The 72,089-nt window shown below is 33.5% G+C and overlaps 3 protein-coding genes across 4 annotated transcripts; all 3 read right to left on the reverse strand.

Annotated features, from left to right (window-relative positions):
- Nucleotides 1-14,738: 14,738 nt before the first annotated feature.
- On the reverse strand, nt 14,739-15,548 carry LOC139864564 (uncharacterized). Its single transcript, XM_071853146.1, has one exon. It carries the CDS (start codon nt 15,546-15,548, stop codon nt 14,739-14,741), a length of 810 nt encoding a protein of 269 aa, XP_071709247.1.
- Nucleotides 15,549-15,745: 197 nt separating this feature from the next.
- LOC139864566 (uncharacterized) lies at nt 15,746-17,733 on the reverse strand. Its single transcript, XM_071853147.1, has 2 exons — nt 17,707-17,733; nt 15,746-16,987 (listed from the first exon to the last, which is right to left on the reverse strand). Exons 1-2 carry the CDS (start codon nt 17,731-17,733, stop codon nt 15,746-15,748), a joined length of 1,269 nt encoding a protein of 422 aa, XP_071709248.1.
- Nucleotides 17,734-19,661: 1,928 nt separating this feature from the next.
- Nucleotides 19,662-27,749, reverse strand: LOC139861899 (cysteine desulfurase 1, chloroplastic). Of its 2 annotated transcripts, XM_071850427.1 has the most exons (11): nt 27,503-27,749; nt 26,656-26,792; nt 25,599-25,758; nt 25,040-25,226; nt 24,022-24,167; nt 23,439-23,511; nt 23,279-23,342; nt 23,062-23,161; nt 22,409-22,567; nt 21,890-22,056; nt 19,662-19,962 (listed from the first exon to the last, which is right to left on the reverse strand). In XM_071850427.1, the coding sequence occupies exons 1-11, from the start codon at nt 27,728-27,730 to the stop codon at nt 19,959-19,961; spliced, it is 1,425 nt and encodes a 474-aa protein (XP_071706528.1). In that variant the 5' UTR covers nt 27,731-27,749; the 3' UTR covers nt 19,662-19,958. The 2 variants fall into 2 exon arrangements, with proteins under 2 accessions (XP_071706528.1, XP_071706529.1); XM_071850428.1 differs by lacking the exon at nt 19,662-19,962 and having other exon boundaries at nt 21,643-22,056.
- Between the last annotated feature and the right edge of the window lie 44,340 nt (nt 27,750-72,089).

A 72,089-nucleotide genomic window follows, 5' to 3' on the forward strand; every position in this document is an offset into this window, starting at 1 on the left:
CACCCTGCACAGTAATAAATCCTCCTTCACTACCTGCAAAAGAAACTGGTCCTCTATCAACTGTTTTCACATTTGAAAGCAAGGACAAGTTCCCTGTCATGTGCCTGGATGCCCCACTATCAACAATCTAAGTACTGCAGCGTGGATTGTAGGCAACCTGCACATTCAAATAAGAGGATTAGTTAGAAAGGGCCACCCATGCCCTAATGGCAATGGATTTCCCATCAACGCTAACAACTGGCAACTCCACCCATTGTCCTTTAGATCCAAAAGGACCTTCAGGATTTTGAACACCCTTAACTTCTGATTTTCGTTTCCAAATTGCATTTTTCGGTAATGGTTTTCTGTAGTAGTCATTAGTTTGAAAAACTTTTATTTCATTTGTTTTCACAGAAGAAGATTTAACCAGTGGTGAAGGTGATCTTCTATTGAAAGAACGATTTGGACTAAGATCAACCTTCTTTCGGGGTGTCTGTCGAATGGGTTTACAATTTACAGCCTTGTGTCCCAACATCCCACAATTGAAACAGTTAACTTTATCAAAATCATGAGTATTAAACAATTTGCGTCTAATAGGTGAAAACTGTCTCCTAGGTGATTCAGCATGTTTTCTAGTCATAGGGGGTGACGAGACTTGTTGCCTAACAGTCTGTCGACGACTAGGCGGAACATACTTAGACACATTACCAGAATTAGAACTCTCACCTTTTGGTGGTAGTTCTACTTTAGAATCATTAACCTGCGATTTCACTGTATTGCTTTCTTTAACAAATTTAATAGGAGTGGACAAAGTAGTCTTCTTTTTAACTTGTTTTGTCTTTTCCACACTCTTTGTCGGAGTCTTAGGACTCTCACTCCTATTGCTATTGTTCTTAGGATTCTTGAGGATTGTCACTGGCTTAGTCACTAGTACAAAAGGTTTGCTGTCTTTCTCGGTGTTGCAGTGTCAGACTCCGTCTCATAGACAACCTCTAAGGGCTTCTTACTCTCAACAACCTTACTAGTGCTCTTAACAACTGTCTCCTCAGACTTACCATAAGCTTGTTCTACAACCGGACCCTTACTTTTCTCAACTGGTTTGTTAACATATTCATTCATCAGAGGTGGGGCAACTTGATCATAGCCTAAGCCCTGCTTGTTAGGATGATTAAAGGTCTGAGTCACATAAGACATCCTCTGCCAATTATCTATCCTAGCTTTCTCATACTCATATTTCAACTTAAATGAATCCTTTTCTACCTTAAGAGTTTTTATCTGACCCAAATACATAGTAATCACTTTTTATCATCTATATTAGTTAATTTTAAGTGACCTACCTGATTTTCTAAAGAATTAATTACATCAACATAGTCTTTCTGTTTATTAAGGTAGAAAATTGCATCATCCTAGTTCTTTTTATTAGTCTGATTCTCTAAACTTAGATTCTTAAGTTCAATTCTAAGCGTAGGGCAGGTTTCACACGTAACAGGTATCTCATTAAGTTTCAAAATAACACACTCAAGTCTCTCAATCTCCTGTTCATAATCAATGCATTTAGAACAACTAGAAACTGAGTCATTACATACCTTATCATTACCGGACGTGTTAGCCATGAATGCATACTCATTTCCTTCAACCTGAGAGTCTGCATCTGATTCTGATTCTGATTCTGATTCTGATTCTGAGCTCGTACTATCCGAATAATCAGCCTCATAACCTCCTTTTCCCTCACCTTTATCTGAACTATCTGAACGCTGAACTGTAACTATCTTCTGATCATCACCCTTAAGATCACTGTTGAGCAAGTACTTCAGCTCTTTTCTGAACCAAGTACCAACATGACAACTCATCTCTGAAGATTCATCATCATCAGACGAATCAATAGTAAACTCAAGATCTGATAAGTCCTTAGCTTTGCGAAACTTAACATATAACTGATCTTTAATTCTCTTTATAAAACACATCTTCATAACCTCTTCAGCCCTTTTTAACCTAGCATCACATTTGCACATATAGCACACGCAATTCAGATTATCCTTACCTGTACAACCCGCATTTTCCCTGACAATTCTTTCTTCTTCAATTTCAGCTTCACTTTTACCTACAAACACAACATTTTCCTTCTCTGCATCTATCGAGATGGACCAATCACACACCTCATCTGCATACGTGGTAGTCAATGCCTTTGACTGACCAGAAGCTGAAGTCTCTTTCTCTACAATTACATGTTGTGGAGTAACTGCAATGGTTGTATTGTGAAAAGGATTATGAAAACCAGGCTTGGTTGGTCTCGTACATGTTAATTTAAAGTGACCATATTCATCACAATTGTAGCACCTGACCTTTGATATATCAAAACCAAACTTTGAATCATGATTTAAGCTCAACGTCCTTTGCCCTGTTCTCTTCAAATACTTTCTAGCACATCTTACAATACTACCCATACCATAAAGTATATCCATCCTCTCAAGCTCGTCCTCATCAATCTGATCGTAGTCTTCATTTTCAAGATGACCATTAATCACTTGACCATTAATCACTTGACCACTAATCATGTCGTTGTACGAGTTGACAACGATAGCTGCCAGTGCCATATCTTCTTGAATTGATTCTATAGATCGCTTCTTGATATTCTCAGTTTGAAACACTGGTGACTGAGTCTGTTGAATCGGGGAAGCCTCGATCATCTTAACAGTAGAATTCTGAGCTTGTGATTTAGCATTGAAGTAACCGAACTTTGATGGTGGTGCAGACTTTTGTGAAGCATTTGTAGTGATGTATGTTGTCTGAAATGGAGCATGATTAGTTCTAGAAGATGACCCAATAGTAGATGCAGCAGCCACAGAACCAAGTCTCTTTCTCTTTGCTTCTACCTGAATGTCCTTCTCCATCAACTTAGAAGTAAACGCCGTCAACGTTAGAGTACGACCTGATGCTATGTACCTGTTCTGAATCTTCTCAATCTCATTGTCCCATTTTTCTGGAAGACCATCTTTCAACACCCTGACTGCCTTATCATCAGGTACCTCAATCCCATAATCTGCCATCTCTGCAACTAATAAACGATATCTCTCCAAAGTTTGTCCTAGTGATTCTGAAGGAAGAGCTGCAAACACCCTCCATTCATCTTTCAAGACTTTACCCTTAGTGGCACGATAAGTGGCTGTACCCTCTGTTGCTGACTGAAGAGCCAACCAAATAGTATATGAAGTCTTGTTCCGGTTTTTGAATTGTTGAAAAATTTCTTTTGACAAAGCTTGAGTCAACTGAGCATAACATCTACACTCTAGATTATATTGTTCATGCTCTGTAGGATTGAACTCTGTAGTTTCTTTAAGTTCACCATCTCCTCCGTTCGGCCATACATATTCATTCTCAATATATTCCCACAGTCTAGAATCAATACCATTTAGGTAGATGACAAATCTTGTTTTCCAGTCCAAAAAGTCCTTAAGATTATCAAGTTTTGGGACTTTATTCGTAGATCCTGACTCACTTTCATTAAGTAACAGTTTTCGTAATCCAGGTGCAATTACTAAAGCACTGTATTCGTTTATTACTTGTTCATTAGTGTCCGACATTTCTGATTGATTAAGATTAAGTTTAAGATTAATTAAATTTCTGATTGTAGGCACAAGGTCGATTGTTTGAGGCACACGATCGATTCTATGAGACACACGGTCGATTGTCTGACAAAATTTTGGCAGCACTTCGTTACTCACTAAGCCTTTAGTATTACAAACTCACAAGGCCGACTGTCTATCTCCCACGGTCGATTGTATATCTCACATGGTCGAGTGACTGAACTCACACAGCCGATTGACTTAAGGAAACTCACACGATTTAACTGAAACACACACGGTCGGTTGACTATCACACTCGGTCGATCTAAGGACTCACACGGTTGATTGTCAAGACACACACGGCCGAGTGTGTTCTTGACAGATGCAGGTCGACTTTAGGGTTTTCTGGACTAAAATCGATTTTTCGATCGATTTTTGACGAAAAACACTAAACCAAAACGTAGAGAACAATAGTAATGACTCCAGAAACACGTTTTGATAAAGAAAACACCAACAATAACGTAGGAAAAGAGATTAAATGATCAAAACACAAATAACACCAAAAACACCAACTTTTTGACCCAAAAACGATTTAGATCAAGCAAAACCATAGACTCCAGCTCTGATACCACTTTGTAGACGTTTATATTAGGATCTTAGGTCGCTTGCTAACTATCCTAGAGGCGGAATTCACTAGAATAGGGTTAAACCGAGATATGGGTCGTATCGGGATCGAATAGATCAAACCTAGGACAAGAACTAGATTAGATCAACACCTAAACGATCTATTTCGGTGGTATTTGGTGTTAGGGTTCGGCAGATGTGATGACCCGGAAATTTCTGACCAAATTTAAACTTAATCTTTAACGTTTCTGACACGATAATCAAAGTCTATGAAGTTAAATCCTAAAATTCTTGAACTATTCAAATACCCTTCGATTGTTCTCAACGATTCGCGAACAAATATATGTAAATAGATACATATATATACTATAACTTGAAAACGTAACAAAGTGTTATGAAAACGATACTGTGCATTAAGCCTATTGGTTTGATTATCTGATTGATATATTTAACTACGGAGTTAAAAGATTATGCCAAACGATTGAATTAAAAGATATTTATTGAGTCCCTTAAAGATTATGATATTATTACGAGTCTCTGTTGTGAGGTCCACGTTGATTTTTGGGAAATCGTTCATTTTTAACGATATTCGAAATAAATGGTAAAGTGTTAGTTTAAATAACGTAATTTGGACACATACAATAATAAGGAATATTAACTGTTGAAATTAGATATATGAATAACTTGCGATGTATATTTAAAACGTGTTTTTAAATATTAACTAGGTTACAAAACGTTTTGATTTAAAACAATATTATTAAATATACTTTGTTAGATAACAATCGATTGATTTATAGAAGTAAATGACCAAAACACTCAATTGTATATCTCAAGTGGTATAGTTTTTGAATAATTTAAATCTATATTTTGACAAAGGTACGAGTCACGAAAGGTAAAGTGCCAGTTTTCTTAGTGTACGAAAGGACGTTCGAAAAACCGGAACCGGGACATAAGTCAAGTGACAACGTACGACTTATCGGAACAAAAATTACAAGTCAACTATGCACGTGAATTTAATATAATATATAATTAATTATTTAAATTAAATATATTATATAAAAATATGTCGACAAGCTAAAAGTTAAACAAATGTGAGCTGGATCAGAGGGCCATGCGATCGCATGGCCTTGATGCCCAAAAACCATGCGATCGCATGGTGGGTTGGGATAAGTCCGGTACTATAAAATGCGAAGCCTGGTGATCGAATTCAATATATATTTCATCAATCTATCTCTTGCTCCGTATTATATTTATATATATATTATTATTATTATTATTATTATTATTATTATTATTATTATTATTATTATTATTATTATTATTATTATTATTATTATTATTTTTATTATTATTATTATTATTATTATTATTATTATTATTATTATTATTATAATTATTAAGATTAATATTATTATTAATCTTATTATTATTATTATTATTATTATTAGTATTATTTTTAGTAATATTATTACATAAAATATTACGACGAGGTTATGAGCGTGTCACTTTCAAAATGGGTTTTCAAGCGGGATAGAGCTAAGGAAATTATGGGTTATTACTAAGGAGGTTATGGGTATTGTTCGAGGGTTTTGCTCGTGAGTCAAACTAGTGTTTATCATCTCCGTTGCGTCTACGTACTTTCCTGCAATATTGAATCACAATATTGATACGTGAGCATTCATATCTTATCTTTTATATATTAATTGTGTATCCATGTCTAGTGCTCGAGTATATATATTTATGCATGCTTGTATGCTAAATTTCTTTTCTAAATAGTTTATGATGAATCACGAATTAAATACATATATTACTAATAAAAGGTATATGATATGCATGTTTTTGGAAAGCTAGCGAAAAATCAATAACTTTTCATTTAGATATCGAATAGTTTCGATGAACGGATTAAAAGATATGATCAACTGAATTATGATTGACGTTAATTGAAATTGCTTTTGAATCTGCAATTAAGATTTAAACAACTTGTTTACGAGATTGATAAAATGGATTTTTTAAATATTACCAGCCGAGTAAATGAATTCTCATATAAAGCACGTCTCGTTTTGTTGAACTATTATCAAAATTGACTTTTTGAAACGACTTTGGATAACTTTTGTATGTCGATCTCGAGCATTAGGATTGTGACACACTATGACCTGACCTAGCATGATAGACATTTATTGACCAACATATGTTCTCTAGGTTGAGATCTACGGTTATTTGATATTTCGAGTTTCGGTCACATTTCGGTGAACGACTTTATATGCTGCTAAGGTGAGTTTCATTTGCTCCCTTTTTAATTGCTTTTGCAATCTATATTTTTGGGCTGAGAATACATGCACTTTATTTTAAACGCAATGGATACAAGTATATACTAAATTCTACACCGAGTTTGAACCGAAAATCCCTTAGCTTTGGTAACTAGTAACTGCCGGTTATAAGAACTGGTGGGCGCGAGTAGTTGTATATGGATCCATAGGGCTTGACATCCCCGTCTGTTCCACGTATAGAAACCCTAGCCTGAACTAAAGAACAGACGTATGCTATTTGAGTTTAGTACACGTTGGATTGCGTGTATTGTACATGTTGGTTGCATGTATGTTAAAACAGGGGTACTTATTATAACGTTAAAGTTTAGTTACCAGGGTGCTCAATTTCGTAGAATATTTTCATAAACTTTTCTGGATGAAACAACTGAAATCTTGTGATCCACCTTTATATACAGATTATGCGTAACATTAAAACTATGAACTCACCAACCTTTGTGTTGACACTTGTTAGCATGTTTATTCTCAGGTTTCCTAGAAGTCTTCCGCTGTTTGCTTATATGTTAGACAAGCTATGTGCATGGAGTCATACATGGCATATTTTTCAAGGAAACGTTGCATTCACCAAATCATCACCATGTATCTTATTTTGACTGCATTGTCAACGGAAGTACTATTGTAAACTATTATATTACGGTGATTGTCTATATGTAGAAATCATCAGATGTCGAAAATCTTTGATTTAAATATTCATTTATGGTGTGCCTTTTCAAAAGAACGCAATGTTTACAAAATGTATTATATAGAGGTCAAATACCTCGCAATGAAATCGATGAATGACGTGTTCGTCCATATGGATTTGGAGCGATCGTCACAGTTGGTATCAGAGCGTTGGTCCTAGCGAACCAGGTCTTGCATGAGTGTGTCTAACTGATAGTTGTTAAGATGCATTAGTAAGTCTGGACTTCGACCGTGTCTGCATGTTAAAAGTTTTGCTTATCATTTCTTGTCGAAAATTACATGCTTATCATTCTTAATTCTAGACACGTTTTCCTGCATTTATTGCATAAATAGTGTACAGACAAAAAAAATTCATATCTTAGCGTATCTGTTACTATAAACTTTTCCTGACACCTTCCGAAAATTTCTCCGTGATTTATGGAATTTGGTATTATATATACATATGTAAATTTTGTATTGAAGAATACCAAACTAAATTCTATAATCTAATTCCTATCAAAAATCATCTCCCTAATTATATAAGATGGATCCCATATCTAGTTCAAATTCCTTAAACTCCGACAGCTATTCCGATATGGATATTCACCTGAATTCTGAAGACAGTGTAACCGGAATGGATCAACCAATCAGCCATCACCTATTCTGGATGAATTGGGTATGGGTTCGTAGCCTGCTTAGTCATTGGAGACAAGAAGAAGGTGATCCCTTCCATCCACCACATTGCCCTCTTGGCGAAGAACCTGAAGCACTTACCGGCGAACCTATTCGAGACACCATTTTCTCTCTCATTTCCAGAGTGTCTCGTCACGATTATATATTATCTCAAATTCTAGATCTTATTCGTCCACTCATCCGAACCGACAATCACCCCGGTGTAATAGAAGAAGTCAACGAGGTTCGCGCTCGGGTAGTGGTTTTGGAGAATGTGGTGCAAAGGTTACAAGCACCAGCAGCAGCACCGGCAGCAATAGTACCACCATCAGCAACACCAACAGTACCATCACCACCACCAACAACAACATCCGCATCCCACACCTCAACATCACAATATGTACCTCGAACATCAACATCATACGCACCATAGATACCAAGGAATACCAACAACAACAAATGATGAAGTATTGATTCATAACTTCATCGAAGAAATATTTTGCAGAGAATATGTAGTTTCTAAAAGTTTTAGAGATTATATATTCTAGTCCTAGTCGAAAACCAGATGAGATTAATATTATGTTAACTCATTAAATCCATGGTTACATCTAAGGAAAATATATATGTAGGTATATTTTCATAAAGATTGTAATTAAGAAAATTCTTTTGTACAAACTGTTAATGGTGAGAATATTTTAACGGGTAGGTAATACCCGAGAGATATATAAATTCACAATTAATATGTTACATTCTTCGATTCTGATTCAACAAATCATTAACTATACTCACTACTTTCACAACAATATATATTCTTTTATAAAAATTAAAGCAACCATCCTCATCCAAATTTGATTACATATTTTGATTTTGACAAATCAAAATCCAAGTCAAGATTTAACAAAAGACATCATTCTTAGATTCCTACATCTTTCGAAGCTATACTTTGACTTCAAAACTGTGCTAGAACATCATAGAACCCAGAAAAGTATTTGTATCATTCAAATTCCTAGAACATCATATGAATATTAACGATTACAATCTATGTTCAAATCCCTCGAAATTCCTGAAGACACTTCAAATAATGAATCATCGAGATGATGATCCAACCACATGTTACCGCAGTCTTGTACCTAAAAAAACCCTCGAAATCAAAGTCATAGTTTAACAGGTATCCGTGTCAGACCCTTTGGCATTTATTAGCTAAAATAACTTTTCAATCCCTTTTCAAAATAGACAGTTTTGTCACCACTCCACCTTCAATTGTTCATTCGAATAAGCCTTATTATAACAATTACCCCTTCATCATTTTACCGAGGAACCTTTCATATTCCACCACATTAGCAGTAAACTTATCAACAACTTCATTGATCATTAAGCCTCTCCGAAAAATCACGATAATTATTCATTGAAACTCTATCAAGTACCCATATACAACTTGTAACAACAATTGTCATACCAACTACTGGGAATTAGCAAATCAGTATTTTGAATTTTGTAGCAATTTTTCGCCAACAGTTATATATATATACATATAATGTTTACCTTCAAGACTTACAGACTTCGAATGTGAAGTTTCTGAAAAACACCCTAAACTACGAACTAGTTCTCGAAATCTTGAAAAATTCTGATGAAGCAGCAAAAACTGTAAACGACTTTAACAGTCGAAAGTTTGATGATAAAGAGTAGTGTGTTGGAAAAGTACAGAAAAAGAGAAAATTTGGTACTGGAAAACGAATTGAGCAAACCATGAAGGAGGCTGTGGATAAATCACAAAGATTAAACCTGCCTTCAAAGAATCCAAATGATTCAGTGTCTACTGAAGTCATTAACGAATACCTTGCTCCTGACTCTAAACCTTTACGAACAAATCTTCTTCATCATTCTTCAATATTAGAAATTCTAAGATATCATCGTATCTTTCATTATAAATATCTTCGATATTTCTGAAGATATTTTCACAACTATTCTTATCTGAAATCATTTATCTCTTTGCGCTATCTAAAAAGAAACTATTTTAGTTTCTAAATCCTGAAAATTTCGAAAAATGGATGTTTTTGAAGTAGTGTTGGGAATTGAAGCATGAGTTAGTATAATATAATGACACTTGATCAACGTGATTATATTACAGCAAGTCATGCTGAGTTTCTAATGGAACGTGATAAAGGTTCACAGATCTCACCCTCATCATGAACCATATTACATAACTCTTTCATTCCGTATAATCTTTAAATATATCAAGAAAATATATTTCTTGATGATTAAGTATTTTTCGGATATTCTGGTAATTTGCCAAATCAAGATCGTGCAATTACGATTTCTTTCTTAGAACATTAACTATGTTCATCCAAAACTCCATACCGACGAATTCTGGACCATTATTCGCTTGACTTAAAGTCGGGAAGAGAAAACGAAAGCATGAAGCTCCGAAATATAATGGAAAATATAAAGCCCTATAACAACCCCAAAATTACAAACCATGTATATCAATGCGTATAGCAATATAAAGACACGGGAGAATGAAAAACACTATAACCCCAAGGTAATGATAGAAGAAAATAACTTCCTCTGGTGGTAGAAGAAAAAGAAGAATGACAGATATGAAAGTTAGGAGTATATCAAGAATCGGAACTGGATGAAGCATTTCACAATCTTTTGAAAGTATGAAATGAGGAAGAAGATGTAGGAGTGGTGAAAATAATGAAACGAAAGTGGTTAATTTATAGCAAAATATCAGACATAGCAATCGAGGCAGATTACGCATTTAATCAAAGAAAATCCTAATTTCCGCAAATTCTGAAGAATCAAATCTTATTTAGATTATGAAGATTTTCTATTCCTTAAATTCTGAAAATCAATCGTTACTACGTCAAGAGATAAGACGCATCTCTATTCTCCATTTCACTCTATTACGATAACTTCCCTCATACGCTTCTAGTAATTGAATTGTTTTATCCATATTATTCAACGGTGATAAAAATTCTATTTATCAACTCATATTCGTCATAAAAACATTTTTATTGTTAGCCATGACGACCTCACTCAAATTTCGGGACGAAATTTCTTTAACGGGGAGGTACTGTGATGACCCGGAAATTTCTGACCAAATTTAAACTTAATCTTTAATGTTTCCAACACGATAAGCAAAGTCTATGAAGTTGAATCCTAAAATTCTTGAACTATTCAAATACCCTTCGATTGTTCTCAACGATTCGCGAACAAATATATGTAAATAGATACATATATATTCTATAACTTGAAAACGTAACAAAGTTTTATGAAAACGATACTGTGCATTAACCTTATTGGTTTGATTATCTGATTGATATATTTAACTACGGAGTTAAAAGATTATGCCAAACGATTGAATTAAAAGATATTTATTGAGTCCCTTTAAGATTATGATATTATTACGAGTCTCTGTTGTGAGGTCCACGTTGATTTGGAAAATCGTTCATTTTTAACGATATTCGAAATAAATGGTAAAGTGTTAGTTTAAATAATGTAATTTGGACACATACAATAATAAGGAATATTAACTGTAGGAATTAGATATATGAATAACTTGCGACGTATATTTAAAACGTGTTTTTAAATATTAACTAGGTTACAAAACGTTTTGATTTAACACAATATTATTAAATATACTTTGTTAGATAACGATCCATTGATTTATAGAAGTAAATGACCAAAACACTCAATTGTATAAGTTATATCTCAAGTGGTAGAGTTTTTGAATAATTTAAATCTATATTTTGACAAAGGTACGAGTCACGAAAGGTAAAGTGCCAGTTTTCTTAGTGTACGAAAGGACGTTCGAAAAACCGAAACCGGAACATAAGTCAAGTGACAACGTACGACTTATCGGAACAAAAATTACAAGTCAACTATACACGTGAATTTAATATAATATATAATTAATTATTTAAATTAAATATATTATATAAAAATATGTCGACAAGCTAAAAGTTAAACAAATGTGAGCTGGATCAGAGGGCCATGCGATTGCATGGCCTTGATTCCCAAAAACCATGCGATCGCATGGTTGGCTGGGACAAGTCAGGTACTATAAAATGCGAAGCCTGGTGATCGAATTCAATATATATTTCATCAATCTATCTCTTGCTCCGTATTATATTTATATATATATATATATATATATATATATATATATATATATATATATATATTATTATTATTATTATTATTATTATTATTATTATAATTATAATTATTAAGATTAATATTATTATTAATCTTATTATTATTATTATTATTAGTATTATTTTTAGTAATATTATTACATAAAATATTACGACGAGGTTATGAGCGTGTCACTTTCAAAATGGGTTTTCAAGCGGGATAGAGCTAAGGAAATTATGGGTTATTACTAAGGAGGTTATGGGTATTGTTCGAGGGTTTTGCTCGTGAGTCAAACTAGTGTTTATCATCTCTGTTGCGTCTACGTACTTTTCTGCAATATTGAATCACAATATTGATACGTAAACATTCATATCTTATCTTTTATATATTAATTGTGTATCCATGTCTAGTGCTCGAGTATATATATTTATGCATGCTTGTATGCTAAATTTCTTCGCTAAATAGTTTATGATGAATCACGAATTAAATACATATATTACTGACAAAAGGTATATGATATGCATGTTTTTGAAAAGCTAGCGAAAAATCAATAACTTTTCATTTAGATATCGAATAGTTTCGATGAACGGATTAAAAGATATGATCAACTGAATTATGATTGACGTTAAATGAATTTTTTAAATATTACCAGCCGAGTAAATGAATTCTTATATAAAGCACGTCTCGTTTTGTTGAACTATTATCAAAATTGACTTTTTGAAACGATTTTGGATAACTTTTGTATGTCGATCTCGAGCATTAGGATTGTGACACACTATGACCTGACCTAGCATGATAGACATTTATTGACCAACATATATTCTCTAGGTTGAGATCTACGGTTATTTGATATTCCGAGTTTCGGTCACATTTCGGTGAACGACTTTATATGCTGCTAAGGTGAGTTTCATTTGCTCCCTTTTTAATTGCTTTTGCAATCTATATTTTTGGGCTGAGAATACATGCACTTTATTTTAAACGCAATGGATACAAGTATATACTAAATTCTACACCGAGTTTGAACCGAAAATCCCTTAGCTTTGGTAACTAGTAACTGCCGGTTATAAGAACTGGTGGGCACGAGTAGTTGTATATAGATCCATAGGGCTTGACATCCCCGTCTGTTCCAGGTATAGAAACCCTAGCCTGAACTAAAGAACAAATGTATGCTATTTGAGTTTAGTACACGTTGGATTGCGTGTATTGTACATGTTGGTTGCATGTATGTTAAAACAGGGGTACTTATTATAACGTTAAAGTTTAGTTACCAGGGTGCTCAATTTCATAGAATATTTTGATAAACGTTTCTGGATGAAATAACTGAAATCTTGTGATCCACCTTTATATACAGATTATGCGTAACATTAAAACTATGAACTCACCAACCTTTGTGTTGACACTTGTTAGCATGTTTATTCTCAGGTTTCCTAGAAGTCTTCCGCTGTTTGCTTATATGTTAGACAAGCTATGTGCATGGAGTCATACATGGCATATTTTTCAAGGAAACGTTGCATTCACCAAATCATCACCATGTATCTTATTTTGACTGCACTGTCAAAGGAAGTACTATTGTAAACTATTATATTACGGTGATTGTCTATATGTAGAAATCATCAGATGTCGAAAACCTTTGATTTAAATATTCATTTATGGTGTGCCTTTTCAAAAGAATGCAATGTTTACAAAACGTATCATATAGAGGTCAAATACCTCGCAATGAAATCGATGAATGGCGTGTTCGTCCATATGGATTTGGAGCGATCGTCACAGCAGAGACGAAAACCTGTCGATTAGGGTAAATGGGATGATTAACCTCAACAAAGAAGCCTCAACCCGAATATATACTGCATCTCAGACACACTCGGTCGAGTGTGTATACACACTCGGTCGACTGTGTGTGCAGTTTAACTTATTGATTGTTTAACAAATTAAGCACGCACAATCAAAAACGTAATCAATAGTTATAAGTAAACATTATTACATAACCGAATGTATTAACCGTAAAGATAATCTACGGCTGGGGATTCATGCACCAACAAGCAATTTAGTAATTTTATCATTTTATTGAAAATATTAGCTGTAAAAAATATTTCGTTATTGTTTGATAAACTCAATTAATTTTGGATGGTTATTTACTCACACGTACAACATACGGGTTCTAAAACCTATTATATATATATATATATATATATATATATATATATATATATATATATATATACCAATCGGGGGGAAGCGGGGGGAAGCAAATTTATTTTTTTTGAATTTTTTTTTTCCGGCATCAAGATCACACGAAAATATGAACATTTAGAAGAGACACTTCGTGATGAATGTTATTATTTAGGCGGGAAAACGATCGACAAAAATAACATTCAAGATAATATTGTTCGTGAAGAATATGAACGTTTTTTTTCCATGTTTTGTGAAGTAAAATTTAGCCCGATTTAGAGTTTAGGGTTTAGGGTTTAGCAATGGCGGAACCAGGATTTAGTGATGGGGGAGGCTTACTCAATAATCGGAGTAAAGAAAAAAAAACAGTACAAATCAGAACGAGATATATATTGTAAACAATGTAAATAAACATAACCATTTCTAAATAAAATTAACATATGATTCAAATCCATACATAAGTTTATCGAAAATAATCTGAAAAATAATAAAAATGCACGCGTTGACCATGTTTCTTGAGGTATCCTGTCAATAGTAGTTAAGTTACTACCTTAGTTAAAATGCTAATAAAAGATATAGCAAAACGTAAACATTTAAAAAATTGTACCTAATGTGGTAGAAGTTGGACGCGTCTACGCTTCTTGACAGCAAAATCATCTGTTATGTCATCCGAAGTAAATGAATCGGAAATTTCCCTTTCAATGTAAAGAATCAAACAACTTTTAAGATAGTCATCACCCATGCTACAACGAAGTCTCGTTTTCATAATCTTCATTGCTGAAAAAGCTCTTTCACTTGTTGCTGTTGAAACCGGAAGAGTTAATACAAGACGAATCAATCTGTTAAGCATTGGATACACTTTAACCCTCCCAGTTTGTTGTAGGCCTCTACATAACTCTGCAATCGTTTGAACATTTTTTAACTCTGGATCATTAAGCAAATCAAGCTCATAATGTTGCAACTCAAATTTCAGCTGAATATTTTCTTGCTCTGTAAAGTCCAAAGGATAGAATTTTTTTGCTAGACTACAAATATCAGCTTTATTGAATGGCTTTTTTAGGTTTAGAGCAACACTGAGTCGAAGAAGTTCCGTCACAGACTCATTAAATCTAGAGTTCAACTCTTGCAACTGACTATCAATAGCTGCAAAGAATACGTCAACTCGATAATGATGTTCAACAGTCACATTGTCCTTTTCCGAACGAGACCGGATAATGTCTTTGTAAGATTGACTCATTTCAGGAACTTGGATGTTATTAGTCTCACCAAAAGAAACAACTTTATCGAAAAGTGATTGCCATCCTTCATCTCTTAGATTTTGAATCAAACTCTTAGTAGTGGAAACCAAAGACAAAGCATTGACGATATCTTGAGATTTGCGTTGCAAAGCTTGACAAAGATTATCAGTTTTCTTCATTATTTTCTTCATCAAACGCATCAGAAAAATAAAATCAAATGATAATAAGTGTGTGAGAGCAAAAGAATCATCACCTTTTTGAGAAGAAGTAGATCCGTTAATAGCAATGTCACGTAGTACTACAATGGCGGGACCGTATAATCTCAACAAGCTACGTATAGATCGATAGTGTGAACTCCACAATGTATATAATACGCTTAAGGGCATTCTTTTAAAATTAAAGCTTGTAATCCATTCCATTCCCCACGCATATTACTAGCCCCATCATAACCTTGACCTCGAATATCTTGAAAATCAAGTTTATGAAAAGAAAGAGATGACAAGATTTCATTTTTTAATGTCAATGCGGTAGTATCTTTGACATGAACCAAGTCTAAAAACCTTTCTTTTACATGCCCATCTCGGTCAACGAATCTCACAACAATTGCCATTTGCTCTTTCTTAGATTCATCTCGTGACTCATCAACGATCAAACAAAATTTTGCATTCCCGATTTCATCACGAATTGACTGTTGAACTTTTCTAGCAAAAATATGCAAAATTTCTTTTTGCGCATTAGGTGAAGTATATTGGGCATTTTGTGGAGCATTATCTAAAACAACATTCTCAACTTCCTTGTTGTAAGAAGAAATAAACTTTAGCAATTCTAAAAAGTTTCCCCGATTTATTGAACCAGGCCGCTCATCATGGCCCCTAAGAGCACAAGCTTGCATCATGAGCCATTTAATTACCTCAACAGAAGTTTTGACTCGCAATCTATGGTCCATAATCTCTTGCGCTGTTTGTTTTTCTATCACATTTTCTATATGACAATGCTCGTTTCTAAAATCCTCATAACATTTCACAGAAAAATTATGAGCAGAAGCCGGAGATGTACCTTCATGTTTAATGAATGCACAATCTTTACCACAATTAATCTTTTTCCATTTATTGAACCCCTTTACAGTAAATCTATCTGAACCAGCTCGTCCAATAGGTTTCTTATTAAATAGATAACATGAAAAACAATATGCAGTATCTTTTTCTAGAGAATATTCTAACCACCAAAATCTACCAAACCAAGCTGCTTGAAAGCTTCGATTGCCATTTGACCCACTAGCACTTAGAGGATAATTCGATCTGTGAATTTGATAAGGTCCCAATTTAATATATTCTCGTCTAATCTCATTACGTTGGTTACTTGGATATTCTACTATTGCAGGTCGTAGACCGGGATCCCTAACTAATGAATCTAACTTAAACTCTCTAGAGTTTGGCTTGTCATTCTTTTCATCATTAATTGGAGGAGACTCTTCTACATTATCATCATTCGTTTGTGGTTGTGCTTCATTAACATCTTTCACAACATTATTTACTTTTTCTTGTGATTGTTGATCATCGGCAACATTAGTTGTTCGCGAGAAAAAATGAAGAATAGTTTTTTTTACCCATAATTTAACCTAAAATCATATCAATAAGACAATTAAAATTGGGGCTAAATCATGTTACAAGCACAATAAACTATTATATATAAAAAAAAATTCTAAATCGTGACTTATATAAACATACAAACAATAATTAAATAGGAAAGAAAATATAATTTACAATTACGAAGAGGAAGGCAGGAAGCATACAAGCACTCTGCAGTTGACAATTTGCAAGATGAATAATGACGGCTACTGCTACTATTTTTTTTATTGTAAAAATTTGCATCTTATTTTAGGGATCCCCTTATTTTAACATACTCCCTCCGTCCCACCAGAAGTGTCCACTTTGACTTTCAGTAGTCTTTCTACATCAACTTTGACTTTAAATATTTTTGTTTGTGTTATATAATATATCATCAAACTTATACCAATAAAAACACATTTAAAACTCATCTATTCATATAATTTTCATCAAATATTATATAGCACAAATTAAAATATTTAGAGTCAAAGTTGATTAAGAAAGACTGGAAAAAGTCAAAGTGGACACTTCTGGTGGGACGGAGGGAGTAATACTTTCAGACTCAGTACTTTTTAAATTCAATATTGTTGGGCCATGAGCCCATCTAATTTTAGTAGATTTATAAAACGAAAAAATTAACATGGATCATTAAGGGTGGCAAATTGTTACATGGACTAAAAAGTATACTAAATATATGAATGACTTGGGCCTATTGGGGGTGGCTCAATACCCCTCTGCCCCCCTCTACATCCGCCATTGGGGTTTAGGATTTAGGGTTTAGGGTTTTGTGTTTTGGGTTTATTCCACAAACATATATCAACCACCTTTATACACAGTTAATGTCTATTACTGAGTACTCCGTATATATCAACTACTATATATAACATCCCCATTAGAATTACCTTGCTTCATGTTAAAAGTTAAAAGTTCAAACGACAATCGCCATCAAAATTCGGTAAAAAAAACTAGTAATTGAAACAATGCAATTTGCTTTTTTCAATATCCATGCAACTTCATGTAATTGAACTCGTGTTTATATATATAATATATAATATAATTAATTTGCTCTTCAAAAAAATTATCAGTCTGTTTGTATAATTTCTAAACTACAATCGAGATAGTGTTCATAGTCGTTATTATTTGTTTTTTGTAATGGGTATTAATTTGCTCTTCAAAAAAATTATCAACCGCTGTATATCTCGTTCTGTATATTTTAGGTGTTTTATATGTTTTTAGTTGGTCCCTAGCGTGCATCTAAACGAAATCATACCTTTGATTTAATGACGAACTCACAACCTTAAGGTTGACGAGTTACCGCTAGAGAAGCCCTTCGGTCTATATGTGTAGATATTATGACATATATATTATGGAGTAGTATTATTATTCTTAGTAATTTTAAGTTATCCATAGATATCTTACCAATCTAACTAATTAGGGTTTACGATTTTGTTGGCTTACATTTTGAGTTATCCCTGTTCCATGATAGTATTAATTTTTTTTTTTTTTTTTTTTTTTTAAAGAACAAAAGGATCTAGAATTACCTATGGATTCTTATATCACAATTTGAAGTGCATAACAGAATATTAAGAGGGTGTTATATATATATATATATATATATATATATATATATATATATATATATATATATATATATATATATATATATATATGGTAGGATCAAGAGGGAAGTAACCAATCGGGGGGAAACGGGGGGAAGCAAATTTTTTTTTTTTCGTTTTTTGAAAAAACTTTGTTCACGAACATTATAGATTAGATGAAAATAAGAACATTTAGAAAAGATAATTCGTGATGAATGTTATTATTTTGGCGGGAAAACGCTCGAGAATAGCGTTACATACAAATGGGAACCATAACCCTATTAATGGGAACTCAGTGTTACATACAAATGGGAACCATAACCCTATTTATAAGCATGTAACCATAGTTAGCCCATCATTAACTAAGGTTGCTCTTTATGGGTATCTACACAAAAGTTAAACTTTACACGTTGTATGATAATGTATTGGCCTACTTAATAATAATATCCTAAAAGACCACTAAGTTAGGTCAAACTGAAAGATAGTACTAACATATAATTAATCCACATATTGTCCATATGTATGTAGTAAGAGTCCATATATCCATATATCTAACAATGGGTAAGGAAATTAGACCATAATAATGTTACATCTTGGTCTAAAGCTTTCAAGGCTATTCCAATGTCGAATGTTGGAGGGGTAAAAAAATACGGGTTTAATACTGAAATTCTTCCTTATAAAGCTTATAATCCTTTCTCAAAACAGGTAGACTTCAAACTTGTAATTTCTTAGATTCATATGTTAGAAAATATGACATGGATGACTATGTGGAGACCCTTGCGCTGTTAGACAACGAGACTTGTTGGACGAAAAAAGAGACTAATTGTGGCGAGTCGCGTTCGAGGTATAAGCAATTTCGCAACAAGTTTAGATACCTTGTTCATAAGATATGTAATTGGTTTTAGTATTTTATATTTTATTTATATTTATGGGGTATTGTTTGGAATTTTTTTTTTTTTTTTTTTTTTCTTTTATGATTTTTGGCTATTTGTTAATTTCATGACCCGTTACTGCATTGCATTTGAAGTATTTGATTACTACAATGAAAGCTGCAACCATATTTATTTTGATACTATTTTTTCTACTTCAAAAACTCACTCATTTGCGTTTAGAATGATGAGAGTGGCCGGGATGATGTTGCACGCTCAAAGTAGTAGGATGATTACTACAAAATTCATACATTTGCATATATATGTAACTGGTCGGTTTTACTAATTTAGTTCACAAAATTAAAGGATGATTTAGTCCATAAAATAGGTGAATCAATGTTTCACATCATCATCACAAGTTGATTATCATCAATCCATATGGAACTCTGTCGACGCAGTAGCTCATTCTTCTCTTTCTTTTTCTCCATTAACTTCGATCTTCTCGGCTCTTTCTTTTAACTATAGCCACAAATCAAAAGTCATTGATCATATATTAAGATATCCACCATCATATTCAACCAACGATACAAGGAAGAATTAATAACTGAATGTTATTGTAAATAGACCTTGTCTGTAAAGACAAACAGACTAATAAAATAAACATGTATTTCAATTCGATCATCCCCAATAAAACACTACCTTTTACTCTTTAACAAAATTAACAGAAACTAGTTTCTGGGATACAGGACTTATGAAGATGTGAATTCTCAGTAACCCTTTGGGTTAAGTATTTCTAAATGTATCTAAATTATGATATATGTATATTCTAACAAAAAAAGCGATGATTCCTGAATGATGAATATAACATCTATGAATATACAATTATGCATTTGAGCAAAGTTAAGTTGCACACTAAAAGAGTAGTGTTAAGAATATAATACACTGGCCAAGCAACTTACGGTGATAGGCAAGTCACAAGTCATATGACAATCAATTATGCATTCAACCCATTGTGATCACGTTGATCTCTGCATTTGTACTTGCATTATATAATTCACACAATCAATTTGTAGGTTTAAATACTTTTGAAGAGAACATAGCATAATTAGGGGACACATTTGGAAACAAAAACTTGTAATGCACCAATCACTGTTTTGATCTTTGCAATTGTACTTGACCACGTTGGTAATTTTATTTTCTGAAATGAACTTCTTTTATTCCTAATAATTGATAATTGATAATTGATAATTGATAATTGATATTCCGTATTTAACACAAAGTAAAGTAATCCACCAATCATTGTTTGGATATTTCACAAGATGCATAACCAGATAAAACTTCTTCAACTAGGTATATGAAGTCGATTTTATAGGCCACTCAAAATCCTATATTGTGAATGCTAAATCCACTTAAACTAATAAAGCTTCTTGTTTAACTAGTTATTTGAAGTCGATTTTATAGGCCACCCAAATTCATATATTGTTTCGTGGATGCTAAATCCACTTAAAAAACTAATTGCAAATATATAAAAAGAACACAAATATATTTAGTAAATAACAAATCTGTCCATAAATGGCTTCTTGAACATTCATGTATGTATGTACTTCAAACATCACAGATATGCTACTATCGAAACACGGTTTGAACATTGATCAATTATTAGATGTAATTACTATTACTATTACTATTACTATTACTTTACTAATACAACTAATAGACAAAATTTGTCTTATTAGTTATAAATAGTACTATTTAATATTACATTTTTCACACACCCAACCCCCTAACTTTCATTAAAATACAAATCGAATCCCCCATTTTATAGTACTATTTAATATTTCATTTTTCACACACCCAACCCCCTAACTTTCATTAAAATACAAATCGAACCCCCCCATTTTATACCTATATTCTAAAATATTATTTATCCCATCACTAACACTAAAAATATTGAATAACCACGCTACTACTGTGCTTTTTTTTTATGTCTCAAACGATAAAAAAAACAACTTTCATAAAAGGAACAACCCTTCAATGCTACCAAAAGATGTCGAAAAATATTCTTTTTTACAAAATAGATCAACTAACTTTTAAAAAAAAAAAAAAAAACCCGAACGCTAAAAGAAGCAAAGGAACAACCCTTCAATGTTAGATGTCGATTTTTTTTTTTTTTTTTTTTTTTTACAAAATAGATCAACACTTCTTTTTTTAACTCGCATTCAAAACGGAGCCCCCGACGCGAAGCGAGGGCTCCACAATTAGTTACAAATATTTGCAACCCAGAAAACATCAAGAATCTAAAACTTGACCAATAACAAGACTTGGTATTATACACCAATCCTCTACTTATGACATTTCATATATTAACTTACGGACTTGAATACTTGATGCCTCAAAAAAATAGAAGTGTACAAAAGAAACATTGTTAATAGATAATAAGATCTACTTGAAAGAGTTGAAGAAACCGATGGTGTCGACGAGGGCCCGAACAAAGTCATCAACATCTTCTTTTGTATTGTAGAAATAAAGGCTGGCTCGTGCACTTGCATTAATCCCCAAGTACCGATGAAGTGGCTGGGCACAATGATGGCCGGATCTAATGGCTACTCCATGCTGAACCAAAATCATATACATATCAATAGTCACTACCTAATTATTAAATCGTTTTACTACAAAACTAAATCAGATATGCATATAATCATAATATAACTATCACCGGGCAACATGTGTGGTGGTAAAGGTGGCAAGATGAGTGAATCGTGTGGGTTGGGTAACGAGTCAAAATGGGTCAGAGAACAAAGGTTCTTGTATTAACAGAACTGGGGTTGACCACTTGACCAACAAACAATTTCGTTCAGCTTTTATCTTAGTATATTTACAAATTATAATAATTTTAAAACTATAGTAATCAAAATGTTAGTATAGAAACACATATCAAAGGAAGGGTTGGTGTTTTAGTTGATACCTGTTGATCAAGAAAAGTAGCTACGTCTGTAGGATGAAGGCCGTCTACATTAAACGAACATAGAGCCGCACGATCAACAGTCTGTGAAGGTGCAGGTCCATAGATTCGTACACCCGGAACCGTTTTAAGGTTTTCGTAAAGATAATTAGCGAGTTCTACCTGATAATAAAAGCAAAATAAATATGGTTAATTGGTTTGACATGTGTATGCATACACCTTACATTAGTCAACAACTATGACACAACTAGATAATGGATTTTTATATACTCCTCCGTCTCATAATAAGTGTCCCGTTTGACTTTTCAACGTCTTTTTTTTTTAATTATTTGACTTTATATATTTTTATTTGTGCTATATAATATTTGATGAAAATTATATGTGAATGGATTTGGTTTTAAAATGTGTTTTCATTGGTGTAACTTTCACAAATATTATACAACTCAAACAAAAATATTTTAAGTCAGTTTTATAAGAAAAATTCAAAAAGTCAAAGCGGGACAGTAATTTTGAGACGGAGGGAGTATATTAGATTAGCAAGCTTTGCTTATTTTTAAGTAAGAGAACATATCAAATGAAACAAATATCACATTAACAACTAATAATATAATATAATATAATATAATACTATGAATGGTATAGGAGATGAAGAAAACCTCATAATCATGAATCTTTTGCATGCCAATTTGAGAGAGATAATCAATAGCTGCCCCTAAACCTATTGCTTCCCCAATTGCAGGTGTTCCAGCCTCAAATCTGAAACATAATACATTTTTAAGATGTAATATATTTAAGGATCCAAGTTCTGTTGGTTCAAAATTAGATACAAAAGTCAAAGTTATAACGATGTTATAATATATCAATTCAACCAACCTAGATGGCGGGTCGGCATAGGTTGAATGATCCAAGAAAACATCAGATATCATTTCACCACCACCTAAAATTATTAATGTTATAATAAGTCAATTCAACGAACATGGATTTAAGTTCTTTTGGTTCAAATTTAGATACAAAAGTCAAAGTAGTCAAATACCTAAAAATGGGGGCATGACCTCCAAGAGCTCGCTTTTCCCATACAAGAAACCAACGCCTGTAGGCCCACACATCTGAAGCATGTTTATCCCTCAATTTCATAAAGTAGGAACAAATATTTGATATGTGTATAATACTAATGGTGACAATTTTGACCCAATTTACTTATGAACAAGTCAATCAGGCTTACATCTTATTATTTCAAAAGAGTAAAATGAGCAAGACTCGTTACTTATTAGAATATGAGACAAAGGCATAACTGGACAAGACCACAAAAAGGGATTGAAGGTCGCCAAACATGGCTGTTTTCAAAACATAGGATCCTAAATCATTTAACTCTAATATACATATCATAATGCGATCAGAAATAAAGATACCTGAAGAACAAGTATAAAAGAAAAAACTTTTGTAGCCGTATCTGACGGACTAAACTACTTTTTATAAACACCATAGTGGGAAAGTGTTTTAGGTCAACCCAAAGGCCCATTCCTACTGCACAAAAACTTACCCGTTGGACCGGTTACCCAACCCATTTGATCTGCCCATCTTATCACCTTTAGTTTAAATATCAGAGGGTAACTCACCTTATGAGAAGAAGCAACTAGAAAATCAACACCAAGATTCTGTACGTCGACGGGCATATGTGGCACACTTTGACAAGCATCTGCTAGTATTTTTGCCCCAACATCGTGTGCCCATTCAGCAATATCCTTAATCGGGAGAACAGAAGCTACAGAAAAACATACAGTATCATTATCACATTCAAAAAGCAAAATTGTCGGTTGAATATTTAGAAGGCCAAAATTGTCTATAGAAATTTGGACGCAATAGAGAACATTCTGTAAGCCTTCACTTCAATCGCGAGTAAGGTCAATTGAGTTATATTACAAATCAAACCTAATGCAAATTAGACAAAGATACATATTTTTGCAGGCAAAATTTGCTGAAGACGCAAACATATTCTCATTAATCAAGAAACAGCAGATCCATTAAAGGTGGACCTTTAGACCCGTTTACTAATGAATTCAACAATTCGAGTTAATAACATATGCTTTATATCTAACAGGTCAAACAACTGAACATATATAAAAAAAAAGGAAATGAGTCAAACAGATCGTCAATGCATAAAACCACTATATCATTTTACTCAAGATATTGCATATCATTGGAATCAATGGATCATAAATTCTATGATCATTTATCACTCAATAATTATTATTTATGGATAAACGAACAATCACGACAACAAGTCTATTGGGTCACCCAAATGGACATGATTACCTGATTTGTACCAAAATGCCCTTTTCAACTCCTAATCTAACCAACTAGACCCTCCCCCGCAACCTCTATCCATTAGAACGAGACATTGGGTGGATAAAACATATGCAGTTTAAGAAACATAATCATTACACTTTACTTCTTGATAAGACGACACTTTTACCCCAACTTTTTGCACGCCTTTCTATGTTCTATCTATAAATAGAGGATAATAAATAAAAAAAACTTTGGTTAACTATACTTATCAGATAATTAAAATGGGACGTCCAGGAAAGGAATCATGGACTATAAAGTTGAGAAACGGATAGAGTAATACATACATACCAAGCACATTTGAGACATGGTGAACCACTACTAGTTTTGTCTTCTTCGATAGCAAATCTTGAAGCATCTTGATATCTGGGACTTCGTCTTCTGTTAAACTGACAAACTTCAAAACGGCACCCGTCTTCTCAGATAAAAGTTGCCATGGAACAATAGCACTATGATGTTCAGCAATAGTCACAATTATCTGCAAGTATTCATATTGGGAGTACATATTCAGTCACATAAAAACTAGTAAACAACCGTGCATAAAAGATAGTTTCATATCTTCAAACAAGATCACAGATTCAGAAAGGCAACAAAAAAGAGAAAACTGCTCAAAATAGGCATTAAAATATCGTTGAGGATAGAGAATATGTGGCTGTTACACATTTAAGTTGGTGTAGAACCAATAAATCATTGGTTAAAAACAACTCAAAAGCACATATTCCAAAGTTTTAAACTTTTTATAATTATAGGAACCAATGATATATTGGTTTTACACCCAACTAGATGTATAACAGCCTCGTATTCATACTGCAAAACACACGAATTAACAAAATAAGAATAAAAATGACACCTCATCATTAGGTTTCAAATTAGAAATGCCCCATGAGTATGCAACAAGGTTGATAGCTTCGGTCGCGTTTCTTGTGAACACAATCTCACTAGACTCTGATGCGTTTATAAAAGCTGCCACCTTTTTCCTTGCCATTTCATACTCATCTGTTGCCCTTGCACTAAATTTTTTATTTAAATCAATTAATACCAAAAAGATAGGTAGATTTATAAACAAGTAGACATAAATCCCTGCCATATTCAGCCGTTTAGTCATGAATATATAAGGAATGTTGAAAAAGTGATTAACATATACATATATATATATAGTGGTAGGATCAAGAGGGAAGTAACCATTCGGGGGGAAGCAAAAACTTTTTTTTTTCGTTTTTTGAAAAAACTTTGTTCACGAACATTATAGATGAGATGAAAATATGAACATTTAGTAGAGACACTTTGTGATAAATGTTTTTATTTTGGCGGAAAAACGCTCGAAGAAGTAATATATAACAATTATCGTGTTTTTCGAGCGTATTTTGAGGTTTTAGCTATTGGGGTTTAGATATTAGGGTTTAGATATTAGGGTTTATAGGGTTTATATATTAGGGTTTAGATTTAGGGTTTAGATTTAGGATTTAGATTGAGTTTTTAACACGAACGGTTTAGGGTTTAGGGTTTAGGGTTTAGGGTTTGGTGTTTTGGGTTTATTCCATAAACCCTAAACCCTAAACTCTAAATCGGGCTAAATTTTACTTCATAAAACATGGAAAAAAAACGTTCATATTCTTCACGAACAATATTATCTTGAATGTTATTTTTGTCGATCGTTTTCCCGCCTAAATAATAACATTCATCACGAAGTGTCTCTTCTAAATGTTCATATTTTCGTCTGATCTTGATGTCGGAAAAAAAAAAATTCAAAAAAAACGAATTTTTTTTTTTTTTTTTTGCTTCCCCCCCGCTTCCCCCCGATTGGTTACTTCCCCATTGATCCTGCCCCTATATATATATATATTCAATCTCTTTAGTCATGTATATATAAGGGAATGTTGAAAAAAGTGATTGGCATACATATATACCTTAAGAAATGAATTCCACGGTGCACATTCGAATTGTATGATCGATAATAGTTGTTTACAACATCTATTACAGTAGAAGGCTTTTGTGAAGTTGCTGCATTGTCCAAGTAAACGAGCTTTGATCCATTATTTACCTTCTGCAAGAAATACATAAAAAGGTTTCTTAGAAACATATCTATATCTATCTATGAGAATTTAAAAGGGTTTAAATCCACTAAAAATACATCTCAAAAAAAAAAAAAAAAATCCTCACTTTTAAGCATTTGGAATAACCAGTATTTATAAGCCACAAATGGCATTATCGATGACGTAAGTTCAATTCAAATGCAACTTAATTCAAATTGAATATTCACCCATATAATTTATTATATGCAATATCCAAAAGCAAATGAAAAGTATTTCTACAAACCACAACACTTTTAATAACTGTCCATAATTATTAACTGTAGCTATCGTGAATGTAAAATATAACACGAACTGAGAAATACAAAAAAACCCGTAATTCAAAGCATAGAACGTCAATGAATTCATTTTATCTTGCTAATATAATAATAATAATACTCCATATAACATAAGGTATATAAAACTGCTTTGTAGTGTTAACTACACCCGTCCTATGGAAGCATGTATTTGATAGATTTCTAGCTCAGTCATAAAAATAAAAATAAAAAATTCGTGTATATTATTATTTTTGTATTAAAGAAGGCTTACTAAGCAAAAGTGTTAATTACGATGCATATATCAATCAATCAACTACAACAAATAATTGTTACAGAATTCAAACAATTTTAAGACAATTTCAATCGAGGAAGTTGTAATCAGTAAAGGTAATTGAGTGAATGAGTACCTGATGAAGAATTTCAAAGTCGGGTCGGGTCGAGTGTCCGAGAGAAACGGGTGCGGTTGCGGCTGCCGGAACAGAAAGAGAAGCTAAAGAAGAAGAAGATTTACGGAAATTGAAACGGAATTTAAGGGAAAAGGGTTTATGAGTGAAAGAATGATGATTAGGGTTAGTTATAATTTGGGAAAAAGATGGTAACTTTACAGCCAATCCTTCCATACTCATCATCATCATCTTCACTCTGTTCCCTTCTCTTCTGTGTGCGATAATAGATGCCAGTTTTGCACCTACAAATAGTCAAATACTCCGTCCTTTAACAAGTTTGTTTCAAAAATTACTTATTTTTTTTCCAGACAAAATAACGAGAACTTTTATTAAAACGGAACGCGTTTTCAGAAAGAAAATGGATTCAACAAGAAGTACAAAAGAGGGCCTCGATGAGGCTCATTCCTAAAAAGCGGCTATCAACAAACTATCTATACCGAGCCTCACCTACCTAAACCGAAACAGACCAAAACTACAAGCTTATGAAAGCTTGTAGTTTTGGTTTGTTTCGGTTTAGGTAGGTGAGACTCGGTATAGATAGTGGTGTATCCTATTGTATACACGCATAAAGGCACAATGATCGCATGAAATTAGCATCAGAAACACTGAGAATAATAGTTTTGTGAAACTATCCGTTAAGCGTTCTTCGCTGTACAGGCTGCTTCCGTCGTGCATAAGCCCTGAAGGCCGCCTAGCGCTTAAGCCCTGGCCGGAGAGAGCCACATTGAGCGTAAATTTCGGATCACGAATAACAGAACGTATCATCATTTGACACGTGTTCCCGAACAATCCGGTGGATCTGTCACTATAAATAGACCCCTTGGGTCGTCATTTTACACATTCAGACATTCTGACAACTTGTGAGCAGAGACTTCACCTTTCTCTCTCACATAGTACTTTCTCTCACTAGAAGTCATCCGGCTAACAGCTAAACGCTAAACGGACAACAGATTGATTAAGCCACCCCACAGATTTCTAGATCTGTGAACCGGGTCTGCATGGATTATTTTCCGAGGGTAAACATCAATCGGCAACACTCCCCCACCTTTAGCTAGATGACTTCTAGTATTGTGCTAACACACCAAGCCTTAACTCATAAGAAAATAGGTGTTAACAATGGCGCCATCCATTATTAAGACGAATCATCTCACCAACACTGACCAAGAAGGCAAAGGTAATGAATTGGTACCCATAGAAGTAGGCATGATACATCCATGGAAAGCTGGACAACGGAGGAAGGCAGAAGTGTTAGAAGATTGGGAAGAGCAATTAATATCATTTCCTTCTATGTTTGACACAAATCCATCCGATGGTCCAGTGGTTATAGAAGCACGAGTTGCTAATTGCTTAATACGCAACATTTATACTGACACAGGAGCTGGAGCAGACATTATGTATGAACATTGCTTCATACAGCTTCCCAAAGATGTGCAATAAAAAATGAAGGAAACATATGTGCCGTTAGCAAGTTTTACAAGTGAACCGTCTTGGTCTGAAGGAAGTATTCTGCTTGAAGTAACCTTGGGCAAGTCACCCTTAAGACGCACATCCAACATTGAGTTCCTGGTAGTCAAAGCAAATTCACAATACAATATAATTTTGGGAAGAACTGCTTTAATGACGTTTGGGGCTGTAACATCAACTGTGCATGGCATGATGAAGTTTCCAAAGGCGGAATAGCAACGTTGTATGCAGAACGGCAGAAGTTAATTGAGTGTTCTCAAGTAACAAAAGCAATAATTAAGCCAATAATACATGACGATGGGTCAATTTTGTAGTGACCCGAACTTTTCCATGTTTATATATTAAATGAAATTGATTTTTACATGATTAAATGTTTCCAACATGTTAAGCAATCAAACTTGTTAAGACTTGATTATTTGAAATGAGTTTCATGTAGACAATTGACCACCCAAGTTAACCGGCGATTCACGAACGTTAAAACTTGTAAAAACGACATGACGATATATATATGGATATACATATAGATAACATGAGATTATGATAAGTGAGTATCTCCATAAGTATATTAACAATGAGTTATATACATAAAAACAAGACTACTAACTTAAGGATTTCGAAACGAGACATATATGTAACGATTATCGTTGTAACGACATTTAAATGTATATATATCATATTAAGATATATTAATATATCATAATATCATGATAAGATAATAATTTAACATCTCATTAGATATAATAAACAATGGGTTAACAACATTAAATGAGATTGTTAACTTAAAGGTTTCAAAACAACACTTACATGTAACGACTAACGATGACTTAACGACTCAGTTAAAATGTATATGCATGTAGTGTATTTAGATGTATTAATATACTTTTGGAAGACTTCAAGACATATATCAAAACACTAATACTTAACGAAAATGGGTACAGTTACATTCCCATTCTTTTTTTCATCAAGAATTCTAGTCGTATTCATACCCGTATTATACACAGCTTCTAGACGTACTTACTGTGGGTATATACCAATAGGAACTAGCATGGGATTCCACTCTTGATTATGTCATGTATTACTAATCAATTTTAACTTCTACCATGAACTAGTCAACTAACTAGAACTCCTTTTAACCCCACTCACCACTCACCACTTACCACTCATCATTCACTCCATTTCACTTCCAATTCTCTTTCTAATTCTCTCTCAACACACACACACACACACTTATGAACGAATTTTTCCAGTAGCTAATCATCATCTTCATCAAAAATTACTTCAAGAATCAAGCTATAATCATCTTAGGAAGAACACTTCGAAAATCCTTTCAAGTTTACTAGTTTACATCCAAGCTTTCTAATCCATTCCAAGTAATCATCTAAGATCAAGAAACCTTTGTTATTTACAATAGGTTATCTTTCTTATTTAAGGTAATAATCATATTCAAACTTTGATTCAATTTCTATAACTATAAACTATCTTAATTCGAGTAAAAATCTTACTTGAACTTGTTTTTGTGTCATGATCCTACTTCAAGAACTTTCAAGCCATCCAAGATCCTTTGAAGCTAGATCATTTCTTATCACTTCCAGTAGGTTTACCTACTAAACTTAAGGTAGTAATGATGTTCATAACATCATTCGATTCATACATATAAAACTATCTTATTCGAAGATTTAAACTGTAATCACTAGAACATAGTTTAGTTAATTCTAAACTTGTTCGCAAATAAAGTTAATCCTTCTAACTTGACTTTTAAAATCAACTAAACACATGTTCTATATCTATATGATATGCTAACTTAATGATTTAAAACCCGAAAACACGAAAAACACCGTAAAATCGGACATACGCCGTCGTAGTAACACCGCGGGCTGTTTTGGGTTTGATAATTAAAAACTATGATAAACTTTGATTTAAAATTTGTTCTTATAGGAAAATGATTTTTCTTATGAACATGAAACTATATCCAAAAATCATGGTTAAACTCAAAGTGGAAGTATGTTTTTTAAAATGGTCATCAAGACGTAGTTTTTTCGACTGAAATGACTACCTCTTATAAAAATGACTTGTAACTTATAATTCCGACTATAAACCTATAATTTTTATGTATAGATTCATAAAATAGAGTTCAATATGAAACCATAGCAATTTGATTCACTCAAAACGGATTTAAAACGAAGAAGTTATGGGTAAAACAAGATTGGATATTTTTTTGATTGTTGTAGCTACGGGAAATATTGTAATAATTCTATGCAAATCATAACTTAACAAACTTATATTGTATTATTCATGTATTTTAATATATATTATGTAATCTTGGGATACCATAGACATGTATACAATGTTTTGACATATCATATCGACCCATCTATATAATATATTTTGGAACAACCATAGATACTCTATATGCAGTAATGTTGGAGTTAGCTATACATGGTTGAGGTTGATTCTAAAATAATATATATAGTTTGAGTTGTGATCTAGCCTGAGGCTTGTATACACTGGGTCGTGGATTGATCCAAGATAATTTATATTTATTTCTGTACATCTAACTATGGACAACTAGTTGTAGGTTATTAACGAGGACAGCTGACTTAATAAGCTTAAAACATTATAACGTATTAAAAAATGTTGTAAATATATTTTGAACATACTTTGATATATATGTACATATTTGTTATAGGTTCGTGAATCGACCAGTGGACAAGTCTTACTTCCCGACGAAGTAAAAATCTGTGAAAATGAGTTATAGTCCCACTTTTAAAATCTAATATTTTGGGATGAGAATACATGCAGTTTTATAAATGTTTTACGAAATAGACACAAGTAAATGAAACTACATTATATGGGTGAATGATCGAAGCCGAATATGCCCCTTTTGCTTGGTAGCCTAAGAATTAGTAAACCGGTTTACTAATTGACGCGAATCCTAAAGATAGATCTATTGGGCCTAACGAACCCCATCCAAAGTACCGGATGCTTTAGTACTTCGATGTTGTTTTTTATCATGTCCGAAGGATTTTCCGGAATGATAGGGGATATTCTTATATGCATCTTGTTAATGTCGGTTACCAGGTGTTCACCATATGAATGATTTTTATCTCTATGTATGGGATGTATATTGAAATATGAAATCTTGTGGTCTATTATTGCGATTTGATAAATATATAGGTTAAACCTATAACTCACCAACATTTTTGTTGACGTTTTAAGTATGTTTATTCTCAGGTGATTATTAAGAGCTTCCGCTGTTGCATACTAAAATAAGGACAAGATTTGGAGTCCATGCTTGTATGATATTGTGTAAAAACTGCATTCAAGAAACTTATTTTTGATGTAATATATTCTTATTGTAAACCATTATGTAATGGTCGTGTGTAAACAGTATATTTTAGATTATCATTATTTGATAATCTACGTAATGCTTTTTAAACCTTTATCGATAAAATAAAGGTTATGCTTGTTTTAAAAAAAATGAATGCAGTCTTTGAAAAACGTCTCATATAGAGGTCAAAACCTCGCGACGAAATCAATTAATATGGAACGTTTATAATCAATATGAACGGGACATTTCAGTTGGTATCCGAGCGTTGGTCTTAGAGAACCAGAAATTTGCATTGGTGTGTCTTATCGAGTTTGTTAGGATACATTAGTGAGTCTGGACTTCGACCGCGTTTTCTTTAAAAAAAACGATTGCTTAACACTTTTGTTGGAAACTATATATTATTAACATGTAAATATTATGTGATATATTAACCTCTTAATGTGTTTGATATTGTGTGATAGATGTCTACCTCTAGTACAAATCCCATTAATTCACCTAACAATAATGAAGAGTCGAATATATTTTGGGAAGATTCACAAATTCCCGAAGAGAAACTGGAAGAGGAGGAACCGGAAGAAGAGGAACCAGAAGAGGATGAATCAGAAGAGGAGGAACCAGAAGAAGAAGAGGTTCCGGAGGAAGAAATAGTGATACCTACAGTAAATCGTTTAAATAAAAGAAAATCCTCAACCAACGGACCAAAGTTAAAAATGGTCAATGGTGTTTCTGTCGAGGAAGCAAAATATTGGGAAGATTACCAATTTTTCGATGAATCGGATCCCGATGAGGATTCTGATGATGTTATAGAAATCACCTCGACCCAATTTAATATAGCAAAAGAAAACAATAAGGGAAAAGATATAAAAATAGAGAAACCCGATGAGCTTTATATGTATCGGCAACATCCGTATTTCCTAAAGTGTAACAATAACCCGGGAACCTCTAAACCACCAGGTTTTTCTAAACCATTGTGGAAAACGACGCCTCGTATTAGAGGAACACCATATATCCCTGGAAAATTAGGAAAGCGAACCAAGTCCGAAGAAGAAGAAACCAGTGATTCAGATTAGGGAGTTGTAATCATGTTGTGTATTATATGTATTATAGTGTGCTTGTACTTTTATGTTCTGTGTAAAAATTGCTTGTATTGTTTGTTAATTATCTTTTATGAATCTAATCCTTGTCTATTTTACAGTATAAAAACAAAATGGACGTTAAGGGTAGACAACCGAATATTTTAGAAGACCTACCAGAGGATATGATTGAGGAAATCTTGTCTAGAGTCGGTCAGAGTTCATCAGCACATTTAGTTATGGCGAAATTAACTTGTCAAACATTTGAAAGACTTTCCAGAAATGCCTTAGTTTATAAAAGGCTTTCCTTTGATAGGTGGGGTATATCACATTGGGGAGACCGTAAGTTACGCCGTGTTTTCTTTAAAGCATTAAATGCGGGGAACCCAAATGCAATTTTACGCTACGGGTTAAGAACCTATTTTGACTCAACATATCCCAACATAGGATTTCGCGAGTTAGAAAGAGCTTCTAACATGCAACATAAAGAAGCATGTTATACTTACGGGTTAGTGATGTTCGCTTCTTACCAAAGTGAGAAAAAGAATATCGGGTTACAACTTTTAAATAAAACGTTTTCACAAGTGACGGATTAAGTAGTTGGGGTGAGAAACAAGGTTTTTAGATTATTACGGGGCTGTTGGACATTACGAAACCCTCGTCCTTTTGACGACATTACAACATGTTGCCTAGCCAATGGTCATAACGGTTATTTTCCACAAGACCAAGGATGGGAAGTCGTCTTAGTAAAACCAGAATGCATGACTTGTTTCTGGACTTATGAATTACGTGTCTTTATTTCCTTTGCTGAACAACTTGCGTATTAACTAGATTTATCTTCAAAATTGTCATGTATCAAAGTGTAATATATTTCATGTTATATGTAATATAGCGAAGTTGTAAGTTTGAAGAATATTTGTATGTGATATATTATTATAATCAGTTTTTCATATGGAATTGTAGTAGTTGAATTGTATATTAGCTACTAAGTATGAACTTAACGGGTAGGTAGTACCCGAATTTAAACTTATAAAACGCTAATATGAAGAAAAAGCTTTTATAAATAAGTTCATATTATGCTACGAAATACTATTGACTACTCTTAATATTCTGTATGATTAACTCGATTCAGTTGGCTATTTTGAAGGAAATGGCACCGACTACTCGACAAACCATGAATATGAGCGAAGAGGAATTTCTTACTTTTCTTGCTGCAAACATAGCTGCGCTACATACCAACAATAACTCTGAATCTAGCAATGCAGCTAACGGCGCAAGAAATCGTATAGGATGCACCTACAAAGAATTCACTGCCTGCAAACCTTTGAAATTTGATGGAACCGAAGGACCAATTGGATTGAAACGGTGGACCGAGAAAGTCGAATCGGTGTTTGCCATAAGTAAGTGTACTGAAGAGGACAAAGTTAAGTACGCTACGCATACCTTCACAGGTACTGCGTTAACGTGGTGGAACACCTATCTTGAACAGGTAGGACAAAATGCTGCTTACGCACTACCGTGGTCGGCATTCAAGCAATTGATGAACGAGCAGTACCGTCCTAGAAACGAAGTCAATAAACTCAAGGCAGAACTTAGAGAGTTACGAACACAAGGGTTCCACATTACCACATATGAACGATGATTCACAGAGTTGTGCCTATTGTGTCCGCGAGCATTCGAAGATGAAGAAGAGAAGATCGACGCATTTGTAAAAGGGTTACCAGTAAGGATTCAAGAAGATGTGAGTTCACACGAGCCCGCTTCTATACAGAAGGCAAGTTGAATGGCTCATAAACTCATAAATCAGATTGAGGGAAGAATTAAAGAGCATACGGCCGAAGAAGCCAACACGAAACAGCTCAAGAGGAAGTGGGAGGAAAACGGTGACAAGAGTCACCAGTACAACAACAACAACAATTACAACAACAATCGCAACAACTATCCCAACGACCGTAACAACAATCGCAACAATAACCGCAATCCTAACAATAACTACAACAAACATCCCAACAACAACAACAACTACAACAACCGTTTCAACAACAATAACAATCCCAACAACAACCTCAATAACAACAACGGCAACAAAAACCAAAAACAGCCATGTCATAGGTGTGAAGAAAATCATCAGGGGTTTTGCACGACATTTTGCAACAGGTGTAAAAGAAATGGTCATAGCGCGACGAAGTATGAGGTCTACGGACCAAAGTTTAACAGAACTAAAGGAACAAATAATGTCGGAACAAGTAATGCCGAAACAAATAGTGTCGGAGCAAGTAATACCAACGCTGTTTGTTATAAATGTGGAAAACCGGGCCACATTATTAGAAATTGCCTGAATCAGGGGAATACTAATGGGCAGGGCCGTGGAAGAGTTTTCAATATTAATGCGGTAGAAGCACAGGAAGACCCGGAGCTTGTTACGGGTACGTTTCTTATTGACGATAAATCTGCTTATGTTTTATTTGATTCGGGTGCGGATAAAAGCTATATGAGTAGAGAATTTTGTGCTAAATTAAGTTGCCCATTGACGCCTTTGGATAGTAAATTTTTACTCGAATTAGCAAATGGTAAATTAATTTCAGCAGATAATATATGTCGGGAGAGAGAAATTAAACTGGGGGATGAAACGTTTAAAATTGATTTAATATCAGTCGAGTTAGGGAGTTTTGATGTAATAATTGGCATGGACTGGTTGAAAAAGGTGAGAGCAGAGATCGTTTGTTACAAAAATGCGATTCGCATTATGCGTGAAAAAGGAAAACCTTTAATGGTGTACGGAGAAAAGAGCAACGCGAAGTTAAATCTTATTAGTAGCTTGAAGGCACAAAAACTAATAAGAAAAGGTTGTTACGTCATTCTAGCACACATCGAGGAAGTTAAACCTGAAGAAAAGAACATCAATGATGTTCCCGTCGCAAAAGAATTTCCCGATGTATTTCTGAAAGAATTACCAGGACTACCTCCGCACCGATCTGTTGAATTTCAGATAGATCTTGTACCAGGAGCTGCACCAATAACTCGTGCTCCATACAGACTTGCACCCAGTGAGATGAAGGAACTCCAAAACCAATTACAAGAATTTTTAGAGCGTGGTTTCATTCGACCAAGCACATCACCGTGGGGAGCTTCTGTTTTGTTTGTCAAGAAGTAGGATGGTACATTTAGGTTGTGTATCGACTACCGAGAGTTGAACAAACTTACCATTAAGAACCGCTACCCACTACCGAGAATCGAAGACTTATTTGATCAACTACAAGGCTCGTCGGTTTATTCGAAGATCGATTTACGTTCCGGGTATCATCAAATGCGGGTGAAGGAGGATGATATTCTGAAGACTGCTTTTAGGACGTGTTACGGTCATTATGAGTTTATGGTTATGCCGTTTGGTTTAACTAACGCACCAGCTGTGTTCATGGACCTCATGAACCGAGTGTGTGGGCCATACCTTGACAAGTTTGTCATTGTTTTCATCGATGACATACTTATTTACTCAAAGAATGACCAAGAGCACGAAGAACATTTGAGAAAAGTGCTAGAGTTGTTAAGAAAGGAAAAACTATACGCTAAGTTTTCAAAGTGTGCATTTTGGTTGGAAGAAGTTCAATTCCTCGATCACATAGTGAACAAAGAAGGTATTCAGGTGGATCCAGCAAAGATTGAAACCGTTGAAAAGTGGAAAACCCCGAAAACTCCGAAACACATACGCCAGTTTTTAGGACTAGCTGGTTACTACAGAAGGTTCATCCAAGACTTTTCCAGAATAGCAAAACCCTTAACTGCATTAACGCATAAAGGGAGGAAATTTGAATGGAAGGATGAACAAGAAAAAGCGTTTCAATTGTTGAAGAAAAAGTTAACTACGGAACCTATATTGTCATTACCTGAAGGGAATGATGATTTTGTGATATATTGTGACGCCTCAAAGCAAGGTCTCGGTTGTGTATTAATACAACGAACGAAAGTAATTGCTTATGCGTCTAGACAATTGAAGATTCATGAACAGAATTATACGACGCATGATTTGGAATTAGGCGCGGTTGTTTTTGCATTAAAGACTTGGAGGCACTAGTTATACGGGGTCAAAAGTATTATATATACCGACCACAAAAGTCTTCAACACATATTTAATCAGAAACAACTGAACATGAGGCAGCGCAGGTGGATTGAATTGTTGAATGATTACGACTTTGAGATTCGTTACCACCCAGGGAAGGCAAATGTGGTAGCTGATGCCTTGAGCAGAAAGGACAGAGAACTCATTCGTGTAAAATCTATGAATATAATGATTCACACTAACCTTACTACTCAAATAAAGGAGGCGCAACAAGGAGTTTTAAAAGAGGGAAACTTAAAGGATGAAATACCTAAAGGATCGGAGAAACATCTTAATATTCGGGAAGACGGAACCCGGTATAGGGCTGAAAGAATTTGGGTACCAAAATTTAGAGATATGAAAGAAATGGTACTTAGAGAAGCTCATAAAACCAGATACTCAATACATCATGGAATGGGGAAGATGTACAAGGATCTCAAGAAACATTTTTGGTGGCCAGGTATGAAAGTTGACGTTGCTAAATACGTAGGAGAATGTTTGACGTGTTCTAAGGTCAAAGCTGAGCATCAGAAAGCATCAGGTCTACTTCAACAACCCCAAATCCCGGAATGGAAATGGGAAAACATTACCATGGATTTCATCACTAAATTGCCAAGGACTGCAAGTGGTTTTGATACTATTTGGGTAATAGTTAATCGTCTCACCAAATCAGCACACTTCCTGCCAATAAGAGAAGATGACAAGATGAAGAAGTTAGCACAACTGTATTTGAAGGAAGTCGTCTCCAGACATGGAATACCAATCTCTATTATCTCTGATAGGGATGACAGGTTTATTTCAAGATTCTGGCAGACATTACAACAAGCATTAGGAACTCGTCTAGACATGAGTACTGCCTATCATCCACAAACTGATGGGCAGAGCGAAAGGACGATAAAAATGCTTGAAGACATGCTACGAGCATGTGTTATTGATTTCGAAAACAGTTGGGATCGACATCTACCGTTAGCAGAATTTTCCTACAACAACAGCTACCATTCAAGCATTGAGATGGTGCCGTTTGAAGCACTTTATGGTAGAAAGTGCAGGTCTCTGATTTTTTGGAGTGAAGTGGGGGATAGACAGATTATGGGTCCGGAGATAATACAAAAAACTACCGAGAAGATTATCCAAATTCAACAACGGTTGAAAACCGCCCAAAGTCGACAAAAGAGCTACGCCGACATTAAAAGAAAAGATATAGAATTTTAAATTGGAGAGATGGTCATGCTTAAGGTTGCACCTTGGAAAGGCGTTGTTCAATTTGGTAAACGAGGGAAATTAAATCCAAGGTATATTGGGCCATTCAAGATTATTGATCGTGTCGGACCAGTAGCTTACCGACTTGAGTTACCACAACAACTCGAGGCTGTACAAAACACTTTCCACGTCTCGAATTTGAAGAAATGTTTTGCTAAAGAAGATCTCACTATTTCGTTAGATGAAATTCAAATCAAAGAAAAACTTCAATTCATCGAGAAACCGTCGAAATAATGGATCGTGAGGTTAAAAGACTTAAGCAAAACAAGATACCAATTATTAAGGTTCGATGGAATGCTCGTAGAGGACCCGTGTTCACCTGGGAACGAGAAGATCAGATGAAGAAGAAATACCCGCACTTATTTCCAGAAGATACGACAACACCTCCCACTGCTTAAAATTTCGGGACGAAATTTATTTAACGGGTAGGTACTGTAGTGACCCGAACTTTTCCATGTTTATATATATTAAATGAAATTTATTTTTACATGATTAAATGTTTTCAACATGTTAAGCAATCAAACTTGTTAAGACTTGATTATTTGAAATGGTTTCATGTAGACAATTGACCACCCAAGTTGACCGGCGATTCACGAACGTTAAAACTTGTAAAAATGACATGACGATATATATATGGATATACATATAGATAACATGAGATTATGATAAGTATTTCCATAAGTATATTAACAATGAGTTATATGCATAAAAACAAGACTACTAACTTAAGGATTTCGAAACGAGACATATATGTAACGATTATCATTGTAACGACATTTAAATGTATATATATCATATTAAGATATATTAATATATCATAATATCATGATAAGATAATAATTTAATATCTCATTAGATATAATAAACAATGGGTTAACAACATTAAATGAGATTGTTAACTTAAAGGTTTCAAAACAACACTTACATGTAACGACTAACGATAACTTAACGACTCAGTTAAAATGTATATGCATGTAGTGTATTTAGATGTATTAATATACTTTTGGAAGACTTCAAGACATATATCAAAACACTAATACTTAACAAAAATGGGTACAGTTACCTTCCCATTCTTTTTTTCATCAAGAATTCTAGTCGTATTCATACCCGTATTATACACAGCTTCTAGACGTACTTACTGTGGGTATATACCAATAGGAACTAGCATGGGATTCCACTCTTGATTATTTCATGTATTACTAATCAATTTTAACTTCTACCATGAACTAGTCAATTAACTAGAACTCCTTTTAACCCCACTCACCACTCACCACTTACCACTCATCATTCACTCCATTTCACTTCCAATTCTCTTTCTAATTCTCTCTCAACACACACACACACACACACACACACTTATGAATGAATTTTTCCAGTAGCTAATCATCATCTTCATCAAAAATTACTTCAAGAATCAAGCTATAATCATCTTAGAAAGAACACTTCAAGAACACTTCGAAAATCCTTTCAAGTTTACTAGTTTACATCCAAGCTTTCTAATCCATTCCAAGTAATCATCTAAGATCAAGAAACCTTTGTTATTTACAGTAGGTTATCTTTCTTATTCAAGGTAATAATCATATTCAAACTTTGATTCAATTTCTATAACTATAAACTATCTTAATTCGAGTAAAAATCTTACTTGAACTTGTTTTTGTGTCATGATCCTACTTCAAGAACTTTTAAGCCATCCAAGATCCTTTGAAGCTAGATCATTTCTTGTCACTTCCAGTAGGTTTACCTACTAAACTTAAGGTAGCAATGATGTTCATAACATCATTCAATTCATACATATAAAACTATCTTATTCGAAGATTTAAACTGTAATCACTAGAACATAGTTTAGTTAATTCTAAACTTGTTCGCAAATAAAGTTAATCCTTCTAACTTGACTTTTAAAATCAACTAAACACATGTTCTATATCTATATGATATGCTAACTTAATGATTTAAAACCCGGAAACACGAAAAACACCGTAAAACCGGACGTACGCCGTCGTAGTAACACCGCGGGCTGTTTTGGGTTTGATAATTAAAAACTATGATAAACTTTGATTTAAAATTTGTTCTTCTGGGAAAATGATTTTTCTTATAAACATGAAACTATATCCAAAAATTATGATTAAACTCAAAGTGGAAGTATGTTTTTCAAAATGGTCATCAAGACGTCGTTCTTTCGACTGAAATGACTACCTCTTACAAAAACGACTTGTAACTTATATTTCTGACTATAAACCTATACTTTTTCTGTATAGATTCATAAAATTGAGTTCAATATGAAACCATAGCAATTTGATTCACTCAAAACGGATTTAAAATGAAGAAGTTATGGGTAAAACAAGATTGGATATTTTTTTGATTGTTGTAGCTACGGAAAATATTGTAACAATTCTATGCAAATCATAACTTAACAAATTTATATTGTATTATTCATGTATTTTAATATATATTATGTAATCTTGGGATACCATAGACACGTATACAATGTTTTGACATATCATATCGACCCATCTATATAATATATTTTGGAACAACCATAGACACTCTATATACAGTAATGTTGGAGTTAGCTATACAGGGTTGAGGTTGATTCCAAAATAATATATATAGTTTGAGTTGTGATCTAGCCTGAGGCTTGTCTACACTGGGTCATGGATTGATCCAAGATAATTTATATTTATTTCTGTACATCTAACTATGGACAACTAGTTGTAGGTTATTAACGAGGACAGCTGACTTAATAAGCTTAAAACATTATAACGTATTAAAAAATGTTGTAAATATATTTTGAACATACTTTAATATATATATGTACATATTTGTTATAGGTTCGTGAATCGACCAGTGGCCAAGTCTTACTTCCCGACAAAGTAAAAATCTGTGAAAGTGAGTTATAGTCCCACTTTTAAAATCTAATATTTTGGGATGAGAATACATGCAGTTTTATAAATGTTTTATGAAATAGACACAAGTAAATGAAACTACATTATATGTGTGAATGATCGAAGCCGAATATGCCCCTTTTGCTTGGTAGCCTAAGAATTAGTAAACCGATCTACTAATTGACGCGAATCCTAAATATAGATCTATTGGGCCTAACGAACCCCATCCAAATTACCGGATGCTTTAGTACTTCGATGTTGTTTTTTATCATGTCCGAAGGATTTTCTGAAATGATAGGGGATATTCTTATATGCATCTTGTTAATGTCGGTTATCAAGTGTTCACCATATGAATGATTTTTATCTCTATGTATGGGATGTATATTGAAATATGAAATCTTGTGGTCTATTATTGCGATTTGATAAATATATAGGTTAAACCTATAACTCACCAACATTTTTGTTGACGTTTTAAGTATGTTTATTCTCAGGTAATTATTAAGAGCTTCCGCTGTTGCATACTAAAATAAGGACAAGATTTGGAGTCCATGCTTGTATGATATCGTGTAAAAACTGCATTCAAGAAACTTATTTTTGATGAAATATATTCTTATTGTAAACCATTATGTAATGGTCGTGTGTAAACAGTATATTTTAGATTATCATTATTTGATAATCTACGTAATGCTTTTTAAACCTTTATCGATAAAATAAAGGTTATGCTTGTTTTTAAAAAAATGAATGCAGTCTTTGAAAAACGTCTCATATAGAGGTCAAAACCTCGCGACGAAATCCATTAATATGGAACGTTTATAATCAATATGAACGGGACATTTCAAATTTCGCCAAATCCACAGTTTCCAGATCATAAAATCATAATTGGGCATACGTTATCTACGGCATGTAAAGAAAAATTGTACAACATTTTGGCAACAAATTTAGACGTTTTTGCATGGCAACCCTCTGATATGACCGGTGTCCAAAGGGAAGTGGCAGAACATAGGTTAAATGTGAATCCTAACATGCATCCTGTTTGTCAAAAGAAACGAGGCATGGTGCCAGAAAGAAGCAAATTCCTCCGTGATGAGGTACAAAGTTTGGTGGATGCTGGGATCTTGCGAGAGGTAAAATATCAGACATGGGTGGCCAATCCAGTCATGGTTAAGAAGCCGGACAACTCATAGCGGATGTGTGTGGATTTCACAGATATCAATAAAGCATGCCCAAAGGATAATTATCCCTTGCCTGAAATCGATTGGAAGGTTGAATCATTGGCAGGGTATCGATTTAAATGTTTCTTAGATGCAGCTAAGGGGTATCATCTAATACCTATGGCTTTAAAAGATGAAGACAAAATGGCTTTTCACACGACGAAGGGCATATTCTGTTACATGAAAATGCCTTTTGGGCTGAAAAATGCTGGAGCAACATATCAACGACTTATTGATATGGCTTTTAAGGATCAAATTGGGTGAAATCTGGAAGCGTATGTGGACGATATTGTTATAAAAAGTCATACTGAAGAAAAGATGTTATGAGATATACAAGAGATTTTTGCATCTTTGCGAAAAATCAACATGAAATTAAATCACAAGAAGTGTACGTTTGGTGTGGAGGAAGGAAATTTTTTAGGTCATATAGTTACAGAACGGGGTATTAAAGCTAATTCTAAGAAAATTCAAGCAATTGAAGACATGAAATCGCCGGTCAGTAAGAAAGACGTTCAACGATTACATGGATGTTTAGCAGCATTAACAAGATTTCTGTCCAAAGCAGATAAAAAGTCATTTCCATTCATGAAAGTGTTAAAAGGCTGTCTAAATAAAAAGGATTTTGTATAGACGGCGGAAGCCGAAAATGCATTCCAAGAGGTCAAGCAGTTGTTGAAAACGTTACCCACATTAACAGCACCAAAAGAAGGGAGACCTTAATTTTGTATTTAGCAGTCTCAAAAGAAGCAATTAGTTCTGTCTTAATCGCAGAATGGAATAGTGTGCAAATGCCCATATATTTTGTTAGCACAGTATTGCAGCTCAGTGAAACGAATTATCCACCACTTCATCGCATGGTTTATGCCCTTGTGCATACTGCACGACGTTTACGAAGGTATTTTCAAGGTCATCACATCTTGGTGTTAACAGATCAACCGTTGAAGCAAATACTCCGGTGTCCAGAATCATCTGGCCGTCTAGCAAAATGGGCCATCGAGTTGGGGGAATATGAAATCAATTTTGCTCCCCGGAAGGCAGTTAAAGGACAAATTTTGGCAGATTTTCTCCTGGAAACAAATGAAAAAGTGGAATACTACAATAAAATGGCACCACAACAACATGTGTGGGAATTACACACTGATGGGGCCTCCAGTGAAGAGGGAACAGGTGCAGGACCGGTTTTAACAAGTCCAGACGGAGAGGAGTATACTCATGCATTGAAATTTTGTTTTTATGCGTCCAACAACGAAGCGGAGTACGAGGCATTACTCTCCGGCTTACGCATAGCAGTGGAAATGGGCATAACAAATTTACGAGCATATGTTGATTCTCAAATTGTGGCCCAGCAGGTTAATGGAACGTTTGATACAAGGGATACATCAATGAGGCACTATGTAAAGTTGGTGGAGGCAATTTCAAAGAAATTTGATAACCTTGAAGTCGTGCAAATCCCTCGAAATAAGAATAAGAAGGCTGACGTCTTAAGCAAACTAGCTACTTTAACCTTTGATCATTTGCACAAACGAGTGTTAGTGGAAGAACTTAAAGAAAAATCAATACATGAAAAACCAATTATGACGGTAGTTGAAGGTGTCAAAGAAACTTGGATGACTCCATATTTAAGGTATTTTCACGACAGAGGGTTACCCATTGACAAGGCGAAAGCCAGAAGGATAAGAGTAACGGCACCAATGTATGAAGTGATTAATGGTGCTCTTTATCGAAAGTCTTACAATTAACCAATGATGAATCATTAAAGGTAGTCAAGGAGATGCATGAAGGAGTTTGTTCTCAACATTCCGGCTTCCGTACTGTGGCATCACGGATTATGAGGCAAGGGTATTTTTGGCCTACCCTTTATCGAGATGTTGCAGAAATCATAAAAACATGTGAGAACTGTCAGAGACATGGGACAGTTCAGCGTCTCCCAAAGTATGACTTGATACCAGTGTCATTCGCTTGGCCGTTCTGTAAGTGAGCGATAGATATTGTGGGACCATTCAATAGAAGCACTGGCAATGCTAAGTTCTTGGTGGTAGCAATTGATTTTTTCACAAAGTGGGTTGAGGCGAAGGCTTTAGCAAATATTACAAGAGAAAATGTCAAGAAGTTTGTGTGGCATTGATAGTACTACAAATGAACATATATTTAGTCACAATATCATCCCAATATGTAAAGCTTTTAGTTGCTATTGTTCTATTTTTATGTAATATTCATTTAAATAAAAAAGTGCGAAGACAAAAGAAGAAAATGACGATTTGAAGACGCAAATGACCAAAAAGCTCAAATGTACAAGTTACAATCCAAGTGGTTCCATTTATTGATGAGAAACGTCTAAAATTTACAAGTGTACAAGCCGCAAAACGCAAAGTACAAGATATTAAAGCATACAAAAAGACGTTCGAGAAACTGGAATTGAGACATAAACGGGGCGTAAATGAACGAGAGAACGGAGCGAAAATTACAAGTCAACTATGCACAAGAATATAATATATATATATATATATATATATATATATATATATATATAATTAATATAAATTATATATATATTATATATATATATAATAATATGTTGACAAGCAAGAAAACAAAAAATATGTAAGCTGGATCTGACGGCCATGCGATCGCATGGGAAATAGGCATAAAACCTATGCGAGTGCATGAGCCCATGCGAGTGTATGAGATTTGCACTAAAATCCCATGCACTAGCATGGGCATCAAAATCAAGAATTATGCCTATAAATACCAGGCTTTTGCTTGACGAAAAAACACAATATATATCCATCTTTCTCTCCCTCAATGATATATATATATATATATATATATATATATATATATATATATATATATATATATATATATATATATATATATATATATATATATATATATATATATATATATATATATATAATATATATATAATATAGTTTAGTTTTATATTAGTTAGTTTGGGTATTGTAACGGTTATTTTACGGGTTTTAAAGTCGGAACTCTGTCTCTGTAACACTACGCGATTAATAATCACCGTAAGCTAAATTCTCCTTTTTCAATTATGTATCGTAACCAAGTTATTATTATACTTATTTGAGCCGAAGTAATCGTGATGTTGGGTTAAATATTAAGACGGGGTTATTGGGCTTTGGACCATAATTGGGGTTTGCACAAAAGACCTACACTTGTGGAAATTGGACTATGGGCTATTAATGGGCTTTATATTTGATTAACTAAATGATATCTTGTTAATTTAATATAGAGATTTATAATTTGACGTATCTATATATAACCACATACGCTTGACTGGGTACGGTGAGCGGGATATTTATAAATACTAATAATTATTCATTTGACCGGACACGGGGATAGATTAATAGTCAATGGACTCATTGAAACAGGGGTGGATTACATTCAAAGGAAATTGGTGTAACTGTTAATAAAGTATTTAAACATTGGGTTACACGCAGTCGATAACCTGGTGTAATCATTAACAATGTATTAAAACCTTATTACAGTATAGATCCCCAATTAGTTGGAATATTTGACTTCGGGTATAAGGTTAATTTGGCGAAGACCCTCGCACTTTATAATTATGACCGATGACTATTATGGACAAAACAGATGGACTTATCAAATAATTCAGGACAAAGAACAATTAACTCAGGGTAATAAATTAAAATCAAAACGTCAAACATCATTAGTACGGAAGTTTAAATAAGCATAATATATTTTATTTCATATTTCCTTGTACTTTTATTTATTGTTATTTTAATTATTGTTTTTTATTTTATCGTTAGTTAAATATCGTCATTTACTTTACGCTTCGCTTAAAATATAAAATCGACAAACCAGTCATTAAACGGCAAAACCTCCCTTTTATAATAATAATAATTGTAATATATTTATATTTATATTTTTATATAAAAATTTATATTTTGTACAAATATAGTTATATAAAAATATAGTGTAAAATAAGCCGTCTCTCTGTGGAACGAACCGGACTTACTAAAACTATACTACTCTACGATTAGGTACACTGCCTATAGTGTTGTAGCAACGTTTAGGTATATCCGATCTGTAAATAAATAAATTAAAACTTGTGTAATATTTCGTCATATATCGTAGTAAAACATAATAGTATTTCGTACGCATCCGCTACCGTATCAAGTTTTTGGCCCGCTGCCGGGAACTCGGCGAAACGCTATATTTTTAATTTATATTTGTAAATATATAATTAATAAAAAATATATATACAAAACATTAAAAAGAAAAAAAAAATATAAAACATTAAAAAGAAAAAAATATATTTTTAAGATTTTGTTTTTATATTTAGTTTTAAAATATACGTTTATAAATATTTTCTTTATATATTTTTGTGAATTTTAAAAATATATATATATATATAATTAAATTGGGCCGAGTCTGTTAAAAGCCCAAAACATTTCTGGACTTCCTGCCCATGCGATCGCATGAGCAGGATGCTCTAAAACCATGCGGTCGTAAGTAACCTGACAGACCTGATCCTTAAACGCATTTAATACGGTAGGGTTTTATTAATTATTATTATTATTTTTAGGGTTTTAATTAATTAATATATACTTATATCTAGTTTTATTATTATTTGTAATTTCAAGTTTTATTTATTTGTATTAATTATATAGATTAATATTTTTATATAATAATAATATAAAAATAATATTTTTATATAAAATTTTATTTTTATCTTTTTTTATATCCTTTTGTATCTTTTTAATCGTCTAGTTTATAATTTTTAATTTTATCGTTTCGTAATTATAGTTTTGCCGATTTCCTTTAGAATTTTTAGACTTTAGTCGCAACTTTTAGTTTTAAGTTTTTAGATTATTTTTCGACGCAATTTTTCTTTTCTACGCGCTAATTTTTAGGACATAGAATTTTTAATTTTTAAATTTCGACGAAAAATTATTGTAAGCAATTAAATTAATAGACGCCAATTTTCTGGTTCGTAGTAATAATTGGATTTGTTAGTGGCGAGTTGTGGGCTTCCGATTTAAAGGGTCCTGGCTACCTGCTGCATCTATTGGCTATTCGAAATGTGGGCAAAAGCAGAAAAGTCTATTAATTTGATAACTTATATAATTTTTAGTTTTATAACTAATAGAATAATTAGTAAGTGCACCACATTGTAGCTAAAATTTGGTAAAAAGTGTATTATGGAAAATATCGGGAAAATTTTGGAAACTTTTTCTGACATCCGAAATCAATTTAATCAATACTCTCAAACGAGTGTTGATGAAAATTCATTCGTTCAATCTTGGATCACGAATGACGAAATAATAACTGGTTGTGAAATCTGTGGAGATTATCATTCAACATGGGAATGTTATCATTACGTTCCTATGAAAAATTATGCACCCATGGAAGGTGAATGGAATGAATATGAAGAATACAATTCAAATTGGGATTACTCCCAAGAATATATCCAAACTCAACAACTAGAGAACGAGGAAAATTATGTGTCTAAAATTTATTAGATTATATGAAAATCAAACTCGAAGAATTTGACGCTCAAAATGAACAAATGAGAGAGTTTGCAAATTGGCAAGCTGAAACTCTATCAGACTACACACCTGTTGATCTGAGGAGTCGTGTGCAAGAAAATCTCATATCATCGAATTTTGATGAATTCGAGAGCTTCGAAATCACCAATTATCCCGATGATACTTTTTATTCAGTTTCACAACATATCGACACATTAGCCTCTACCGACGAAATCATCGGTCCATAAATGAATGAAGAAGAAGTAAGGGTGACAAATTGGTACTCGTGGAAAAACGATAACGTTGAAAATTTTACCCCCGAGACCAAAATAGTGGGACCGATAAAGACCATTAAAGAAGAAGAATTTGCTTCGATCCCGAAATTCACCATTCCACAACCTTCCAACCCAATATTCTCAATAGACGAGTCATCTACCAAAGATGAACTACAAGTTGTAATAGATAATGACACCTCGGATTTCACCCAATTAGGTAATAGAGGTGAAACCTTTGATCCCGAGAATGAACGGAAGGAAATGTTAGGAATTGTCCACCCTATAGAAATATGTATGTCGGTGTATATCGATCCATTTGACCAAGAACCAGAAAAGAGACATATCCATTTACTAAAAGCTACACTTAAAAAAGAATTAAGTAGTGACGATCGGGTGGGTCTAAACTTTAAACCCATTGCTATATTATACACCACCCGAGATGTAAATAACTGGCTCACTATTCTAATTCGTGGAACTTATTCTACCGACTTCACATGTCGTCAGCTAAGTGTAAGGAACTCTAACCCTACTTAACGTTAAATTAGGGGTTCGGGTTAGTGCATAACTCGTTAATAAACATGCATGATAAATTAGGGTAAAAGACATATTTTCAAAAATTAGCAAACAGTTCAGAAAAGCAACCGTTTTTGAAGAAAAACATGTGTGATAAAACAACAAAAGGAATGAACGATGAGACGCGCCATTTATCATTCGACGAGCTTAGTAATTACAAACTGGGTATTTTTAATCACTTTTCTACACTAATCATCCTCATGAATTTATAATTATAGTCTGATTTCATGCAAATGAGGGCATTGCATGATCTCAAGTGTGGGGAAGGGTTATAAATTTTCTCGGGTTTGCACTTGGTTTATTTGTCAAATTTTGTGAAAATTTGAAAAAATTTCAACTAAATGAATTCAAAATCATGTTTATACATATTTATGAACGATAAAAACTAGGTGTTAATACCGAAATTATTGTTACCTCGGAAAGGACATAAATTGAGAAACAACCTAAAATGCTTGAATTCATTTAAAATGGAAAAGAGGAGAATAAAAATGAAATGTCCCGTTCATATTGATTATAAACGTTCCATATTAATTGATTTCGTCGCGAGGTTTTGACCTCTATATGAGACGTTTTTCAAAGACTGCATTCATTTTTTAAAACAAGCATAACCTTTATTTTATCGATAAAGGTTTAAAAAGCATTACGTAGATTATCAAATAATGATAATCTAAAACATACTGTTTACACACGACCATTACATAATGGTTTACAATAAGAATATATTACATCAAAAATAAGTTTCTTGAATGCAGTTTTTACACAATATCATACAAGCATGGACTCCAAATCTTGTCCTTATTTTAGTATGCAACAGCGGAAGCTCTTAATAATCACCTGAGAATAAACATGCTTAAAACATCAACAAAAATATTGGTGAGTTATAGGTTTAACCTATATATTATCAAATCATAACAATAGACCACAAGATTTCATATTTCAATACATCCCATACATAGAGATAAAAATCATTCATATGGTGAACACCTGGTAACCGACATTAACAAGATGCATATAGAATATCCCCATCATTCTGGGACACCCATCGGACATGATAATTTCGAAGTACTAAAGCATTCCAAATTCCAGAATGGGGCTTGTTGGGCCCGATAGATCTATCTTTATGATTCGCGTCAATTTGGGGGTCTGTTCCCAAATTCTTAGGCTACCAAGCTAAAAGGGGCATATTCGGCTTCGATCATTCACCCATATAATGTAGTTTCATTTACTTGTGTCTATTTCGTAAAACATTTATAAAGTTGCATGTATTCTCATCCCAAAATATTAGATTTTAAAAGTGGGACTATAACTCACTTTCACAGATTTTTACTTCGTCGGGAAGTAAGACTTGGCTACTGGTCGATTCACGAACCTATAACAAATATGTACATATATATCAAAGTATGTTCAAAATATATTTACAACATTTTTTAATACGTTTTAATGTTTTAAGCTTATTAAGTCAGCTGTCCTCGTTAATAACCTACAACTAGTTGTCCATAGTTAGATGTACAGAAATAAATCGATATATATTATCTTGGATCAATCCACGACCCAGTGTATACACGTCTCAGGCTAGATCACAACTCAAAGCATATATATTTTTTGGAATCAACCTCAACCCTGTATAGCTAACTCCAACATTACTGCATATAGAGTGTCTATGGTTGTTCCAAATAATATATATACATGGGTCGATATGATATGTCAAAACATCTGCATACGTGTCTATGGTATTCTAAGATTACATAATATATTAGAATATATGTATAATACAATATAAGTTAGCTAGGATATGATTTGTATAGAATTGTTACAATATTTCCCGTAGCTACAACAATAAAAAAAATATCCAATCTTGTTTTACCCATAACTTCTTCGTTTTAAATCCGTTTTGAGTGAATCAAATTGCTATGGTTTCATATTGAACTCTATTTTATGAATCTAAACAGAAAAAGTATAGGTTTATAGTCATAAATATAAGTTACAAGTCATTTTTGTAAGAGGTAGTCATTTCAGTCGAAAGAACGACGTCTTGATGACCATTTTGAAAAACATACTTCCACTTTGAGTTTAACCATGATTTTTGGATATAGTTTCATGTTCATAAGAAAAATCATTTTCCCAAAAGAACAACTTTTAAATCAAAGTTTATCATAGTTTTTAATTATCAAACCCAAAACAGCTCGCGGTGTTACTACGACGGTGTATGTCCGCTTTTACAGTGTTTTTCGTGTTTTCCAATTTTAAATCATTAAGTTAGCATATCATATAGATATAGAACATGTGTTTAGTTGATTTTAAAAGTCAATTTAGAAGGATTAACTTTGTTTGCGAACAAGTTTAGAATTAACTAAACTATGTTCTAGTGATTACGTTTTCAAATCTTCGAATAAGATAGTTATTTATATATGAATCGAATGATGTTATGAACATCATTACTACCTCAAGTATAGTAGATAAACCTACCGGAAATGACAAAAATAATCTTGAGCTTGAATGGATCTTTGATGGCTTGGAAGTTCTTGAAGCAGAATCATGACACGAAAACAATTTCAAGTAAGATTATTACTCGAATCAAGATAGTTTATAGTTATAGAAATTGAATCAAAGTTTGGATATGAGTATTACCTTGAATAAGAAAGATAACCTACTGTAATTAACAAAGGTTTCTTGATCTTAGATGATTACTTGGAATGGATTTGCAAGATTAAAAGTAAACTAGCAAACTTGAAAGGATTTTCGAAGTGTTCTTGAAGTGTTCTTCCTATGATGATTATAGTTTGATTCTTGAAGTAGTTTTTGATGAAGATGATGATTAGTTTACTGGAAATTTTGTTTCTAAGGGAGTGTGTGTGTGTTTAGAGAGAATTAGAAAGAGAATTGGAAGTGAAATGGATTGATTGGTGAGTGGTGAATGATGAGTGGTGAGTGGGGTTAAAAGGAGCTCTAGTTAGTTGACTAGTTCATGGTAGAAGTTAAATTTGATTAGTCATGCATGACATAATCAAGAGTGGAATCTCATGCTAGTTCCTATTGGTATATACTCATAGTAAGTACGTCTAGAAGCTGTGTATAATACGGGTACGAATACTGAATGACTACGAGTAGGATTGTTGATGAAAAAATGAATGGAAATGTAATTGTAAGCATTTTTGCTAAGTAGAAGTACTTTGATATGTGTCTTAGTTAAGAATGTTAGCCAGGGGCTCTGCCCCTTGGACCCCGCCAGGGGTTGCCACCCCTTGGACCCCGTTATCGGGGGCGCTGCCCCCGAACCCCCGTCATAATCAAGATAAGTTCAAACAAATGAACAATTGTGCACTCCACACTTTCCCCATACTTGTTCGATATTTAACAAGGTTATTTTGGTTAACAAATTAATCCCATTACAATTAAATCATATTGGTGACACAAATCACCAACGATGAATATATCTTGATATGATATATATACTTTAAAATGTCGTTACAACGATAATCGTTACATATATGTCCATATATATATATATCAACATATAGTTTTTACAAGTTTTAATGTTCGTGAATCGCCGGTTAACTTGGGTGCTCAATTGTCTACATGAAACTCATTTCAAATAATCAAGTCTTAACAAGTTTAATTGCTTAACATGTTGGAAACATTTAATCATGCAAATATAGTTTTCATTTAATATATAATCATGGAATAATCATGGAAAAGTTCGGGTCACTACAAAAAAGGCAAAGAAAGAAATAAATAAAAGCCAAGTGTGGGGAGAATGTACCAAGTTATTCAATTAAAAACTATCTATCACATGTTTCTGTAAAGTTATTGCAGGTGCTTTTGTTTTGGACTAAATTAACTGTTTTACCCGATGAAAGAAAATAAAAGATGGATCTACACGATGAATCAATTCCATCATTAAAAGGAAGTAAAGTCTTTCGAGAAAGAAATGTACTTCTTGATTTAGGTCAGGAAGTTGTCATCCAGATCAGTTGTAGAGTCTACGAAAAACCTTGAAAAGTTTTCTCAAAAATCAACTAGAAATCCACGGACCTCAGCATCAAACAGGGTCGCCAAGTAGTCAGACTTATCCTAACCATGAGAGGATCTGTCTCGTAAAATGGGGAGGGTGCCGTGCAAATTAGCTTGATAAGACTAATAAATCAGACCCCCAGAAAGGATAATCTCCTTAAAGATTAAAAATCGGCTTTTAAGACTGATATTACTCAATCCTTGAGATTGACCTTAAAGATTTAGAATTACAAACTCATGGAATTCAATGATATCTAAACTCGAGCTTGAACGAGAAAATATTTTGATCAAAAATAAAACCGATTTGTTTTCTGAAAACCTATTTTCAATGCGTTCATTACCATTTAACGTAAAATCCTGAGAATTCATCAGAATTCATTAGGTCACTTGAACCAAATCGGGTGTCAACCGTAAGAACGGTGGTTGCATAGCATGGTCGAAGACATGACCTTGTGCCAGACCGAAAAATTATAGGGTGATCTTTACTATTTCTCCTACAAAGGATAGTAATTGCATCCGACACGTTGTGGACCATAATTATCTGCATGTCATTAGACATTGCCTTAACAGTTGCTTGTTCATCGCTTTCCTTTACAACTGGATGGTAGTTTACCGAAAGGTAATATACGGAGCAAGTATACTGGACGTGTGCTTTCCTAATACAAGATTAGCAAGTGGGTGACACAAAACCGCAAGTTTTAAACTAAAATTTTAAAATCTGAAACCTACAAAACCCACAAAAACATTTTGCAAACACCGGTGAAGGGTTATTCCGAAAAACTTATCTAAGGTAAAAGCTAGAATGAATTTTCAAAAGATCAAATGTTTTCATAAAGATCCAATTTCCTTAAAGGATCTAAATTTTCATAGTCATGTGAGACTGTAAATCACATTGTTACTATGATTGTTTATACTGCCGTATCAAAATCACTAATGTATAAAGTGTGAAGAATAAAGAAGTAATTTGTGTGATTTAATTTCAAGTTCTGTATTGCTTGAGGACAAGCAACGTTCAAGTGTGGGGATATTTGATAGTGCTTCAAATGAACATATATTTAGTCGCACTATCATCCCAATATGTAAAGCTTTTAGTTGCTATTGTTCTATTTTTATGTAATATTCATTTAAATAAATAAGTGCGAAGACAAAAGAAGAAAATGACGATTTGAAGACGCAAATGACCAAAAAGCTCAAATGTACAAGTTACTATCCAAGTGGTTCCATTTATTGATGAGAAATGTCTAAAATTTACAAGAGTACAAGCCGTGAAACGCAAAGTACAAGATATTAAAGCATACGAAAAGACGTTCGAGAAACCGGAATCGAGACATAAACCGGGCGTAAATGTACGAGACAACGGAGCAAAAATTACAAGTCAACTATGCACAAGAATATAATATAATATATATATAATTAATATAGATTATATATATATATTATATATATATAATAATATGTCGACAAACAAGAAAACAAAAAATATGTGAGCTGGATCTGACGGCCATGCGATCGCATGGGAAATAGGCATAAAACCCATGCGAGTGCATGAGCCCATGCGAGTGCATGAGATTTGCACTAAAACCCCATGCACTCGCATGGGCATCAGAATCAAGAATTATGCCTATAAATACCAGGCTTTTGCTCGACGAAAAAACACAATATATATCCATCTTTCTCTCACTCAATGATATATATATATATAAATATATATATATATATATATATATATATATATATATATATAAATAATATAGTTTAGTTTTATATTAGTTAGTTTGGGTATTGTAACGGTTATTTTACGGGTTTTAAAGTCGGAACTCTGTCTCTGTAACACTACGCGATTAATAATCACTGTAAGCTAAATTCTCCTTTTTCAATTATGTATCGTAACTAAGTTATTATTATGCTTATTTGAGCCGAAGTAATCGTGATGTTGGGTTAAATATTGGGCTTTGGACCATAATTGGGGTTTGGACAAAAGACCGACACTTGTGGAAATTGGACTATGGGCTATTAATGGGCTTTATATTTGATTAACTAAATGATATCTTGTTAATTTAATATAGATATTTATAATTTGACGTATCTATATATAACCACATACGCTTGACTAGGTACGGTGAGCGGGATATTTATAAATACTAATAATTATTCATTTCACCGGACACGGGGATGGATTAATAGTCAATGGACTCATTGAAATAGGGGTGGATTACATTCAAGGGAAATTGGTGTAATTGTTAATAAAGTACTAAAACCTTGGGTTACACGCAGTCGATAACCTGGTGTAATCATTAACAATGTATTAAAACCTTATTACAGTTTAGGTCCCCAATTAGTTGGAATATTTGACTTCGGGTATAAGGTTAATTTGGCGAAGACCCTCGCACTTTATAATTATGACCGATGGACTATTATGGACAAAACCATATGGACTTATCAAATAATTCAGGATAAAGAACAATTAACTCAGGGTAATAAATTAAAATCAAAACGTCAAACATCATTAGTACGGAAGTTTAAATAAGCATAATATATTTTATTTCATATTTCCTTGTACTTTTATTTATTGTTATTTTAATTATTGTTTTTTATTTTATCATTACTTAAATATCGTCATTTACTTTACGCTTCGCTTAAAATATAAAATTGACAAACCAGTCATTAAACGGTAAAACCTCCCTTTTATAATAATAATAATAATTGTAATATATTTATATTTATATTTTGTACAAATATAGTTATATAAAAATATAGTGTAAAATAAGCCGTCTCCCTGTGGAACGAACCGAACTTACTAAAACTATACTACTCTACGATTAGGTACACTGTCTATAGTGTTGTAGCAACGTTTAGGTATATCCCATCTGTAAATAAATAAATTAAAACTTGTGTAATATTTCGTCATATATCGTAGTAAAATATAATAGTATTTCGTACGCATCCGCTACCACATCAGGCATGATATAGTGTGTCGTTATAGGGTTCCAAATGAAATAGTCAGTGATAATGGCAAACAATTTGCAGAGAATCCATTTCGAAGTTGGTGTGAAGAGCTAGGAATAAAGCAAAACTTTACATCTGTTGCTCATCCTCAAGCGAATGGGCAGGTGGAGGTTACCAACAAAGAAATTGTTGCTGGCATTAAGGCACGGTTAGGATTAAGTTAAACTGGTTGGGTGGACGAACTGCCAAATGTGCTATGGGCACACCGGAAAACTCCAAAGCGGAGCACGGGGGAAACACCCTTCAGTCTGGTATATGTTACAGAAGTAGTAATACCAGCCGAAATATGTGTTCCAACACAACGCATTATGGCATTTGATATTGAAGCTAATTCTGAAGCATTAAGGGACAATCTCAATTTGTTGGAGGAAAGACGGTTGATGGCCGCCATCCGGCAAGCAGATCACAAGCATAAAATGGCAAAATATTACAATAAGAAAGTAAAGTATACACAGTTTGCAGTTGGTGATCTGGTGTTACGGGATAATGAGGCAAGCATGCAAATCAAATTTGGAAAGTTAGCACCAAAATGGGAAGTACCTTATAGGGTTACAAAAGTAAATCAGAACGGATCATACATGCTTGCTGCGCCATCCGGCGAGCAATATGAAAGAGCTTGGAATGCAATGAATTTAAAGAAATTTTATGCGTAGTACTATATGCATGGACAGCTTGATCACCTGTTAAATGCATGAGATATAGTCATAAATGTAAAAATTTCTTTATAAATATGAATAACAGCAATTATTCTTATGGCAATATTTTTCATAAATTTTATCCGACCAAGGATTTTTTAGCCCAGGTGTCACATAGCTGTGTGTCATCCCTACCTGCAGAAAGAAAGATAACCTTTCGGTGGTAGAAGTGCAATCATACTCAAAATGGTTGTATCGATAGTGAGACATGTAGAACTCACTAAAGCATCGAAGCGTTAAAGCGAATCTACAAAAATGTCATGACACAAAACTTATATACACAAGCTACAAAGCAAAACGGATAACGGACAATAGTGTCCTGCAAGATATTTGAAGGCAAAAATAGTTCACAACTTTTCCTCATGAGTTTCATGACGGAAAGCGTATAATGGAAAATACAAAACCAATGTATGAAAGCATAATGGTTGCAAAATAACATATTCATATTACATGCATTTTTCTCTCTGAATGTGTTAAAGCTTAAGACATTTTACTAGTAATTATAGCAAGAACAATATTGGAAGATATACAAAGCATATATAAACATAATATTTCATTCATTTTGTGGGGTGTAATTCAGTACATCGTCTATAGTTACATCCGGATTTTTACAAAGATTTTCAAGATCAGAAAACCTCATATTTTCTATTGAAGCACCGGCTGCATCAGCTTCTGAGATAGCATTTTCATTGATTTTTGATGTAATAACCTCAGGCAGAGGATTTGGAAGTTCTGGTAGTTTCCTCTTCATAAAATTGAAAAAATTTAACCGTTCAGCAGATTTAGCAAGGCGGACGAACTCACAGATCCTGTGAGATAGTGCCTGGCAGTTAAAAATACGGTTAACAAGGGCAGGAATCTCAGCAATTATACGTTTTTCATTATCCTCTTTGGCTTTAAGTTGTTCTTTCAGAGCATTATTCTCCTTTACCAATTCTTCAATCCTGCTTAAGTGTTGATTTTCTTTGAAAGATAGTTCTTTCACTTGTTTACTATATTCTGCCCTCTGCGTATTACAGTGCTCATAATGCCTCTTCATCATATCATAATTTCTCTTTAAAGATGTAGCTACTTGTTCTAGCTTGGTTATTTTCTCTTTTTCAGCCGATAGTTCCTTCTTGGTGGTAATTTCATTACTTTGTAACTCAGATAGGCGTTGAAGGTCATTTAACCCATAAGCAATGTTAAGAATGATACTTTGTGCCTTAACCTTCTTAGCATCTGCATCAGAAAGGCTGCTGAAAAATTGGGCTAGTGAAGGACATACCATGGCATTCAAAAAATTCATGAAATCTTCGTAAGAATGTGGTGGTCCCTTTAGAAAGGAGGAAAGTGTATTTGTATCAAGGTTGGGAAGCATAATTTGTTGTTGAAAAGAACTAGTGCCGGCTTCTTGTTGAGCGGATGGCAGAGCGTTTTGACCAGTTCTTCTTCTTTTGACGGAAGGCGGTAGAGTCACTAGTGTAGTTGTAACGACCCTGGTTTTTCCAAATTTTATTAATAATATTTATTATTAATACTTGCGCATTAATGAATGTGTTTTTATACATTTACTTGTTACCGTACTTGACTTTGCATGCCCCGATTCGTCTTTGTGACACACGAACTTTTCATGAATAATATTTTCGAATATTATTTACATTCATGATTAATTTTTTATAATCATTTTTAATTAACTAAGGTTACTAGTTAATTACTTGGACTTTTATTTAGTTTATTGCTTACTTGGACTTGGGCCTTTTATTAATGAACATGGACTTAGAAGCCCACCCTACTTATCTTAATGGACTATTAAGGAGCCCAACATTATGCTAATGACTTGTTAAGCTTAATACAAGATTAATTAAGTGAATGGAATCTAGTTACTTACACATTTACACCTTGTTCCCATGCCAATTTACTTTAATACCACTTCAAGCATTCACCACCTCCCCATGCTAGAAAGTTGATACTTGAATTCCTCTATTTGGCCATATGGCCGTCGGCCTTGAGGTGGGTAAAAGAGGGATTCAATTTTTTTTTTGTGATACATATCTACTAGTATTCTCTCATTTCACTTCACTTTTCACACACACAAAAATACTTACACTTCTCTCTCATTTTTCTCTCTAATTTGGTAAGTTACAAGATTTACTTCTCCTTTCTTTTTCTCTTCAAAAACCGAACATATACATACATCATCATCATCATTTGCTTGTTTTAATACTTGTTGTTTGTTGTTGTTTAAGTTACTTGTTGTTTGTTGTTTGTTACTCACTAGTTGTAAGAATCAAACTATCTAGTTTATTCTTCATATTATCTTGTTATTTCAAGAACAAACAAGAACCTAAACTTTCTAGTTTATGGTTCTACAATTAATGTTTTCAAGATTTAAAGTTCATAAGTTTCATATTCATGCTTGTGTTCATGTTTGTAGACTTAAATCCTAAGATTCAAACTTTGATTTGAATCTTCCTAAGTATGAAACAAAGCATGAACATAATACTTGTACTTTAGTTTATTTTCCTTCTTTTGTAAGTACTTTAAAGTTTGTGATGTTGTTATTTTGGTCAAATATTATTAGTTAATCTTGATCTCATTTTTCTTGAACCAAAGTTAACTTTGTAAGTTCAAAGAACATGGAAGTATAACTTTCTAGTTATAACTTCATATACTTATGTTGGATCTAAGTTTATATAACTTATGGTCTTCTAATTTTGTTGTAAATAAGAGCCTACAAGCTTACATACATTTTTCAAGTTGAAAATCTAAGTTTCATAACTTATGGTTTCATTAAAAGTGTAGATCCAAGTTTTGTAACTTAGGATCTAACTTAAGAACACTAGATCTAGACTTTCTAGTCTAGGATCTTTAAGATCTAGCTAAGATCTAAGTTCTACAATTTATGATCTTGATTATTTAGTTTACTTTCAAGTTTATAGCTTAATATTACATTTGTAACTCATGTATGTGTCGGATCTAAGATCTTGATGTAACTTTGGTTCATCAAACTACATACAACTCTTAAGTGAGTTGCGCTACATATCTTAGACTTACACTAGTGTTATGATGGTTAAACCTTGGTTAAGATGATGCAAACACATCAACGAGTTGTACACTTGAAGCTATAAGCATCAAGGATGAGAACCATGTTGAGCATAGAGCACCAGGAACCCACCGGAACACTTAACCTACTGTTTTTCGGGTCTGATCAGAATACCTGGGCTACTGGAAAGTTGATTTTCAGTTAGTTCGGTTTGAGTAGATTATTTTCCGTTTAGACCTCGTCTTAATCCGAGTTACGGTTTAGGATCTATGGCCTCCCGAAAGTCACTACACCCTATTAACGTTGTGCTGAAATTTCTGACCTACTCGCACTTAAACAGTCACCACGGTCAAATGAAGACGATTTTGGTTCTGGAAATTGTTTAGTACCTAGGGGACTCACATACGGAGCCATGGCCACTTGTCTCACCTCATTTCAATGTGTATAGAGGTCGTGGTGACTGAACGAAATCAGCTTTTTTTTTAAACCCTAGTCTTGACTTAAAACTTACTATATACTTTTTGATAAATGATGAATGATGATGATACTTAAGACCTAATTTACATACATTTAAACCTTTGGGAACGATTTACTGACTTAGTAACTTTTAACTTAGGTTGATGACTTTTCGGACCAACCACTTGCTTACTATTTTCCCGCGTGTCGACTTTTACTACTTTCCACTGTGAGTTATAGCATCCCTTTTTACTTTAACTATTTTGGGAACTGAGAATACATGCGCATTTTACGTTTTACATACTAGGCACGAGTACTTAAACTTTATATATGTGTGGGTTATACAACGGCATAAACTTTCCCCTTAGCTCGGTAACGTTTAGTCATTGGTCTTTGAACCGGTGAACGCGAATCTTAGATATGGATCCATAGGGTTTGACATCCCCACTCGGGCTAGTAGCGCTAACATTTAATGGGTGTTTAATACTTCGTAAACATAGGCACTCGCCAAGTGTACTTTTAGGGGGTGATAAACGTTAAGTTAGTTACCAAGTGCCCACGGTTATACATCTACTTTTCATAATGTTTTGAAACGCTGTTGAAGCACTGAAATCTCGTGGCCTACCTTACATTACTGTTATACTTAAACTATAGCTCACCAACCTTTGTGTTGACGTTTTTAAGCATGTTTTTCTCAGGTGCTTAAGGTTTGCTTGCTTCCGCTGTTGTACTAGTCATGCCTTGTAGACTCCCGCTGCGCTTATTAGAGATGTCATCGCATGAAACATTTTATCTTGCATTCAGACTTTATTACTTTTGAACAATGTATTTGTAACGACCTATGGGTCACGTACTATTATTTTGCTTGCTATTCGTAGAAGCATACTTTCGGATGTTAAACATTTGACGTTGGTTAAAACGTCACCTTTTATCATGAATGCAAACTTGTTTTGAAACAGCATATAGTATTTGACCTTGTAATGATCCTGTTGTTGATGATTCGTACACGATGGTTTTGTACGGGGCATCACATTTGGTATCAGAGCATTGGTTGTAGGGAATTAGGTTGCATTAGTGAGTCTGGACCGACCCGAGTAGGATTCACTAATAGGACTAATCTACAACTTGCTAGTTTACTTGTTTCTGCGGAACTTACTGCATGCTGCTGCTTACTTTTACTGCTATATGTCGTATGCTACTACATGATTTCACTACTGCATGCTATTATCTGCTTTCGATTGCATGATACTTGTCGTTATTGCCATGCTACTTACTGCTATAGATGATCTAGACTGTCGTAGTTACTTTGCCTAATACGTGCTTGCTTTATGACTTACTGACATGGAAAAAGTTATTTTTCCTTGTTCAGATGTCGAATGCCCCGCCCACTATCATTCACTTGGAGAGCGACTCGGACTCATCGGCCACCTCACCTACCGTTGTTGCTGACTCGATATAGTCATCTACACCCTCCAGTGATTCAGGTACTTCGTCCTCCGGAGCTAGTAGCCATGCACCCGGCCCAGTGATTACCTCAGACGGAGCCGAGGACCCACCGGTATGTGGAGTAATTTCTGTAAAAGTTTAAAAGTCACAGTGGTTAGTTGGATAAACAAAAAGAAGCATCTTATAAGGCACATGTAGCAAAAATAAGCACTTACTCTTTCTCCCAGCAAGAACGCAGGCATAACCTTGTGTAATATCCCAATCCTGGCTTACAGATGTCAATGATAACATATGTTCTCCATACTTGACATCGTTGATTTTTTTCAGCTTTCAGCTTTTTAAGCAAAGCATTCTCTTTGTTATTTAACCGTGGAAATGTAATTGATACGGGATGAATGTATTGACGCCAAACTCGAACAGATGAGTACTCGCTATCAATTGAATCTTCATTTATAAAGATAAAAGAAGCGTGCCAATCATGGGCAGGATGATCAAGTGCAGGTCTTAGAAATCCATCAACTTTGTTGAAAGTAAACCAACCTTTTTCGTGAGAGGCTATACGTACCAAAGAGAAAAATATCCGAATAGATGGCACTATATTACTCGCATGGCAATACATCTCAAAAATAAGAATTTTTCGAATAGCTGCTGGTTCGAATTGACCAACAGCAACTCCATAAAACTTACAGACTTCTAAGAAGAATGGTGTAAACGGCAATCACAAACAAAAATTGAAGAACGAATGACCGTAGACGGCAACCTTGCCCGGAGGGGGTGAGCAGGCCCTAGCATTATTTGCAGGAATTATTGGATCAAAACCAGCTAATCTAGGAAAGTATCGTATCAGCAGAGCCAAATATTTGTCGTTCACTCTGCTATGAATTGTTGCAACGTCATGTGTTGTCGCCATTAAAGTTTTAATAACACAGGGAGTAAAGAAGGTATTGATGGTAAAAGATGAACACTGTAGAAAAAAGCTGTGAAAGTGAAAGATTGATTAGGGTTTTTTGGTGGTTAAAAAGGGAAAATGTGTGACAGCTGTGATCGGTGGTGATTTGGGGGTTTTAATTTCAACCGCACACGTGTATGGACACGATTAAAAGGCGAATACAAAGAGATGCCTTTTTACAACTAGAGGCGCGTGGGGTATTGTAGCTGTGTAAAAGCAATCATCACAATGTCAGTAAAAATTCGTCTGTCATTAATGCTTGAAATGTTTTCCCGATGCAAATGGAACACGTGAAGACTTGTTTGGGGATGCGTTAACAAAAGTTTAACAACTTAATCATTTTTCAAACGCTTAAGTCATTAAACTGGGGGGACTTAATGGTGTATCCTATTGTATACACGCATAAAGGCACAATGATCGCATGAAATTAGCATCAGAAACACTGAGAATAATAGTTTTGTGAAACTATCCGTTAAGCGTTCTCCGCTGTACAGGCTGCTTCCGTCGTGCATAAGCCCTGAAGGCCGCCTAGCGCTTAAGCCCTGGCCGGAGAGCGCCACATTCAGCATAAATTTCGGATCACGAATAACAGAACGTATCATCATTTGACACGTGTCCCCGAACAATCCGGTGGATCTGTCACTATAAATAGACCCCTTGGGTCGTCATTTTACACATTCAGACATTCTGACAACTTGTGAGCAGAGACTTCACCTTTCTCTCTCACATAGTACTTTCTCTCACTAGAAGTCATCCGGCTAACAGCTAAACGCTAAACGGACAACAGATTGATTAAGCCACCCCACAGATTTTCAGATCTGTGAACCGGGTCTGCAGGGATTATTTTCCGAGTGTAAACATCAATCGGCAACACTCCCCCACCTTTAGCTAGATCACTTCTAGTATTGTGCTAACACACTAAGCCTTACCTCATAAGGAAATAGGTGTTAACAGATAGCTTGTTGGTATGTTTCGAATTTTATTCGTACCTTGTAGTCTTGTACTCTCTCGGTTAACTATTCCAAACTTGACAACTTTATTCCAAACTTTTTTTGATATATACACAAAGTAATGTCTACATTTGTTTCCCGTGCACAAATCAAACCGATTATAACAACGATAACAATGCATCCAAAAACGAGGATTTTAACTCGTATTCAAAGTTATGTGTTATTTATGGGCTAGAGTATAAGAAGTGGTACTAAACAAATAAGAGTAAGATTACTTAAGCATTTAAATTACTCGTATTTTATTTCATGTTGTCAATCTGGTTGTTACTATACATTAAATGTGTAATGTTTAACAAGTTAACTCTTTTTTTCTATAAAGTAAATGTTATATGGAGTGTTACTATATTATAAGTACGTTTTTGAAAACGTAGTAACAATTTGCTAGAATTTGTAAGGGAAAGATGTTTAGACATCGAGTTGTTATGTCGTGAAAAGTTAAAGCATACGAAACACTAAAACCAATTGACTACGACTCCTATCATGTAAGTATATACCTATATAGCATCACTAGTTTTCATTTAGGGTAGAAATTATACATATACTGTATATCCAAGAAGGTTCGTAGTGTCGTTTGGCTTTTAATTTTATCGGGAGCCACTGTCGTTTTGACTTTAATTTGGTCAAAAAATTGTGGCGCACTACATTCTTTTGTGTTTAACTTTGCTAAACTGGGTTTCAAAAGATTGGACCGTAGGCCCAGCAAAGCGGGCTTCTGGCCCATTACTAGTTAAAAAAAGTATAAAAGTGTAGCCGGTAAAAAATTGAAATTCAAGTATGTGTGCGCGCGCATCGTGTGTGGGCATCCTCTCTTCATATAATGAATCAATTCATTATATAAAAGTGACCACTTAGAGATTGAAGGAAAAGGATATAGCAAAGAAAAATATGAACATTACACTTTTAGTAGCATTCATAAGCTCAAAATATGAAGCAAACACTTTATAGATGAACAATATAGAAGAATTCGACTATTGTACGATATATGCACATACATATTTTCCCATATATGTGCTGCAAGAATATTCGCACAATTTTGGTTTAAGATTTTTCACTTTACTAAAGCTCTCGGTCTTCTATACTTAAGTATTTTATACTTAAGTATTTTAATAAGTCATGAGGCACATCCTGAGATAAATGGCGATCAGAACACAAATTAGTTGACAAAATGGGAAGTCGAGGGAAGCGGAGGGAAGTAATTTTTTTTAATTTTTTTCGAAATTTTTTTTAGGCATCAAGATCACATGAAAATATGAACATTTAAAAAAGAAACTTTGTGATGAATTTTATTATTTTGGCGGTAAAACGCTCGAAAAAAAATGAAAACATTCAATGCATTAAATGTTTTGATTCTGAGTTTTTTAGGGGTTAGAAATTAGGGGGTTAAAAATTAGGGTTTAGCTATTAGAGTTTAGAAATAAGGGTTTTGGGTTTAGAAATTAGGGATTAGGGTTTAGAAATTAGGGTTTAGATTGAATATTTTAACACGAACGGTTTAGAGTTTAGGGTTTAGGGTTTTGGGTTTAGGGACTAAACCCAAAACACTAAACCCTAAATCCTAAATCCTAAACCCTAAACTCTAAATCGGGTTAAATTTCGAAAAAACACTTCACACAAGATGAAAACAAAACGATGCAAATAAACTCATAATCAAAACATTCAATGTTTTCATTTTTTTCCTTCGAACGTTTTACCGCCAAAATAATAATATTCGTCATAAAGTGTCTTTTTTAAATGTTCATATTTTTACCTAATTTTGATATATAAAAAAAAAAATTTCAAAAAAACCAAAATTTAAAAAAAAAAAAAAATTACTTCCCGCTAAAAAAGTGTTTCCCTCTTGATTATGCCCCTATATATATATATATATATATATATATACATATATACATATATATATACATATATACATATATATATACATATATACATATATATATATATATATACATATATATATATATATATATATATATATATATATATATATATATATATATATATATATATATGGATCAAATGAGCGTGGAGAACTCTCAGAACCCAAATTCTAACAATTTTAAAACACGGGCGAACAAAAATTGATTGAGTCGAACAATTTTTGATCAGATGCATAAAATGGTTTTGGTTCTACAATTTTGTAGAACAACATGTAGAACATGTTGTTCTACACCTGTTCTACATCCTGTTTTCATCAAATTAGGTTTAGGGTTTAGATTGATTTTTTAACACGAACGAGGGATTAAACCCAAAACACTAAATCCAAACCTCTAAATCAGGCTAAATTTGAAAAAAAAAAAAAAAAAAATTGTTGATTTAAACAAAACAAGCCAAATTCGAACAAAATTGGTGAGATTCGAACAAATTGTTGTTCTACATTTTCTGTAATTCGAACAAAAAAAATGTAGAAACGAACAGAAAATGTAGAGCATTATCTTTGTAATGCATCTGCATCTTTTGTTCAAACAAAGTGAAATTTGTTCGCCCGTCCCATCTTTTTGTTCGAATTAGGGTTTCTAGGGTTCTCAGGCTTGAAAAGTTCTCAGGAGATATATATATATATATATATATATATATATATATATATATATATATATATATATATATATATATATATATATATATATATATATATATATGTTACGGTACATAAATACATATTTTCACTCACAACAAATCCAGCTTACCCTAGGAAAAAGGGTTCCAGCCATCCGATCATTCTCTTCTTTAATCGGTGCTATGTATGCCTCCTGTGATGGTAACAGTATGATTGCAAACTACACGTTCATAATAAGTTATGTCAAATGTGAGATTCTGAAGTGAAGAGCCGTCCAAGGATATAAATAATGAAACGGACTAAAAGCAGACTAATGGAAATTTATTTATTTCCTAGAGCTCTATGTTTTTCTTCTTCTTTGGTTTTTATATACTTACTTTATAGTTTGTATCAAACGGTTTCTTCTTAAAATATTGAAACCATAATCCATTAACATGTTGTATCATTCTGCAATTGCTGAAAAATATGAACTTATATGTAAATGCTTAATAATTATAGTATCTATTAAATCTCTAAAATAATGAAGTCATAAATATAGATTATTCAACCTTAGAAAAATTCAAAAATTAAAGGAAAAATTCTAAGCTCTCGATGTCATTAAAATAATTAATTGTATTTAATAAAAATATTAACATGTTAATTGTATAATATTTGAAACATTATGTACACCTTATGATAAAACACTCACATAACTATATGTACAATATAATATTTGAAATATTATGTATAACCTTATGGTAAAACATCCTCATGACCATATGTACAGTATTTGAAGCATTATGTGCAACCTTATAATAAAACACACTCATGACCATATGTACAAACTTTAAAACAAATTGTACAATCTTTTACAAAACACCCCAAGAACACATGTACAAACTTTGAAGCATATTGTATAATCTTCATATAATAATTGTATTTTAATTTTTAAAAGAAAATTCAGGAGACCTTTTTTTATTACTAATAACTATTATTAAAAATATAAATACTCAATAAGTTAACTTTATTATTATTTATTATAATAATAATTATAATTACAATTTATATTATTATTCTTTAAATATGGGTTCTCTTTACGGGATTAATTACGTTAAATATGTATGCAAAATACATGTCTCAATATAAGGTTGTAATATAGGATTTTATGACAAGGAAAATAGTAATTATGATGAAAATTGAAAGAGGGTGGTGGAAAAATAAATGTAGTTCATTTATTCTGACAAAGTTAAGTATATCAATATGTTTGTAAAAATAACGACAAGTTTCTTAGTCGGAATACGTGGTTTCACGGGTTATTTAACTAAATGACTTTAACATTTACATTCACTTAATACTTAATTAAAACATATCATTAAACTGTTTCGTTTAAACAAACCCGTGATTTCACGGGTCATTTTACTAGTATTAATACTAATATTTGGCTTCCTTAGCACTTACCAATCTGTCTTCCTGCATTATTTCAAGCAATTTATGCCGCTGACCTTTTAGTGTGATTATAATGGATGCCTCTGATAGACCATCATCTTGATTAAATAATGAATAAGAAATTCTGTAAAGGAAGGGAAAAAGTGTATTTATTAATTACTAATAAAAATAAACATAGAAGATTTGCTGCTGAATAATACAGAACTATTTGGCATATTATACTTACAAGAAGAAATCTTCAGGAACAAGTCTATGTATTAGCATCGAAGATGGCCAACCTTCTACAAGCCTGACAAAAAAAAAAAAAAAAAAGTCCACAAGCCTGATAAGGTTTATTAAATGATACAAAAATATACTAGATAGAAAAAAACTGTACTAAAGTCGGCATCACAGTTTAAGAAGAGCACTTTCAGAATGTTAGGGACAGAAACTTACGACTTAGGAGCAGTCGAACGCAGGTGGACCTGGAACAAAAATATACATATATAGTCAGAAAGCTCAAACTTAGTCTTGAAGTTTGATATTCAAAAATAAGTCTATGATAGACTTAGACTATATATATGAAATTGCAATTTGAAAAGCTCTCTCTCATATAAACAAATAATATGACAAGAAAATATAAGATGAAAATCATCATACTTGCAGCAACATTCATGTTTTAGAAAAATACGTATCCAGATTTAAGGATCCAACATTCAAGAAAATCGCCCCGTTGAGAAACTATGAGATTTGAAACTTACAGTCATTTTGGAAATGATGACAGTCTCGCCGTTCATTATGGCGGTTAAGTCCCCCTGCGTCATGCGGATCATTATGTCATTCCAAGTTAGCTAAACAATTGCAGTAATAATATAAACAAGAAAAATAGTGAAAAAAATCTAATTTTATCTCCATGTGTCAAAAAAAAACTTGAGAATTTAATAATACATCTTAGCTGTGTGTAGGTCAATAATAGAACACATACAGACAGACATTTTAAAAATAAGAATGCAACATCACTCACTCACCTCCCATGCCTGTACAAACAACATTCTTATCTCGTCATCTTCGTCTATTATTCCTAATAGACTTAAATCAGGACACGCCTCAATGAAATCTTCTGAGATGACAACCATATAATGTTGATGTTTCACAAAGTTAATAGAATGATCAGCTGCTGAAGGGTTCATTTTTGCCTGTCATGTCATCAATGAACAATCATGATGGCTTGTTAATTAATTAAGGATACTAAATACTAATGATAAGAAAAAACAAAAAATGCTATATATATTGGGGCAAGTGAGCATTAATTACCGCATTGTAGATTGATTTGACTCCTGAAAGCTGAGTTGGATAAATAACTGAGAGAGATACAAAAGACTGCAAAGACGGACCCAATAATTTAAAGTCAAAGTTGGAAACAAAAGACCTCTAAAGTCAAAATAGAACAACTGAACTGGGACTACTACCTCAGGAAATGATTTAGCGACTGTCTCAGCATCAGATAAACGGCGGCTCTCTGTTGCAATGACAAGGATACAATGATGATATAGTAGATTATTCTCATTTCGTCCTCCCGTCGGGGGGTTAGGAAACATCTGGTCATAATGATAAAATTAGGCATTGTTATGTGCCTAATTTATGAGCACAGACTAAAAACTCTATAAAGTCAAACCATGAAGATGCATAATACCTTTAAAGCTTCAAGAAGCCCATCATCAATTGCAACATCATGATATTCATCATCATCATCAGAGAATTTTAAAGTCTCCAGCCACTCGAGGAAAAGTTTCACATTTCCTATCCAATTGCTCGACTCTACCATGCTAGCTCCTGCATTGAGAACACAACACATAACTATAACTATAACTATTTAACTTTAAATGAGGAGAAAAATATTATTATTTACAATGACACAAGTCTTTATGACAAAATTTTTGGGTACCGGAAGAAGGATTAAGTTTCACCATAGCCAATTCAAACTTAGGACAACCTGCATCCTCCTGCATATGAAGAAGAAAAGAAAAAAGGAGTTAACTTCAAGAGTGAAGGTCGGTAATCAAGAAATATATAACTTCAATTATGAGGTTCAAAAGCATCAGTTTTCTCACAAGCATAAAAAAAGGGTTACATATCAAAAGAATTGGGGCCGTAAAATAGTATAAGTGTATCAAAAGAAGATTTTACACGAGCAATGAATGCTTACCGTAGCTTCATTTCCACAGAACGACCTGAATGAGATCAAACCAAAAATTTAAGAGAAACATATCAGAGCACTAAACTCCTTGAACGGAACCAAATATGTAAGCACATATTTATTTATGGTGTTATATGATGCAATGACACTACTATAATATTCGTCGATATTTCTAGATGTGCTATGTATATGAATCTTCCCCAAATATTATTATTGTCACCAATACTCACCCAAATTGTAGAGTTATGTTTTAGTCTCTATTCATTACCAAATATATTTTCACTTGTTGCAAAAAGTGGAAAACCTGATCGATTAATTAGAAATCGATCAGCAAATTGTTCAATTAGTTCAAAATCCTAATTATGTACCGCAATTATGAGTTCAATAAATGTATGATTCTGAATTGAATTGATACGCTCACAAAACTAAACGACGACGTTGATAGAATTACATAGCCATAACAAACAAAAGGTATTCTGTTTCTTGGATACGATACGATATACGATAACAAGTACCTGACAAGGTTTCTAATATAATCTCCGAGAATGGTGGGCCAAGAAATAGCCATGGGCTTACTACAATCGACCACCACTACAAGACGCCGGGTTTGTCCCCCATTTTGTTATGCATGCAGATCTATATAAGATAAGATGAACCAACGGTTAAAAATCGGAAACTGGAACGATTTCAATGTGGAAGGAATGAGGTCGTCTTCTGAATTTCAAGAATGGTGATGGTTGTAGTAGACATATACTGTGTATGTATATAGCCGGAGGGCCGGATTAGAGAGAGTGCAAGTGTTGTTGACATAAAATTAGTATTAGTATTAGTATTCATTACTATAAATAAATATAAACAAACAATTCGCTCAAATCAAAAAGTATGTTAATATCGTCCACGTCTGAAAATGCGTGATCCAGGTTGAATAAACAAACAATTCGCTCTAATTGTTTGTATTGTTTGGATAAATTGAGAACTGATTTGGGTTATTTGATGAAGACGTTTTTTTCTTCCAAATTATTTTTATTTTTTTATAGAATATAGAAAAAATTAAGATGGTTAATTGTTGGTGGAAGCCTGTTAAAAAATAGATTTAATGTTTATTTTTTTGAACGGCGATATCAGCATCGAATACTCTCATTTGTCACTCACGCACCCGTTATGAAGAAACTCCACGCATCCATCGCCCAAAGCGTACTCGGAATGCTTAGGTTAACTGTTTCGCCCGCACAGAGTGAAGGATACTAGAGGCACAACCTTTGGAGAAAACTCCCCCCAGATTTGAACATGCACATATTTTTTTAAGAATACAGGCCCACAAACAACTGATGTTTTTTACCACTCAACCAATAGTTCTTAATAAAAATATAATGTATATAAATTGGTCCGGTTAAAGGAATAGAACAAATCAATGCTCACCATGTGTCCCTTGTTTTCGTGGTTGTTACCATTGCTCGTCCCTACCACAAACTCCGTTGAACTGCCTCGCGACTAGGGCTATAAATGTGCCAATATACTTGTGAGCTACTTGAGCTTGACTCACTAAAAGTTCGATTCGATTCGATCCTAAACGAGCTCGATCCACGAGCTTGAACACATTTATAGATCGTTTAATAAACAAGCTCTAGCTCAAGCTTTCAATATTGAGCTCGAACATGATCGCGAGTCTAAACGAGTCTTTTTATTAATATACAATAAATTTATATTTTATACCGTATATGATTACACAATAATAACAATAATTTATAATTTATATGTATAATACTTAATGTAATAACAGTAAATTATATTATACACAATTAAAAATTATATAAAAAATAATAATGTATTATTGTTATATTATATTACCATATATACTAAATATCAAAGTGGAATGGTGCCTTCCTATTGGTCGGCCATTATTCATCAATAGTTGTCAGTATTGTTCATCATTAAAATTTTTTTTTTGGCCTGTTATGTCTTTATCATTTGGAGAAAGTTGATAGGATAGTATACATGAATACATACACTCGCTATTACACGGTTTAAAATATATAATTTTTTTTTTTTTAGTTAAATCGCTAGCACTTTTCAAGCAGCAGCGCGCGAACCCACCTTTCATGTTAACAACAAAA

The sequence above is a fragment of the Rutidosis leptorrhynchoides genome, chromosome 8 (assembly GCF_046630445.1).
Source record: "Rutidosis leptorrhynchoides isolate AG116_Rl617_1_P2 chromosome 8, CSIRO_AGI_Rlap_v1, whole genome shotgun sequence".
NCBI classification, from domain to species: domain Eukaryota; kingdom Viridiplantae; phylum Streptophyta; class Magnoliopsida; order Asterales; family Asteraceae; genus Rutidosis; species Rutidosis leptorrhynchoides.

Coding starts and splice junctions, on each gene's coding strand:
- LOC139864564 (XM_071853146.1), bottom strand. CDS start 15,548: ATGAAGAAAACTGATAATCTTTGTCAAGCTTTGCAACGCAAATCTCAA.
- LOC139864566 (XM_071853147.1), bottom strand. CDS start 17,733: ATGGCGGATGTAGAGGGGGGCAGAGGG. Junction 16,988..17,706: donor ATGTAGAGGGGGGCAGAGGG/GTATTGAGCCAC, acceptor ATATGATTTTAG/GTTAAATTATGGGTAAAAAA.
- LOC139861899 (XM_071850427.1), bottom strand. CDS start 27,730: ATGATGATGATGAGTATGGAAGGATTGGCTGTAAAGTTACCATCTTTT. Junction 26,793..27,502: donor ACTTTGAAATTCTTCATCAG/GTACTCATTCAC, acceptor TATTTCTTGCAG/AAGGTAAATAATGGATCAAA. Junction 23,343..23,438: donor GGTCATGCCCCCATTTTTAG/GTATTTGACTAC, acceptor TAATAATTTTAG/GTGGTGGTGAAATGATATCT.